We start from the raw sequence: 72089 nt of genomic DNA, 5'->3' as shown, positions 1-72089 counted from the left end.
GCGAGAGTAGGAACTTAGTGCGCCGCCGCCTGACGACGAGTCCAAGAGCTTGTACGACAAGGTGGGTAACCACGGTGGTTGACGCTGACGCCGACTGTATAGTTTTTTAACTGACTAACAGATTCCGGGACAAACTTGACCTTCATTGGTTGGGTTTTTGTGGCGGTCAAGCTGTAGATCCTGGCTACACAAGAGGTGCAGTGGTGGGAACGAGAGGTGGGAATAGTCCCGTTTGACTAACAGACTCCCTAAGCACACAGCGTATTTCGAGTGGCGACATCTTTTCAGCGCCCGCGTAGCATCAACGTGGTGCTGGTTTAGCGTCGCCGCAACGTCAATGCTAAGTAGCTGACGAACGCCGGAGCTACGTAGCGCGCTAACGCAAATGGCAATGCCAGATTTTGTATGGAAAGTGGCGTCTTTTTTTTTTCGCGCGGCCATCGACCAAACTTTGTATTTTGATTACAAAATAGTGTAATAAACCAAACTTACTATGGCATGTATACCTCTAAACTCAGTCTGAACTGAGTTACGAGCATTAGAAGTTTGATGATTTTCGTACTAGATTTGCTTTTTGTGCGCAAGTTTTGTAAGAAATTACAACAAAATATTGCGCTATTTTTTTATTGCGCTGATTCTGCTCCATACTGATGTCTGGAGCCTTTAATGGATGGTATTGTTTGTTTACATATACAATCTCACTATTTTGTTGCAATTTCTTACAAAACTTTGCGCGCAAAAAGCAAATCTAGTATGAAAATCATCAAACTTCTAATGCTCGTAACTCAGTTCAGACTGAGTTTAGAGGTATACATGTCATAGTAAGTTTGGTTTATTACACTATTTTGTAATCAAAAAACAAAGTTTGGTCGATGGCCGCGCGAAAAAAAAAAGACGCCACTTTCCATACAAAATCTGGCATTGCCATTTCATAGTAAGTTTGGTTTATTACACTATTTTGTAATCAAAAAACAAAGTTTGGTCGATGGCCGCACGAAAAAAAAAAGACGCCAATTTCCGGCATTGTCTTTTCTTATAGGACAAGTGTCATCGGGTGCTAACTGCATTCCGGACATCACATGTGTTCTGTCTACCAATAGTGCCAATGTTAAAGCGAGTGGCAAGGTGGGTGAAAAGGTTGCGTTGCTTATTTATGGACGCGACGCCAGCGCCGCGTTGGCGCTGCGCAGACGCAGCGAAATGACAACGTTCGAAAGAAGCTAATGTAGAAGAGGCCTAATACTTTGTCATAACTTATAAGTCGTGGTAAGGACATCATCCATTTTGGTCCAAAATCAAAAGTGCCGGCCAAAAAATAAAAGTTCTGTATTCTGATAGAATACGTCCGCCTTNTTTTGATTACAAAATAGTGTAATAAACCAAACTTACTATGGCATGTATACCTCTAAACTCAGTCTGAACTGAGTTACGAGCATTAGAAGTTTGATGATTTTCGTACTAGATTTGCTTTTTGTGCGCAAGTTTTGTAAGAAATTACAACAAAATATTGCGCTATTTTTTTATTGCGCTGATTCTGCTCCATACTGATGTCTGGAGCCTTTAATGGATGGTATTGTTTGTTTACATATACAATCTCACTATTTTGTTGCAATTTCTTACAAAACTTTGCGCGCAAAAAGCAAATCTAGTATGAAAATCATCAAACTTCTAATGCTCGTAACTCAGTTCAGACTGAGTTTAGAGGTATACATGTCATAGTAAGTTTGGTTTATTACACTATTTTGTAATCAAAAAACAAAGTTTGGTCGATGGCCGCACGAAAAAAAAAAGACGCCAATTTCCGGCATTGTCTTTTCTTATAGGACAAGTGTCATCGGGTGCTAACTGCATTCCGGACATCACATGTGTTCTGTCTACCAATAGTGCCAATGTTAAAGCGAGTGGCAAGGTGGGTGAAAAGGTTGCGTTGCTTATTTATGGACGCGACGCCAGCGCCGCGTTGGCGCTGCGCAGACGCAGCGAAATGACAACGTTCGAAAGAAGCTAATGTAGAAGAGGCCTAATACTTTGTCATAACTTATAAGTCGTGGTAAGGACATCATCCATTTTGGTCCAAAATCAAAAGTGCCGGCCAAAAAATAAAAGTTCTGTATTCTGATAGAATACGTCCGCCTTAGCATTTATTACTATGGCACCAAAGCTGTAGCACCACTGTGCATCGTAGTATTTGAGTTCTAAAAATATATGAAACGACTGACTTTGATCTCAAATACTACGACGCACAGTGGTGCTACAGCTTTAGTGTCATAGTAACAAATGCTAAGGCGGACGTATTCTGTCAGAATACAGCACTTTTTTTTTATTGGCCGACACTTTTGATTTTGAACAAAAAATGTATGAATAGTCGATGACTTTTAGATCTCAAATACTCGACGCACAGTGGAGCTACGGCTTTGGTGCCATAGTAACAAATGCTAAGGCAGACGTATTCTGTCAGAATACAGCACTTTTTTTTGTTGGCCGGCACTTTTGATTTTGGACCAAAAATATATGAAACGTGGATGATGTCCTTTAATACATTTCTTTTGCATCCAGGCGGGCAAGCTAAAGAAGCGTCCACACGAGACCACCACCAACGGCGGCGAGGGCGGTCTGGGCATGAACGTCCGCTCGGGCACGCTCATCGCGTTCATGATACTGCTGATGCTGTTCTCCGTGCACTGCACCTGGGCCACCTCCAACGCCTACTCCAGCCCGAGCATCGTGCTGGCCAGCTACGGGAACGACGGGTGAGGTTCCAATCTAAATATATAAAAGGAGAAACTGACTGACTGACATATCAACGCAAAGCCTAAACGGCTAAACGTAGGCACTTGAAATTTGGAAGGGACGTAGCTTAGGTTCCGTAGAGGTGCACTAAGAAAGGAATTCCCGAAATTCCCACGGGAACGGGAATTAGTGGGAAAATCCTTATGTATGAAAAATCTAAACCGCTTAAGTTAGACGCTTGAAATTTGTCATGCAGGTACCTTAGTAAACTTAAAGCTTAGTTATAACACGATATTGCAAAATTCCCACAGGAACGGGAGTTAGCGGGAAAAAGCATTTGTGTGAAAAAAATCTAAACCGTGTAAGATAGATGAAGGGGGTAAAACGGGATCCACGCGTACGACGAAGTCATGGGCGGCCGCTAGTATTTAATAATAAGAACATCTAAAGTCCGGTCGCCGAGCAGATAGAATTTCGTACAATGACCCCAAGCTACCCATCCTTATCGCTCGCGCGTTATTATATTGCAGATGAAATCGTTGCGGAAATTTTTCAGCAGTGGATAGCATTATCATTGGCATTTGACTTTGATCGTCTCAGCCTAATGCCATCCACTGTTGGGCAAATGATTTCCAAAATGACCGGCCCGTACCCAGGCACCTGCCGCGACCTTCACCAGATCGTCGGTCCACCTAGTGGGGGGGCCTGCCCACACAGTCTTCCAGCCCGTAGTCACTCGATAGCGACGGTTGAGAAATCACTAATCAAAGTTTTATTTCAAAACAGATCACGAAGAATTCTGGACGACTTCAGGGAAGCTTACGGTTGGTTGTCACAGAACACGGCCGAGGACGCGAGAATCATGTCTTGGTGGGATTATGGTTACCAGGTGAGTCAACAAATTACAAATTTTCCTAAAACCGTGCTTATAGTTATATTTTGTCCTATGTATAGAAATGGAAAGAGTTAGATTGTATTTTAGGTCAGTTAACAAGAGACGGGAACAGTCCTAGGGCCCGATTGCGCTAATTTGTAATGACCCCAATTCATTCGCGCATTGCGTTGCGTTTAAGCGTCGTTGGAAGTATCTATCAAAACGATACTACGATACGGATTTGTCAAAAGCTGATTTTCGTTCGTCATCCGATCGGATTGCAGCTGAAAAATTTTACCGCAATCGGGAAATCTCTTCAGGTCAAGTTTCCTAAGTTCGGGGCAAGATGGCGCTGTGATAAGTCCAAGAGTAGCATTCATTTTATCTATCAGAAGCAGTGGGTGTCCATTCTAGCGACCAAACTTCGATTCTAATTTTATCCTTCTTCCCACAGATCGCTGGCATGGGTAACCGGACAACACTAGTGGATAACAACACATGGAATAACTCTCACATAGCGCTCGTAGGCAAGGCTATGGCCAGTAACGAGAGCGCCGCCTACTCTATAATGACGGAACTAGACGTGGACTATGTACTGGTGATCTTTGGAGGCGCGATTGGGTACTCGGGAGATGACATCAATAAGTTCATCTGGATGGTCCGCATTGCTGAGGGAGAACACCCTAAGGATATACACGTAAGGTTTATTTTTGTTTTGTTTATGGCTTCGTGCGGTTTGCACATTAAGTTAATGTTAAGTAAAATAAGGTATCAATTACAACGGACGAAAGTTGTACAATCTCTGTATATTTTACTTTGTTTGCAGGAAGCCGACTATTTCACGGAGAGAGGCGAATACAGAGTTGATTCAGAAGCGTCGAAAACTATGCTCAACTGTTTAATGTATAAGCTATCATATTATAGGTAAGACATAATATAATATCATGACTATTCTAAATACATATCAAATTAGCTGTGGTTCCGGTAAAGGAGAATAGGACCACCCCAACAGTTACTCTTTCCGTAGATGTCGTAGAGAAAGCCGGCGTGGGCACGCTAAATCCCAGGCTAAATCCTCTTTTGGTAAATTAAGAGAGCTTGGTACTCCTGCAATGGAGACTAAATGAATCGAAAATGATTATCTTTTTTTATTAGTAGTTAACCTGGGGTTCGAGCGCCCTTCGGATGTTCCTCGGATCTCGACTCGGCCAGTCTTCGACTCTGCCAGTCCTTTTACCGTTCGACTATTGTCGCTGATGATAATGATGATGATAATGTTGATGATTTCTGTTTAGCCCGATGTTCGTACTAACATTCCCCGGATCTCGAGTCGCCCAGTCCTCTACCGTTCAGCTATCATCGCTAATGATGATGATGTCATGAATGATGTATTGTCGTCAGATACGACAGCGGCGGGAGCCCGCCGGGCTACGACCGCACGCGCGGCGCGCTGCCCGGCAACCGCGGCTTCAAGCTCACCTACCTGGAGGAGGCCTACACCACCGAGCACTGGCTCGTCCGGATATACAGGTACAGTATAGGAAACATATTACACTCGCGAGCAAAAATATGCAATCGCCGTATTTATTCCGAGCGATCCTAGGAACTAAATGACTTATACAGGGTGTTAGGTAAATGGGTATATGAGCCGACACTAGCCCATGTTAACATGGTCATATAAATGGTATGGTGAAGTCAGAAAATTGATATCTTCATTTTAATTATTTTATTTTTCATACAAATCGGATTTTATAAAATTAATTTTGTATGAAAATTAATAAAATTAAAATGATGATATCAAATTTCTGACTTCACCATACCATTTATATGACCATGTTAACATGGGCTAGTGTCGGCTCATATACCCATTTACCTAACACCCTGTAGAAGATAAATAAAAATGGTACCATTTAAAGGTAATACATATACATATTTTTAATTGATACCATCGATACATACATAGGCATTCAGTTCTTAAAATGGCTCAGCACAATACACAAGGGGTGATTCCATACTTTTGCTCGTAAGTATAGATACACAAATCATATTTATTTGGCAGAAGATACAGAAGCAGAAAAAACAAATCTGCATGATTCGATTCGATCTTTCTGATTAAAATGATGACATAATCGTTGTAACACTTATAGGGCAGATATGTACCATCCTAGACAGCATCTCACTTAACCTGAACCAAATGCCTGCCTTGTTCTGCATAAAAAAATGACCATCTGAGAAAAAGGCAGGTTCTTAGCACACATCAAGACCGCCAGCATTTATCTCGAAACTCATTTTCAGCGGGGGCGCTTTGTTGCGGCTAGCATACACAGCATGTGGCTGTTTTCGGGAATGTTATTCAAGAATTCTTGTTACCAGAACTTGTAAAAGGATCAATCATGGATCTTCCTTCATCCACTCAAGATAACAATTTGACTTTTTGCTTTATTGTTATAGGGTCAAAAAACCTGATGAATTCAACCGCCCTCGTCTTCCATTGGCGAAGAGGACAATATCAACCACCGGTGCTGTTTCTAAAAAGGTTCGTAAAATGCTTGTATTTGTTCCTCGTGATTAAATTTCTCTAGTTTTTAGCTAAACTTAGCCCCGGGACTAACTTAGCCTTCAATGGTTGGATTATAATGGCGGTCGAGCTGTATACCAGATCAGTTCTCAGAAGTTGCTGCATTGGGAAAGAAAAGTGGGAATAGATCCTTTATTTCTTACCGACTAATATTATTATGCTCTCTATTTAAACATTAAATAAAATAATACATTTATTATAAGCTCTTTATTACCAATAGTTGAGCATTTCAATGTATTACTATTCTAAGTGTAACATTTACCTGTATTGTTACAGCTTGCGATAGGACCTGGAAATTTGGTACAGTAACTTGAATGATAAAGTGCATGTCCTTTTCCATGTGTTGCGTTTCTTTTTTTAAGGTTTTAGTTACATGTTTGTGATGTTTTTTGTTTTCGTCATGTTCAATGTCTTGAAAAGCTAAATTATTTGATTTTGTATGGTTTGATCGCTGTGATTTTATCAGATTCGATTGTAAACACTGTTGTGTCTTGCATACTTGACGTCTAATTTGTCATTTTCTAACTGGCCAACAAAATGGGTGAGTCGATGGCTGCGACGAAATCTGACTCTTATTTTGTGTCTCTTTGTTTTTGGTATGCTTATGTGCATGTCGAATTCATGTTTTATACCATTAGTAGGTGGTCTAACGCGTGAACTTCATTCGTTTGGTAAAAGTTGTTGCATTTGAGTAGTAGAATCAAGAATTTTTATTTGATCACACACTAATGGTCACCTCGTATACTGCATCAAAAGTATCTTTACAGCTACAAACCATTTGTGTTTGTAAATGCGTAGTGATATTTTGATGTGGACTATACAAATCAATTGTACAGTCAGCTTCAAATAGTTCGTGACACACAAAATCGTCAAAAAGTTGACAACAACCTTATTCCAATTGTAACAAAGACGTGTTGCGAACTTTTGGCTACTTTGGGTATCACGAATTATTTGACACCGACTACCAGGTGTATATTGTATTATAAAATCGCATCTTTGCAGACTTCGAAGAGAAGAAAAGGCCTCCTAAAGAACAAGCCCACGGTGGTGAAAGGCAAGAAGGTAGCGCGACTGGAGTGACGCCGCCGGTAGCCGCGTCAGTGGTAGGCTGTCCAGGGATCGTGACCGCACACTGCCATGCTGTTCTCTAAAGCCTGGTCCGTGAGCACGTAGAATTATGTCCAATGACCCCAAGCTATCCATCCTTATCGCTCGCGCGTAATTATGTTGCTGTTGCGCTCGTACACTCACTGCGGGTGCCCGTCGTACAGTCGCGACAGCAATATAATTACGCGCGAGCGATAAGGATGGGTAGCTTGGGGTCATTGGACAAAATTCTATGTGCTCACGGACCAGGCTTTACTAATGTCAGGCAAGGAATGTTCGTTTTACAATGCAGTTTTAGGTTACGCTGCCAGTTTAGGCGCGATGTAATATACAATTTTCTTACATTGATTGCCATTTGTTTTTCTTTTGATAAAAAATATTTAATGACACATAAATTACCCCAAAAGTTTTAACACACTTTTGGGAACTATTGTAAAATAAGTCAATTGACTAGTCAACATTAATTTAAATATCACGCTATGAAGATCCAAACAACTCCAAATCGCGGAGGTACACTCACTAAAAACCATAAAATGTCCTCCGATGTCATTGGTTTAGAACAGAACAGATTCGGCTGGAAGCTTGCCTTCCTCTTGTTTCTACCAGCCAGAAGTGCGCTTATATATTTTAGAATTTAGCTACCCAGCAGCGTAACCTACCTTGGCCTAATACTGCATTTCGTTGCCAAGACTACATGGAGAATGGCATGGCCGTACAAACTTCACACTTCACACTGGTACATTTCACACTTTTGTAACATCTATTCTACACACTACGTCAAAAGATATCCATATACTTTTCGTGATCTAAAATATCTTCATGAACAGGGTCCCTAAAGTTTGAAATGTGACAATCGCTCTGTAAACACTGTAAATGTATAATTTAACACCAATATATACCGAACTAATAAAACAAATATTTTGTATAACCCTCATAAACAAATTAATAATGTAAGAACAACCAAGACAATATAAACGAATACAACACCAATTTCGTCCTTTGATATAGTTATTTTATGTGAACCTGGTTGAAGATCGGATATGCAAAGTGTTCCTTTGCATATCCGATCTTCATAAGTTTACGATAATTTAGGATCTATCAAACCATTTAATGTTAATTATCAAAATAATGAAATTAGTTCAATTTCGAGAGAGAAAAAGAAAAGTTGGGACACAAGCTTTTTTTTACTTTACAGATTACACTATATCGCCAGCTCTAAAATAGGTATCGAAGTTCCTTAATTTTTACAAAGAAAGTTATTTTATATCTGAGTAGATAGATCTACATAATGATGTTTTATTTTGATAATATTTAAGCTTTATTATGATGACAAAAAAGTTGAGAATCCTATAATCCTATAGCAATAAATTTGTCGGCCTTTGATTGTGTACCTTGCAGTCTTACCACTGATGATACAAATACTGATAAACGACTGACACCAATATGTATTTAGTCCATTAGGTAAACGTTTTTCGTGATCTAGGTGGTTTATTTGATGTTTTGGCACTGGTGCATTTTTACGGTTTCGCCGATCGCGGTTCGTCACGCGAATAAAGTCGAAACCTCGCGGAATGGAAACTCATGTTCGTGATTTACTAAACATGATCTCTACAGTCTGAAGTTCTGAACTCGAATAAATACCATCTAATAACTGTCACAAAAAATGGCAGAAATAGTAAACACCTTCAGAGATTTTATCAACATAGGCTGCATTTTATTTATAAAATAAATAACATAGTATTATGAACTTCTATGTGTTTTAAATGAACATCAGTTTCCACGAAGCGCTTATTTTATATTCACATTTATCACTATACGTAATTTTTCACGTCGTACAATGTTATTCCAGTCCCAGTTACAACTAACAACATAGTATGCGAGTTCATATCAGACAAATAAACCTCACAAACAATGGATAATGTTGTTTAAAGAGTATATTTGTAATTGCTACGTCCAAGTGTATAATAATTGAATTATTATTAATGATATCTTTAGATTTATTTGTCACTGAAACACCTTATTTGGTTACACGTCTAGCGCCGCTAGAAGGCGTTCGTTCATTTCGGTACTTATCACTTAGTTTTGGGTTCACGTTTTCTTTTTAGTGTGAGTATTGATATAATCGTCAAAGAATGCAATAATATTTTGTGACTTCTTGTTATAATATTGTATTGTAATTAATGATAACTACCAAAGTTTGAATACGTTTGATATGTGTCGTCGTGTAATATGGTCTTTCATTGTATTCTAAAGTGAGCAATTGTAAGCATGCTGTTCCTATGCGAGTTGTGAAAGTGTTACTTTGTCTACGTGGTCCAAGATTACTTCTATGATCTTTTTAGTCAGGGCTTTCGTCGTCTTGAGCATCGAGTGCTGTGATTTGATATTAGAAAAGTACTCGAGACGACAAACCATAATCAACCCTAATTTCCACGCAGGACAGTCTAGCTTACACTTGATCATCGGTGCGAGGTTTTCATTTTGTGTATTATCTCAAATATTATTTACTAAATTGATATACACTGTCTAGTGGGTGTTTTACATGTTGCGTATTTAATTTTATTGTTGCTCGACACTATTTGTTTTCGTAATTGTAACAGAGTTTTATCGATCTGTAGATAAGAATTCATTGTGGTGTACAATGTTCTTAATAAACGGACGAAGACTAATTCATGGTTTTTATTTATAAACGTATACCCTAAAACCCTTACTTTAGGCCTTAAGATGTGATACAATTTAACACAAAGCTCAACTTTTGTAAGAGAATATCATCCTTCTGAAAGTTAGGACCACTATGTACTATTTATTATCTTTTAACTAAACAGTTTAGGGGTTAGGAAGGATCAAGGGAAAAATAAAAACAAATTGACAAAACCTTCACCATATATTTATTAATAAAGACAATCTAAAAGATCACGTAATAGTCATTGTCTTAAAAAATTAGTTACCCTAATAAATTTATCAATATATATAATAGAGTTTTATTTTATTACTTATTGTTTCAAGGATATGCGAAGTTGTGAGAAGTCGCCCAGCGGGAGTGGGACCGGACTCAATTAGTCGTTGTTCTTACGAATCATCACATTGATCGAATATAACAATGAATCTATCCATACGTAATACATACATCTTCCAATGAATACCTATGTCAATGTTTCATCTACATGCTTAACTTTTGACTAACGTGTCTACGCGAAGAATTGTGCTAATCTAAAAAGGTGTCTACAAATTTACTCCATAGTATTTCAAAGAGTTTGTAATTTACAGAACGTTCAAAATCACAACACAGAGTGTAATATCAATTATCGTGCGCTGGCACGGGCCGTTACCGCCTACAATATATTACAAGTAGAGTACGTATTAGGTACGCAAGTACATCGAAGTGAAGGGGCGCCGACACTCTTTATCCGATACAAAATTAGAAGAATATAATATCCATTTAGACTTACAATATTAATACTATAGTAACATTTGACATATCATTAAATGTTGACACAAATACAGAAGTACTTACACATAGCCTACATGCCGCAGCGGCGGGACTACAGGGGGGGACTAAGGTCGGGCACTAAGCGAACGTAACCTGACTGGACTAACATACATGTATTAATATTACTCTTCAAAAGTCGCTGTATCCTTTGGTTGGAATTCATTACGATTACGGTATTAGATTTCTCTTAAATGTTACATCTTCATACAATTGACTCGTAGTTATTGTAGTTACAGTTTGAACATACTGTCACTATCCTTGATAAACCACATTTTATTGGGGCAGGCTTGTTTGAATTTTTCTTATTTTGCCTGATAGTTGATCACTAACACGAGATAAAGAAAAACAACACAATGTCTTAGATAATGAAGTTCGATCCACGCAATATTAATTCTGACTGGACAGAATTACTCGTGGATCTAAAGTAAATGCAATTTCCAGTGCTTTTCTTTTAAATAAGACGAAAATAAATTAATAAACAGTACAAAAATTAAATTGTAAGGCACTTCTATATTTAAGTTGAATATAGATTGTTCAATCGACGTTCTTACGTTATAATTTAACACTTAGCATTTGAGTGCGATTTTAATAAGAATACAGCAGATACCCTAATGAGTCTAGCGCGGCGCGGGCGCGGCGCGATCTAACACCGAACACTCGCTATTTGGTTAAAGTAACGGGTATAAATGTAAAGCTATACCCTGACTAGTATGACGTTTGGCACATGGAATGGGTTAGTGACAATGAATACTAACAGTAAACGATAAATTAATTAACAACGTAAAATAATCACTACATTTGGCAAACGTAAAATACGGCAAGAGAATTTCGAGTGTACCTTCAGTCTTAATAGCTAAGAGTATTGTTAAAAATAATTTCTGGATGGACTTGTCTTTCTTTAATCAATTGTAAATTTATGAAATAGAGCTACATATTTCCAGGAATAAAGTTAATTTGAAAAAATATTAATATTTACACAATAGTTAAGTTATTATGACTAAAGTTTATATTATGAAAATAAGTAAAGTACGCTCTGAAAGTAGACAAATAAATAATAAGCGATCTATATACGTAGAGCTAGTCGTATAATTGAAACGTATTATACGCATGCCTTGTCTTGGAGATGAGCATTCACACTGATACAATCTCTCCAGACGAAGCACTAAATATAGATTGTGATCAAACTTCACTCACTATAAGTTCGTTATGATCAATTCTGAAACTATGTTATAAAATGGCACGTTTGAATGTTCTTAAACGTTAACTGGGGTTTATAAATTGAAGCCTCGCCTTTACCTTAAATAATGATAGTTACAATTTTCTCTAACATATATTAATTTAATATATTTTCACCTAAATACTGCATAATTAATCAAGTTACAATAGAAATAGTTTGGCTAATTTTGGCATCGAGTTAAAAATTAGGAATATAAACGTTAGAAAATTTGTCTACAATGTTAAGATAGAACACAACCAAATAATCACACGAGTTAGTGATGTATATTATAGCATTTTAACTCTGTATTACCTAGCAGATAGCCTGCGGAGAGGCTCCGTACATTGGCAGAAGTCTGTTCAGGTACTCATGGAAGGAAAACGAATAGTGTATTTGAAAATAGCTCTCAGAAGAATAAAATACAATATAATATATTTCAATAGTTTTTTTTTTAAATCTGTCAATACCTCGACACATTCAAGATGGGCTTTTTAGTTTGGAGTCTTTCTAGTCTGTACGCAAGTATGGCAAAGGTCGATCAACAGACAATAACGACTTTTTGGATTTGTAATACCTAATGATGAATGATCATCTTAGTGCGTCGAGATATTCACTACAATAATTCCTTTATTCCTCAATTCAAGATACATAATACTGTAAACGTCAAACGCTCTCATAATTGTTATTTTAATGTTAATCTTAAGAGGGATAGTTAATAATATTAAACGATAAAGATTATTTTCTTATTAACATGTCTTTTACAAGGAATACTGCTCCAAAATTAAAATAGAAGTGTTGTACTTCGGAAGACGATAACAGAGTCGATTAAGAAAGATCACAACCACGAAATCTTGATACTTGAGTGAGAGATGCGTATATTTAACTTTGGCAGCAGTGTCCGCGATTGTCGTCCCAGAACCGCGTCTGCTTAAGTACAAATTCCAATAACAGGTTTTCCTTGTCTATCTATTCGATGTTCGAACGTGATAGGAAAGAAGCCTCAGTGGGACACGGTCCTGAGACGAAGAATATACAGAACACCCTTAAATATAAATAGTTGCTATAGTACACTTGAGCAAATATTATTGCCCAATTGGTAAGTAACTTTCACTAAACAGAGACAGATTCAATAAACCATACATTTATCACAACACGTAGGTACAAGTTATACATTTAATTCAAGTGCATAGAAAAAAATGTACATTCAAAAATTAACTATATTTCAAGTATCAAATAATAACGTATTCAAGAACAATCAACAAGGAACTAGATAATAATATTACCAACATAAAATATAGAATATTTGAGCATTTCAATAATATTTGTGTAAAAATATATTATCCCTCCGCTTTGTTATTCATACACTTTGGCCCGTATTATTAAACGACTCGCAAATACGGATCTACACTGAAGAATATCCAAGCCTGTGGTTGGTCAAAATATTTCAATTCAGAAAATCACAGGGTCATTATACCGAGTTTTGGGCGTCTCGTTTCATAATACAGGCCTATGAATGCATTTGGGACCAAGTTGGTAACTTGACAAATAATACATTCATACTTATTCGTTGTGTAATATTTTTTAGGTAATTTATACATTAAGACTTACCTAATTTAAAACAAAAGGTACAGCCAGGGCATCAGGGACTTTTGGATCCAAGATTTTAGATTAGCAACGTGGTTTTAAAACATTTGAGCGTTGCCCTAAAAATAGATGTACGAATAAGTAAATGTCTTTTAGTTAGATCTATCCAGGGTTATTTAGTTCTGTGTTTCAGAAACATGGGCCCCGCTATGTCCCTCGAATCCGTCCCTGTCCTTCGAAGCCTGAGGCTTGACCCCAGCATTCTAAACGCACGAGTTTGTCTATATTTCGCTAAGTTCGTCCAACAGAATCAACATGGATTATGTGACTAGTAGGTACAGACGCACATAGTTATAAAAGTGAAATATAAAGATTGAAAATGGAATTTGCCAAAATGATTTTCCAGATTTTCTGCTATACTTTAACGTCAACAGCTGTAGTATAAGAGTATTTCTCAAAAAAAATGTACGTAACGAAACGGTAGTAACGAAATAGTAAGGCCATAAGGCTTGTTATACATTGGCGAAATATTGTGAATGCTCTTCATTTATTCAATTCGAAATATTTGTAAGTATGCACCCAAATACGGGGTAATATTAAGGGGTTAGAAATAAAATAAGGGAGTAATCATTCATACTATTTTAATAAAATTATTTTTGTTCCATCATGTTTATCCATTTTGAGTCGTTCTCTGTAAGCTTTTTGCCTTTCGGCATTGGTTTTTGGCGGCATTCCTAAAAAAACAAAAGAAGTAATCACATAAAAACGTAATCTAAATGATTTGATAATTTTTTGCTGGTGGCACTTCTGTAAAGCAGATAGTATCCAATCCTTTTGTTATTAACGCTCTATATTTTTTGAAATAAATTAAGTAGTGAATATTACTATGCTTAGTCAGGTAATAACAGTATACACTCAGCATTATGTTGTACTTTTTCGTAACGTAACGAAATTCGTAAAAAACGTAACGAAATATTAGACAAAATGAGATCAGAAACAAGTATTTTTTTGATAAAATTTGTTACAGCAAATATAAAAGCTTACTAAATGTTCGTACCACACGTATTACAAAAAATGGTTAAATGAAGACTTACCGTTCTATATAAAATCGCTGATTTTACTGCCTGTTACGAAAAAGTAATGCCACAAAACACACACGTTTTCACTAATTTTCGCGATAGATGTTATGGCGGAGACGTCAGGCCAACAGCCATTCAGAGTGCAGCTATTGTTGTCCGTGTAAAATAAATACGGAATTGTTCAGAAACCATGGGAAAGTAGAAATAAATCGTAACTAAAGAGTAAATAACGAAATAGTAAATGAGAGCGACTCATTTTGTTTTTTTGCTTTAAATTTCCAATTCATTATGACACCCCATAGAAAATCAATTTGATACAGAAACTGCGATTACTGTAGAACGATAATACAAAGAAATTTACAATAATTTAGTTACGTATCGCATTTTATGAAACAAAAACACATGAAAAAGGTAGGGTGGCAAACAGGTTTTTGTATGAAAGGTAAAAAGGACTATTTTTAAAATATCTAAATATTTGGTAATAAGTAGGATTATAGTTATAATTCTTCGTTATCTTAAAGATTAATATTCATCCTTCAAAATTGTGTGTGTGTTTTTTTTGTGTGATGATTTATAAATATAAAACTTTTGAACTGTTTCAAAGCACACTTTTTTTTTTCAAAATGTACATTTTTTTTGAGAAATACTCATAACATAGTTGCTACTCAGTGAAATGTAGAGTTTTTCTTTTGGCAAATTCCATTTTAACTTACGCAATTCCGAGGTGCGCATAAATTTGTCTAATAAGACTAGAAAATGTAAACAGAAAACAAAAATAGTATGTAACAATAATGAGCAAACAAGCAAATGTAATATGAGCTGGGCTCGCGAATAAATAAAAACGAGGTAGTGTAGTTACTACACGATTTATGTATCACACGTAATTATAGTTTGTAATACTAGATCAATATCGATGGCCAGCCACCGGCCTGAAACGCCACAACTCCTGTTCGACCTGCTACATTACTATTTATGTGATTTGACTATCCGATAACTTATACAGATCTGTAACTCTCTTATGTTTAAAGAAATAAAGCGATATCATAAAAATATATTAAGTATACTGAAGGCACTCTGAAAATAGATTTTATAAGTAGGCACATTTAAGTGTGACAGTGATAACAAGTTATAATTTATTTATAATAGATTTACGTTAAGTATTTGTTAATATTAATTCGATGTCTTGAAGAACGAAATATTTGAATAGTTGGTGCACCCGAAATCAGAAGTCCAAGTAAAATTTCGCACTAAATCAAGATAGATGCTTTATCTTAGGCATAGAGTTAAATGTTGATTTCGATCAAAAAGTTACTTGGCCCCAGTTCTTTGAGAGGTCGCTGGATGCTGGTGGCGAGGCCGCGGCCCCGGCCGGCCATCGACGCGCGTTAACAACGAACTACACTTTATGTACAACATCACACTTGCAAGTCACATTAAGAAGTCTGTCATATAAAAACTTTACGAACACCTACCTATTTTATCAATCGTTATACAAAATATCTTTATGCGCTCTCTTCAAGCTTAGCATTACGAGAATTTGGAAATAATTAATATATATTTTTTATTTAAGATTTATCCGAAAGCTAACTCTTCTAGCTACTAGTCACTACGTCACTCTAGGGCCCCTTTAATCTATACTTTATAATAGTAAATGCTTATACGATTCAGCATTCGGTCCGAGTGCGAGCGAGTTTGTAAGGCTGGGGTTTGGTCGCGCGCGGCCCCAGCGAGTGTCACGCGAATCACTATCGGTATAATGACATGACGACTGTGCATTTGTTACGTATTTCTTTTGTAGATCATTTCAGTTCACACATAGAGAAAAAATATGGCACTTATCAATGTAACACCAACTTAGACACTAGTACTATAATAAACATGAAACATTTATATGCACGTGTTACTTAAAATGAATCGATAAGTAACAAATTCAGAGTCGTAGATGTTTTCGTTTGGTTATGTGGACTGTGGCTACCACAGATGCTGAGCATTGGTCTGACTCTCGCTAAGTTAGTGTCGGGAGAGCGCATTACTCATTAGTGCGCAATTGAGTATAGGTACGCGAGCTTAGTGCGCGGTGGTCGAGCGTATAGTGCGCGGTTGAGTATACAACCGATGAGTTTAGCGCGCGATTGAGCAGATACGGACGAGTTTAGTGCGTGGCTGAGCGAACAACCGTCGGGCTTAGTGCGCGGTTGAGCCAGCAGCCGTGTTGGCGAGTTTAGTGAGCGTGGTCGGGCCGAGCCAGCGGCGGTCTCGTGCGACCTTTTCATAAGGCTTTCCTAGCTTGGCCCTTGTCGGCGGCGTCGAGAGGCCGGTGCGACTTCATGTGTGCGCTACGACTTTTAACTTTGTTAAATACTCTGAAACATAACAGGGATTTACTATTAATTATGCAAATAAATACCAAAATAAAAACAAGCGAACACAAACCCATGTGAAACAAGCAGAAATCCGCCATAGCGAAGCGTGAAGCGTTAGTAACTAATATACATACATCGTGATACACAAAACATTTCAATCGTTAACCCTAGTTATAGTAGATAATAAATAAAATATTCTATGTGTATTGTACGCTCGGTTTCCTAAGCGATGGACATTAATTTATCGTCTTATTTCGATAAAAAATACATTATTTATTTCATATTTACATCGATGTTAAATTTCAAAGTCTATCTTTATTAAGCGTGGCGTAATCGTACTTAGGCTTGAGTAAATAAGCGTTGTAAATAATATAAGAAATACTTTGCTTGAAAAATAATTAGCTTAAACGTATTAAGTTAGAAGACTCAATAAAGAATACCATTAAAACAGACGTTACGCCACGTTGAACAGATATTATTAGCTATTCGTTATAAACAGTTATTTAAAGTCGAATTTACGTAAACATTAACTTGACAGCAATCGACATCGAATAACACTGAGCCAGGCACCGCCCAGCACCTACGGGGATAAAGGGAACCGCGACAGTGACGTCACGGCTGGGTAACAGAGTGCACAGAGCCAGTGCGATACATTAAATAAAACTTAACTTCGATTCACATTGTTAGACTACTAAGCTGCGTACACTTATCCCTTAACTTAAGCATGCACGAAGGCAATTTAGGTGAAACCTATCCTATAGCGATTGCGAGTAATGGCCGGTTTCTAATGCTTACAATTTTTATATTAAAGGTATCTCACGAATAAACTATTGTAATTAGGCGATTGTGTGAGACGTAAGACACTGTGGGGCTATAGATAGTTTAAAACCGAATTTGTATTCTAGACATTGTAAAATAACCCACCACCATCATTGAATACCACAAATCCTGTGTAAATAAGCAAGTTCCACGTAAATTGCGTTGCGTTCGCTTTGAGGAAGCAAATTGTGCCTCGGCGTTTGGCACTTACTTCCCGCAGATCTTGCAAGGGAACTCCTCTCCGTCGTAGGTGGGAGACGACGCGGCCCCCGAAGGCCCCTGGGCTACGGACCCCGGCCCCAACCCCTGGCCTGCCGGACCCTGGGGCGGAGAAGGCGGTTAGATCACTCCTCGAGTTTGAACACAAAGTGCTGGAGCCCACTTGAGGCGGTGCTTACGTGTGCGTCCACGGTCCAGCTCCGCAGGTACAGCGTCTTGTAATCTTTGGTCACCTTTTTCCAGAAGTAGTAGAATTGCACGCATTGCTTCGAGTCTTTTGTTCTCACCTGAAAATAATGAAGGAATGTCATCAGTAACTTCTTTATTGCTTGTAATTTTAGGAATCCTATTATGTATATGTAGTAGTGTTTTTTGGGTAAAATTTGGACATGAGGCCCAAGCGCAGCGCAGCCTATAGTATTCGCAACCTCGTAGCACTGTATCTATTCGTAGCACTCGCTAGTAGCACTTACCAGATGCGCGATTTGTAGAGTCCTACATAGTGGCCGGGTCCAGTTAGAAAAGCCTCGATATCGTAGCATGCCGTAGCATTAGCGTTCTCGTAGCACTGTGCTTATTTGTAGCACTCACCAGTTCCGCGATCCTGTAGAAGTCCTTGTCGTAGAGCCGAGCCCAGCTAAGAAGGCCTCGACCTCGTAGCGTGCTGTAGCATTCGTGACCTCGTAGCACTGTTCTTATTCGTAGAAGTCACATAGCACTCACCAGTTGCGCAATCCTGTAGAAGTCCTTGTCGTAGTTTCCCAGCCCAGCCAAGAAGGCCTCGAACTCGTAGCGTGCCGTAGCATTCGCGACTTGGTAGCACTGTTCTTATTCGTAGCACTCACCAGTTGCGCGATCCTGTAGAAGTCCTTGTTGTAGTGTCCCAGCCCAGCTAAGAAGGCCTCGACTGCGTAGCGTGCCGTAGCATTCGCGCCCTCGTAGCACTATTCTTATTCGTAGCAGTCACGTTCGGCGTGCCGTAGTATTCGTGACCTCTCACCTCTTAGCATCGTTACTATTTGTAGCACTTACCAGTTGCGCGATCCTGTAGAAGTCCTTGTCGTAGTGGCCCAGCCCAGCCAAGAAGGCCTCGACCTCGTCGGGCGCCCAGCGCGCGTCGTGCTGGTCCTGCGCGGCCGGGCGCGACATCAGGCGCAGCGTGGCCGCGCGGATGTCGCCGCCGCACTCGCCGAGTGTCTGCAGCGCGAATTCGCGCGTGTGCCCGCCCACCGGCATCGCTGCGCACATCGCTAGCTCCATGAACATGCGAACTGGAGACAAAAAGGTGAACGTGACTAAAGGAATAGAAAATGACAGTTTAAGTTTCAGGCAAACATAGAGTTGGGAAAGGGAGTTGTGACCTCGCAGATTCTTCTTAATATTAAAAAAAAACAAAATCCCTACACTAGATAATGACGAATCGCAACCTTCTAGTAAGTTCTTCTATCATATTATCTTGGTCTACAGGATCAAAATTCCACGTTTATGGCTCCTCCAAGAGGGACAGCACGTCGCTGTCTGATGATAGACCCTTTTTTTTTTCCACTCATCCCAACCTAAATTCCTTTTATACGCAAATACACTAACAAACATACACCAACACACACAACACTCACGTCTCACATGTACACACACCATCAACTGAAACTAACGAGTACCGTACATACATATTGTCTTTGTATTTATAGGGTTTTTGTTTTTGTATTTTAATTACCCCTGTTTAATCTTGCCCTCCTCCCCTTTTTACTGGTTGTTTCCCACCTTCCAACTAAGGGAAAAGGAGGAGGCTGAAAATCAGCGCGGGGTAGGGTATGCTTGACCTCGCATATGCTGAGCCTCATCCTTTTGCTTCTTATGTTTTTTAATGTAATTTTTTTGTTTATATTTCTATGTTTGTAAAGCATGTAAAAACGAGGCAATAAAGTATTATCTTATCTTATCTTAAAAAAAAAAAAAAAAAGGAACTTCTTCTTCGTCGCTATACTCTTGACAGAGTTGTCGTTGTCGTTACATCTGGTTTGGTGGTAAGTTTTACAATTCACGCGTTTCAGCCTTTCTTGTACAGTGTACACGTGTGGAGTGGACCTTTGAGTGCGGTTTTGACCTGAAGGAACACTGACCTTCGTTATCATCCAGGCAGTCGTTAACGCGGTCGCCGCACAGCGCCAGGATGATGCGCGCGCCCCACGTTGATCTGCGGAGGCCGAGGCTCCTCCAAGTGGGAGAGCACGTCACTGTCTGATCATAGACCTGGTGGAACACTGACCTTCGTTGTCATCCAGGCAGTCGTTAATGCCGGGGTCCCAGAGCAGCTGCTCGGGCGCGCGGTGCAGGTCGACGCGGTCGCCGCACAGCGCCGGGATGTCGGCTTGGTGCGCGCGCCCCACGTTGATCTGCGGAGGCCGAGGCTCCTCCAAGTGGGATAACACGTCCCTGTCTGATGATAGACTAGTCGGCCTGGTGCGCGCGCCCCACGTTGATCTGCGGTGGCCGAGGCTTCTCCAAGTGGGAGAGCACGTCGGTGTCTAATAGACTAGAGACCTGGTGGAACACTGACCTTCGTTGTCGTCCAGGCAGTTCGTTAATGCCGGGGTCCCAGAGCAGCTACTCGGGCGCGCGGTGCAGGTCGACGCGGTCGCCGCACAATGCCGGGATGTCCGCCTGGTGCGTGCGTCCCACGTTGATCTGCGGTGGCCGAGGCTCCTCCAAGTGGGAGAGCACGTCACTCGGACAGTGACCATAGACCTCGATCATAGACCTGGTGGAACACTGACCTTCGTTGTCATCCAGGCAGTCGTTAATGCCGGGGTCCCAGAGCAGCTGCTCGGGCGCGCGGTGCAGGTCGACGCGGTCGCCGCACAGCGCCGGGATGTCGGCTTGGTGCGCGCGGCCCACGTTGATCTGTGGTGGCCGAGGCTCGTCTAAATGGGATAGCACGTCGTTGTCTGATGATAGACCTGAAGCAAATAAACGAGGTGTAACTAAAGCAAGTATTGGCCTTATTGTCCATTTGTAAGGGAGAGAAAGTTGCTGTATGATGATTTTAACCACTCATTGGCGTATCTAATATTATATTGGGCCTGGCCCCTGATATGCACCAGACCATTTTGAGGTGGTCATGTAACCACCACTGCATCTTCTATAGCCAGATTCTCCAGTTTGGCTGCCAGTGAAAATATCTAACAGTTCCTAATAGGCTATCGTAACATTTTCTGCTTGTTAACCCAGAATCTTCTTGGTAAACAAACATTGGAATTGAGGCCCTTCTCTGGCAAACCTAGTATGTATAATGTTGTTTGGTTTTCTTCAATGCTAGAGCTCCGTACGCTTCTGCTATGTTACGCCTTCGCTAATGTAGGTATTGTCTTCTCACCTGCTAGCTCCACCAGTAGTCCAGAGCCCTCTCTATCCGGTGGCAGGATTGGCTGCGGCACGTAGTGGGAATGCGTGCGGCGCATACGTGAGCGGTAGGGCCCGGCGGGAGACGCGCGCCGCTTGCGCCTCTGAGGCGATGCAGGAACGCTGCTGGGGCTTAGGAACACTGCTGGTACTGTGTCGCGGCCTTCTACGCACACCTGTTAAAGATACAATTATTATTAGTGTAGGTAAAGCCTGGTCCGTGAGCACGTAGAATTTTGTCCAATGACCCCAAGCTACCCATCCTTATCGCTCGCGCGTAATTATGTTGCTGTCGCGCTCGCACACTCACTTCGGTCGCCCGTCGCACAGTCGCGCGCGACAGCAATATAATTACGCGCGAGCGATAAGGATCGCTTGGGGTCATTGGACAAAATTCTACGTGCTCACGGACCAGGCTTTAGACAAAAAAGATGACAATATCTTTATAGTAACTTATTCAAATGGATGGAACTTACTTGTAAAGATGTATCGTGCTGCCACTGATCCATTGACGAAACAGTAGAGGTGATACGATGATGCCGCCTCAAAGGTCGTTGATGCGAAAAGTCTCGTGGGCTACTGGATAGTAGCGGATCTTCAGAGTTCAGCATTATGCGGCGAGGCGTAGGAGATGGTTCTAAAGTATATGCGTCTAGCGACCGACATTCTTCGGGGAGCACTTCTTCTAACGCTTCTTCAACCTGGAAATTAATTTAAAGTTTAGATAATGTGTATGATTTTTTTAAACGTTTTGAGTAAAGAGCATTGATATGTTGCTTACTTCTTCTTGACTAGACATAGTCGCTGTGAAAAATGCGGCTGATAACGGTGACGAAGCCCGAGGCGCTGAATGAGCTGGTGAGTGAGCATCGTGGGAGGCAGGTGGCGTTGGGTATGCGAAGCCTGGTGAAGGCTCAGGTGCCGAATACGTTCCTCCAGGTGAGGCGGCTGTATACGCCAATCCCGGAGAGTCCCCTGTAGAGTATGACAATCCTGGCGAATTCGCCGTATATCCGATTCCCGGAGATGGAACCGGTGATCCTCCATGGCAAGCTCCAAAATCAGCCAAAGATTCTGGAAGAGGCGAATTTAACACGGCCGCCAACCGTCGACTCGATGGGAACGGGACTGGCGATCGTTCTCTTATCGACGCCGCTACTGTCGCGTAGTCTTCTAGTGACGCCAGTTCTTCCAGTTGCTCAGGTGTAGTCGCAAATTGGAAAGCTTCTTCATTTAGAGCGGGCGAAAAGTAGCCATCGTCTGAATTGAATGACACTCCGAATAGTTCTGGTCGGAAGGTGAAATCTTGTTGCGGTGACGACTGTCCAGGGTCTGAAGCTGATCTTTTGACGACCTGTGAAAAGAGAGGTTGGTTAATGATTATAATGTGGTTCTTGGTATGAATCGAATTGGTGTGTGATACTAACCTTTGTGTTGCCTTTCTTGAGGAGTTCGATGAGGGTGGAGTCCCTGGCGATGCTTGCAGCGTTGGCGACGGTGACGACCGGTGGTGCGCGGGGGGACACAAACTGCGCTGAGCTTGGCGTGGTCGCTGGTGAAGCGGGCGAGGCTGACGTACGGATGGTGGACAGAGGTGGCGGCGCTGGCGTCACAAAACTGGCGCGGGACACTACAGTGTCTGTGCTCGTACCTGAAAAGATGCCAAGTAAATTTAAGAAAAAAACATGCGATAATAAAGCGTAGATACACAAATTTGAAGTGCGTTCAGTTTTATAATTACTTGTGGAAGGTGTAGAAGTTGCTGTGGCCCCTCTGCGGCTAATAATCTTTTCTTCTATGAGCGCCCTCACTGATACTGAAGCGGTTTGTAAAGGCGGGCCCGTTGATTCTTTCTTATCCAATTTTTTGCTGTCCGAGTCCTATAAAAACAATTAAATTATTCTTATTATATGTAGGTTGTCAACAGCACATAAAACTATACATTTTCATCTTTTACAACTTCATAACAAATTAGGTTAAAGTGTCGCTATCATCCGGATGCTTATTACCTTTTTGAAATAACCGCCATGTAGCCTCATATGTCCATTGAGAGCTGGTATGTTTTTGAACTTGCGATGGCACAGATTGCATTCCACCGGCTTGACATCAGCTCGGCTGGAGCCCGAACCCGCTCCGCTCGCCGCTCCGCTGCCCGCGCCGCTCGAACTCGCGCCGCTGCTCTTGTGACTCCCCTGCTGCGCCTGTGGAAATTTACGATGACTTCACAAAAGTTCAAAAGACTTTCAAACCTATTACGTACTTCGTAATTTCAAGGTATAAATTTTGGATCTTCAGTGGCTCGTTAATATTCCAAGTTAATTAATGGATTTTGATGGACTTCTGCTAATCTCCGCCAGTTTAAGAGGAAATTAGTAATTATAGGCCAATTCAGTGTACGTTAATAAGTAGGCCGATGTGTTGCGTTTGGTTCCATGTAGTCTAAGATCCCGCTATACAACGACCTTCACCGAGATGCTTATTTGATGAAACATATTTTATATTCAATTTAACATGTCAATAATTATATTGCTTAAGGGTTGCCTAATAAATTTCAGTCCAGGATATGATTAATTAATCATTAAAAAAAGTTTTATTTTTAAATATTTCATCGGTTTGATTATTAAACAAACTCCATACCAATCGAAAGTATGAAGCCCATAGAATATGCAAACGTTAGGTTGCCTATTCTTTTCCAGTCATAACTCTCGGGTTGCCAGGTATAAACAGGTAAATTGATAGAGCATTTTGCATCGGTCTGATAATTTAATCAAATATAAATGAAAATAAAGATTATTTCATTATGAACACGGTGGTATAGGGTTGCCTGCGAAAAATCAGTCCTGAATGACGGTTGTCGAATTTTGTAAAGTGAAATTAAAACTGAAAGGTGACATTTTTCGAGTAGTTGGCAACATTTGGGAAAGACGAGTTGTATGAGGCGTTTGTGTGTCTTGTCAAGAGGTGTCGCTTGGGTGAAGAAATTTCTCCAGTGTTGCCATGCTTTCGGAGATTTGGTCCAAAAATGTCGAAAGTGGAAATAACGACTTCCGGTCAAAAATTTGGATGACGCCTCCTGCAAAAGGGTCGTACAAATGACATTTGACCATTTTCATCTCGATCACCTGGCAACACTTGCAGCTATGGGGAAAAGTATTTTTTTTCGACATGGGTGTCTTTAAAGTTAAGGACGGACAGAAGGAGATATGGCAGAAAAAATCCAAAAATGGGGTTTGGTCGGTTATACGACCCAAATTATGGGAAAAATCCGAAAATTCAGAAAATCAAGATGGCGACCGAGTGAGCGGTCATTTTGTAAAAAGTTTCAGATTTCTGATTTTTCAAATGCATTTTTTGGGCAGTTGGCAACATTTGGGAAACTCGAGTTGTATAGAGCGATTACGTAGTTTGCTAAGGAGTATCGTTTGGAAAAACAACATTTTCCAGTGTTGCCATACTTTGAAAGATTTGGTCAAAACATGTAAAAAATGGAAATAACGACTTTTGGTCCAAAATTTGGATGACGCCTCCTGCAAATAGGTCAAACTAATGACATTTGACTATTTTTATCTCGATTACCTGGCAACACTGGCAGTTACGGGGCCACAAAATTTTGGGACTTGGGTGGTTTTAAGGAATTGTTTCACGGGATTGGTTTAAGTTAGAAAAAAAGTAAAAATGGGTTTCGGCGCGGAAAATGGTCTAGATTAAGCGAAAAATGCAATAAGTATGGCAACACTGGAAAATGTTGTTTTTCCAAACGATACTCCTTAGCAAACTACGTAATCGCTCTATACAACTCGAGTTTCCCAAATGTTGCCAACTGCCCAAAAAATGCATTTGAAAAATCAGAAATCTGAAACTTTTTACAAAATGGCCGCTCACTCGGTCGCCATCTTGATTTTCTGAATTTTCGGATTTTTCCCATAATTTGGGTCGTATAACCGACCAAACCCCATTTTTGGATTTTTTCTGCCATATCTCCTTCTGTCCGTCCTTAACTTTAAAGACACCCATGTCGAAAAAAAATACTTTTCCCCATAGCTGCAAGTGTTGCCAGGTGATCGAGATGAAAATGGTCAAATGTCATTTGTACGACCCTTTTGCAGGAGGCGTCATCCAAATTTTTGACCGGAAGTCGTTATTTCCACTTTCGACATTTTTGGACCAAATCTCCGAAAGCATGGCAACACTGGAGAAATTTCTTCGCCCAAGCGACACCTCTTGACAAGACACACAAACGCCTCATACAACTCGTCTTTCCCAAATGTTGCCAACTACTCGAAAAATGTCACCTTTCAGTTTTAATTTCACTTTACAAAATTCGACAACCGTCATTCAGGACTGATTTTTCGCAGGCAACCCTATACCACCGTGTTCATAATGAAATAATCTTTATTTTCATTTATATTTGATTAAATTATCAGACCGATGCAAAATGCTCTATCAATTTACCTGTTTATACCTGGCAACCCGAGAGTTATGACCGGAAAAGAATAGGCAACCTAACGTTTGCATATTCTATAGGCTTCATACTTTCGATTGGTATGGAGTTTGTTTAATAATCAAACCGATGAAATATTTAAAAATAAAACTTTTTTTAATGATTAATTAATCATATCCTGGACTGAAATTTATTAGGCAACCCTTAAGCAATATAATTATTGATATGTTAAATTGAATATAAAATATGTTTCATCAAATAAGCATCTCGGTGAAGGTCGTTGTATAGCGGGATCTTATACTAATGGCTGTGAAACTGTATTGAAAAACGAGCGCGTTATTTGTGTGTATTTCGCACAAAGCCTAAATGTAGAGCAGTGCAGTTACTCATTCATGTAGAATTTTAATTAGTTGCGGATTTCCGTCGCACCGCGGCGCGAGTGTGACGCGGCTGGCCGGTTAATTATGCAACATAAAATGTTCTATCACTGGCCCATTATAAAAATATAACGCGGTTCAGCGCTGCAGCGTGCATGCATTGAGTTTTAATGCGAAAATGTTTTTGGAATACGTGAAATTATTATAGGTGTTTAAAAGTGGTTTGCTTTCAAAATGTTACTTTGAGAATTAACTAAACAGTTAGAGAAGTACGTTTGAAGAAATTTTGAGCCTCATGATGGTAGTTAAAGGACATCCCGTTTTTTCTTATGAGCAAAACATTTTACGTTTAATACAAAGGTTAAAAGTCAAAGTCAAAGCATGCGGTCAGGGGTGGCATCTTGTCAAAGCGAGTTCAAATTCAAACAATGACACTTGAGCGCTGCCCCGGGCGGCTCCGTCAACGCCGTTATACCAAAGTCGTTACTCCTGAACTCGTTGACTTTAAAGGACTTACGAGATAAACATTCCTCGGAGATTTTCAAGACTTGCCATAAATGGGCCATCATAAAGATTTTGCGGAGTTATTAAATTTTTTCTTTTGTTGAACGCTGCGCGACGAAATTATTTCAGTTTAGCATAAAAGGAATGTACGAAATTGGATAGCTGCTTGTTAGAGCTTTTAATATTTTTTGGCAAATTGCTGGTTTGTGTACTTATTATCTCAAAAATGTTTCAAACTACTATTAGGGTTATGTGAAACCAAAATGAAAATTGGCTATCCGCCAGAAACACAATGTGCGCACAAAATATGTAACAACAACATTGACCGCTAACGAAGTTCAGTACACGCACGTACGTCGTACACATCTATATTACGTGTTCATTCGCGGAGATAAGCGTTTTTTTGTCGCTTGACTAATACGACACATGTTAAAACTGGGTCGGGCGTGTAATTTATTTGATTCAGTTTTTCGCGAGCGCCAGCCCTAACGGTGCCATTAGGGCGCTCGTTAGTTTAACGCGCGGTGGGCGCGCAGATGTAGAGCGCGGCTGTGCGGCGTTTTTGCCATACATCATCCAAATACAACAGGGTGCCCAACATTTTTCGGTTGGAACCCGCTTGCCTAAGGAATGTGCGTTGAATCCGAGCTTTTATGAGCCCGACAAAATCTCTGTAATGTTTACATTGCTAAATGTTTGAATTAAAGGCTGCAGAATAGACAGTGGGATGCTTTAAGTATAATTATAAGGGCCTGTAAAACAGGATCACTATAATACCACAAGAATAGTGCGATGCGCGAGTCATTGTAAGTAAGTAAATTATATCTTTAGACGTTTCGTTTGTAACATACGAACTCGAAAACTTATTCATATTTAATAGATATTGTTTGATAAGTTCATTCATAAGGTATCATCTTGTTTAAAAGATCTAGAACCTAAGCTGTAGCTTGATATCTCTACTGGACCCAGTTCAATATAAATAAGGGGAAAAGTTGCGGACATGGCCAGTAATTTAGACTTATTAGTGTTAGTTCTGAATGATGTTGGGAAACATAGCTCAGTGAACAGATGCTAGTCTTTGGTCAGATCTCCTTGTTCAATTATTTGGATTAGATATAATACATACTTATATGTTTTGGTATCGCTGAACGTTGTCTGTTATGTACTCACTTAATTTATACAATTAATATTAATATTCGCAACAGCTATTCTAAGAAATATCTGTTTACATGTTCACAATTTGCGGCTAGCAATCAGTAAAGTTGTTTTGATAAAACTAATTATTTAAATTAATTCACCGCTACTAAATTAGATTTTACTAAATTTCACTATGCCCTAAATTGCGCAGCTTGCAAATTAATTAGGTTTTAGAACGTACAAAAATATTTTTACGAAAATTCGCAATAAAAACAAAAAAGAGATCGATACCTTTGGTTTCGTAAACGTTGGCGGCTGGAAAAGCTGGCTGATCCAATCCATACTAAAACTCACAGATCACAACACTAGAACTAACCGTGTATGGGACACAACCATCAGTTTATGGTGTTCATCTCACGATAACCAAAGAGAGAATGCTACAAAGGATGGGATATCGCGATGACCCCTCGGCTCGCGAATCGTGAGATAAATTAAAGTGACCAGTCGATCACAAAGCGAATTCGAACTCATTTGCATACGCTATTTGGATTAAAAGATCTATTATTTCTTGAGTTTTCTGTGAACCAAAACAGATCTAGTGAATGAGATGAAGGGTGACTCTATTGTATTGTTTTATTTCAGAGGTGTAATCGTTATGGTGAGAAAATGTAAAGGAACGATTTCGTTTTGTGTTTAGAATATTATATCTCGTATATGGCGTACATTGTTAATTTAATTTGATTAATTTTAAAAAATTAAGAGAATATTGTATCTCAATCTTTAGTTCGTAATATGATATTCCATACTTAGATACACAGACAACTTACATCGGCTGAAATTGACAAATTGCTACGAGTCATTAAATGGAGGGACTTTTTTCAGTAAAAGTAGGTACCTACCTACTTAAGTGGTCAATACCGATGAGTACCTAAATATTGTTCTACATAAATGGTGCGATACAAATGCATACAAATGCAAATGTATGTAAATACCTACATACATTCTATTATGCTTTTATGTAACTGTATAAAAATGTAATCTAAGTAGGTCTTAAATGGTTTTTGTTTTCAGTCTAAAATAAATTACATTTGAAATTATGAAGAATACTTAGTTCTAACGAAACCCTTTTGAAATCAGTCTAACGAATTTTTGATGTTATAATAGTCCTACGAATTAACATTAAACTTAACTAACAATTATAAATTATGTTTATTTTGAATAGCTACTGTCTCCAAATATTTCTGTAACAAACTGAATAAGTGTGGCGTTAAAATCACTGGTCATTGTTCCCACCGTGAGACGAATTAAATATGTATGATTTTTGTATGTTTTACAAATGGGGTCAAGATCGGCAGGGGTCGCCACGTGGCAGGTCAGAAAGGTCAAGAGATTACCTTCAAATGGGGTGTCTGCTCCCCAGGGTGCATGATTTAATTAACATTTTTAATTACCGCTCTAAACGGATTCGTGCTTTATGTTTTCGTAGCGTCTCTAATTAAGTTGCCTGTAGAGGCGTGATGGAAAATTAAATAATGATGGGTCGCCAGATTCGCAGTTGCAATTTTGCAAATGGGAACCCATAAAATTCACGCTACCTTCTCATTAATAGGAATAAAGTGCTAGACTGATTAGTTTGATTTTTAAACGGTTGCGAAATAAAATGTCAATTACAACAATACAATTCAGATAGACAGATACATTTTCTGTTGCAATCAAAAACAATAATATTTTATTCAATGTAGACACATATGAACGTCAAAATACAGTAAAAAAAAGTTAGGCACTTTACATTCCTTATTTTTGGGCCCTACCAACGCGCTTAGAGACAAACAATAATTAATTATTTTATTTTCATCAAAAGTAAATTAATGTTGCATGCAGGTATGAGTAGGTAGGTCCTAGTTTGTAAATACTGGCAATGAAGATTAAACTTTACTATCAACTAACACGCTTCGGTTTTGATTGCCCAATAAAAACGTTAGGAGAGTAAACGTTGCTTTTAATATTATGAGACTATCTTCTAAGTGGTATATTCCAAGAATCATCTATCACGCTAATGCAAATGGTTTCATCTAAATTATTGCAGTGCTAATGACTGTAGTCCCACTATGAATCAAAGCGAGTTAGACCTACTTGCAGATTTGTGCGAACATTCGATTTAGATATCACGGTGATTCATTTCTGTTTCTTGAAATATCTTGCGACTTATTGAGAACACATAACATCAGGGTTAAATTGGTTACGTCATTGATTTGTAATTCTATGATACCACTTCTTTAAAAAAAACTTCAATCTAGTCCATTGAAGTCATGAAAAGTTTACTAGTTTTTAATTTGTTTGAACTTTGTAATCATGGTTGAGCTTGCCAACTGTTTCAATTGACTAGTAGTATCAAGTGCTCTATTGGAATAGGACGAGTGATTTGAATAAAGTTTGGTAACAAGTCAAATATTTTTTCTATAAACCAGCTCCGGGAAATACTGACAGAACATAATAAATAAGCGTAGTATGTATAACCGTCACCATATTTAAATAATTCAATCTTAGCCATTGGTTTGAGGATCAGAATATGGTTAGAATCAATAGTTTGCTTTGAGAGTTTATCTCCACACACACGGCACGTTACTTATCCATTGATATTTCAGCCAAGAGCGACGCAGGTGCGCTGGAGGCCATCGGTAAATAAATATAACTAAGGCTGGGTTGTACCATCTTATTTTAACTTTGACAATCGTCAAAAATCTGTCAAAATCCATACAAAAACACCGGTTGTCGTGACAGTTACGGTTAAAGTTAGGTGGTGCAACTCAGCCTAAGTAAATAATATGTTCTATGTAGACTGAAATTAATTGGCATTACATATTTATGAATCTGTAACGGCCAGAAAACTTTTTCAGGGATTGAACTTTTTCTATCGATCACTAAATTGGTAGATTATTGAGCCTTACTACCTACTACTAGTGAAACGTAGACCAAAAAGAACAGTTACAAAAGTTTTACGTTTCGATCACGCACGAGAGTCAGTGGTATTGGTTCTTTTAAATTAAAATGGAAAGAAACCTGACAATGATTTTAAGCATAGAGAGATCTTTAAGTGGGTACCTACTGAAATGGTAACCTAGGATATTTTCATATTCAGTAAAGACGGACATTTATTACAAAATAATGTTTGCAGCCTGATTTCAATATTTAGACTGCATAGTTTAAACTTTCAGCGCCATTTCAGATTGGGAGCTTTAATGGACATGGCGCACAATTTTTGTTGAAGATGCCAAAAAAAAACTACAAAAAATTAGAATGAATACTGTATTTTTACTTTTTTGATATCTTTAAAAATGACTGAAATATTCAAGCTCAAAGTGCGCTCTTCCGCTAGGAGCGATTTTCCGCGCGGATTTTGAAAATGTGACGTAGTAACATGAAAAGCTGCATGTAAGATATTATCTGTGTACAATGGTTAGAATGGTTAGTAGGGGAGCCGAAACGGGGATATCGGGAGATACTAAAGAGTGGCAGACTAACATACAAGGAAATACTTTGTACCTGGTTGAGTACCTCTAAGTATGAATTTTTGATATAAAACGGCATTAGTTCTTATGCCTCTCACCCAAAAAATACCTCAATTAAGCCCAAATTTGAGACCGCATTCAAACTTTGAGTGACGATGGAAACTAACCTAGATGGAGGACACATGAAATTGAACTTCTGCTTCTTCATTGATAAAGACTTATCATTTACCATACCTTATCATTTTGTATTCCATTTTCAAGTCACTTTTTTTTCGCTTACTGTTTAAAAACAAACGTGGGATTTTTTTAAATCTCAGGTCTTTTGAACGCACATCTGAACGATGTCTGGTTTTAATTTCTTCAGTTACTCCGTGACCATGGCGCTTGTAACATTGCCGAAATATTGGAAACTCAAAACTAAGGCACTTGGTAGCAATCCCGTCAGTAATAATAATAGGAAAATGTCTTGAAGAATAAGTAAATCGTATATTACTTTATGTAACTAATTTTATTATGTATCATACTTATAACTAAACACTTCATTCAGAACTAGAAAACGATTCCAAGAATTCCACTTTTCTTCAATAGATGATCAAGATAAAGAGGTATTTATTATAAATTGCTCTTCCACCATTTCAATTATTCTATCTTACATCTTACTTGATGAAATATTTTTCAATTTTATTTACATGGTCATAATAACATTTTCACCATTCCTCTGCACCAATTTGTGAGGTACACCTGAAACCCCCGATAAAGCAGCTATCATAAGAATAATATTAAAAAAAACACACGGGTCGAATTGAGAACCTCCTCCTTTTTTTGAAGTCGGTTGAAAAAACCCTTCTGACGCAGTTAGGTAATAAACTAAATGTATCCAATTTCACTCCAACTTACTGTCAACTCAACGACGCGCTTTAAAATCAAAGATTGAGTTTGAATTATACCTTATTTTACAATACACATTGAAAACAATATGACTTGCTTGAGCTTTTTCGACTTTTTCACAAAAATAACAAATAGGCATGAAGAGATTACAAAATTTCTGCAGCGACTGACAGTTCACTTGATTTACTTTGACAGGTGACAATAAATCCATAGACATTTGCCATATGAAAGACACTTTTCCAATATTTTTGTTTGCCATGAGATTCTGGTACACCTATATACCTATCATTTAATGAAAAGATAAACTAATTTTTTTCAGCACAGCGAAAATCAGCTTTGGCACGTAGCAATGCAACGTGACAACTGCAGTTCGGACTTCTTTATGCGTCCACTACACCTACACATACAATAAAATTCGAACTATCGCACATTTTTTCTTTTTAATTCTAATTCAGTAAAAAATGTTTTTGAAACCTTCATTCAAAATTCAAAAGTTATTATCATATGACAGAACTTATGACCAGACTATGTACATTGAATAAAATATTTTTCTTTTTATCATCAAGCTTAGCAGTCTAATAAGTTACTATGACACTCGAGTTAATCCACATTCAGCACCATAGCCTCCCCTTCTACAAGGCCCTCTACAAATGTCAAAACGTCACTTAACCCTTTTAGCACCAGTTCTTTTGTTTTTGAGAAGATCTACCGAAATTTTTATATCAATTAAATTATAGTCCAGTCGTTTGATACAAATTAACGTGGTTACCTGGAAAGTGTTCCGAGAGTTTTGAAAATTGGTGATTAAAATAGATTTCGCTATGCTCTCTGTTAGTCTGTTAGTTAAGTGTGATTGCCGCGCTCGTTGCGAAATTGGAAAAATGCTGCCTTAGAGAAGATTTTTGATAGTTACATTCTTTCCTATTTCGTCGTTACAGCCAAATTACGTCCACTGCTGGACAAAGGCAAGAGGCCTTTGGGTTTTCCATAGGTTTTTCATAATGAATAGTCTTGTAAAATGTATACTTCAGCAACGCGAATTTCTTTATACTTCAGCATATTTAGGACACCCGGCAGCGTGTCCTGCCATGATCAAAGAAAAAAGAACTCGCAATTTAGCAGGTAGGTACATTAATTTGACTGTTTCACAACAGCTCTAAATCTATTTAACTTACAGTACATTAAATTTATCAAAGCTTCTAAGCTTGTCTATGTCCCCAAAATTATAAAATGAAAAAAGTAGTTGTCAAAAACCTTTTTTAAGGCGGATTTTTTTCAATAAGGCGGGCGCGCGCGCGGCTATTAACGAGGTCACAAAATTCGGAAAGAACATAGCGAAATCTATTTATTCAGCAATTTTCGAAAATTCCGGAAAACTTTCCAAGTAAAATTAACAAATAACTGGACTATTTACTTGTTATTGAGCAGAGACACAAACTTGGTTATTTTTCCAAAAAATTTATACTTTTTTTAGGTGCATAAATGTGGCATAATAATGGTTACTTTTTTAGCGCCTAGTTTGATATGTGATTGAACGATGACAACTAACATCAGTTGCCAATTAGGTAAAATTTTATTTTAGTTGGAAAAAGACAAAAAGTGGTAAATGGGTTAACGTGCGGGGGCTGCAAAATCATGTTGTGACGTCACGCGCGAATATTGGAAATTTTTGAAAATTTTAAAATGTCCGTAAACTTCTCGAGGCTCTATCTTCGGTAATACTGGACGGATTGAGGTGAAATAAAAACTAGTGTAATGTGTGTGATCTAAACTTTAAATTAAGTCATAATTTAACTTAATATTACAACTTATGCGTGTTGTCCATTCTTGCAGTGTATTTCACAACACGATTATACCTTCAGCTCTATCTCTTTTTATTGCTCTACCTATTGACAAAAAGAGACGGCAATACCCGAAAACATGCAACTTGCTAGAAAATTCTAAGCCTTTCCTCGTGTGAGACCGTTCTCACTCGCACGCATCCATTAATAATGTAGTGCGACAACGGAGCAGGTGCGCGCGGGCCGGTAAACGCCGCGTGCATAATTGAACGCGTGAGCCTCTATCTGCTAAGTGCGAAACGCGTTAGTGATGGATCAGTTTTTAATACATTGCCGAAAAGTTGAAGCCGAAAATATACGGCTTGCCAACCTTTGACTTAAAACCTTTGACGCCATCCTAAGATCCTCGTATGTGATTCATTTTCTTGCAAAAGTAAACGCAACGGTGCTATGATTGAGCTGAACTGATAAATGAATAATGTTGAGTGTTTACGTGATAACTGCTCTTAAAATCTGCTTTTATTACCAACTAGCTTTCCGCCCGCGGCTTCGCCCGCGTGGAATTTTGTCTGTCACAGAAAAACTTTATCGCGCGCGTCCCTGTTTCAAAAACCGGGATAAAAACTATCCTATGTTCTTTCCCGGGACTCAAACTATCTCTATGCCAAATTTAATCAAAATCGGTTGCGAGGTTTAAGCGGGAAAGCGTAACAGACAGACAGACAGACAGACAGACAGACAGACAGATAGACAGACAGACAGAGTTACTTTCGCATTTATAATATTAGTTGGGATTCTTCCTAAATAAACTACTATGTAGGCATAGGCTTTAAAGCTTTTAAACAACTTTAATATGCTTGATATTAAATATTTTATAAAATGTGGGGCTTTGTTATTTTGCCTGTCTCTTGTCAAAACATCGGTTCAATTTAAAATATGATATTTACTTATTGTAAAGTATATTATGGCGTAAGTACATATGTACTACTAGGTGTAGCTAAGCTTTACCTACCATGATATACGGCAGGTTAAACCGTAGGATCTTTATAAACGAGCGCAGAGTTACGGTGAGCGATGAAAATGATAGTTTTGCGACAGGCGCGCGCCGCGTTATTAATTGTGTAGGATCACGAATATTTCACTATATTATTAGCCGGAGTACTGAAATATATTAAATTTAGTTCACACTGTTTATTGGGAAGTGAATTTAGGCTCAATAGTGTCCCGATGTTCGCAAGCGCGAAGGGTCGTAGATTTGAATCTCAGTAAGACCACGATAAGACTGTTGAATATGACCGTCGGCAAAATACACTGTAGTAAATAAAATGAGTCAATTTTATTGCAAGACGCTGATCGATGTCTTAATAAAAACTCTTAATGGCGTTCATTACAAAATAAAAACAAAAAATCCTTCTAGATTTCTACAATACGTATCTATAGTAAACGAAACGAATTTTACAGTCTCACGCACATTATTACAATAACTTTCCCTATCTCACCACAATCAGGTGGAAACGTCACGGAAAAGTAATATTCAAGTTCTCAATTTTTGGGAGTGTTCCTATAAGTAATATTGAAAAGCCCCGCGCGTATAATGTTATTTTCCATTTTTGGCAAGGAGATAACATCTGGAAAACTTTGACTTATTTCCTGCGAGGGGAAGTGCGCCGTATGAAATATTCAACCACTGACAGATGAAAAGAATCGAATTTGGCGAGGAGCTGGGCGGCACGTGGAGCTCGATGCAGACAGGGCAGTAACAAATTCTTTTGGGACGTGTTACGGTTGGCTGTTCATGGAACGAGGCTTGCTGACACTTATATGTTTGTCTCATTTATAAATAGGTAAGTATGATTACCTTTTGGCGATATAGTCTAATAATAAACTCCCATGGGGCTCTATCTGAAATAGAACCATTAAAAGTTCAAGAATTTAGTACGGAGTTACCGTAACACCTCTTCTAATCAGCTACATTAGATGCATAATCAATTCAATTCAATAGATCCTAGATCTTGCATAAGTTCTTACATAATGTATGACATATTGCATGAAAAAATACGATGTTTAAACATAAGGTAGGTAGGTATATCGGTGTCCACGAAGGTACCGACAAAAACAGCAAAAGTAACTTATCACTTGGTATACAGTTGTCATTGGCTTACAATAGTTTCATCTAGTCCCTTCTTCCCGTAAGATTTTCCGAGTGCCTGAAGAAAATCAGGTCGCGTTGGCGCCAAATGCAATTTGTGGTGCCCGCAGAATGTGCAGCATCGACTTGCGATTTGTTACGTCGCGACCCGGAGAGACCCGGGTAGAACCGGGTAGAACCGGGTAGATCTTACAGCGGCTACGTCGGACACCCGGTAAACATGTAGGTACCTAGGTATGTCGGCGACAATTGGCATTCTATAGTAGTAAATTGCTGGTATTCCCGGGAGCGGACTGGTATGTTCATTGCGACTTTTTGTAGCAGGAACTCGTTTTTACGGTTGACTGGTGGTAAAGTCTGCTTCTGACTTTTTACTTCTCTATGCAATTATATAAAAAAAATCAACCTAGAATATGAATTAGAAGAAAACCTGATATTTCCATGCAGTATAATTCCAAAACAGCACAGTGCGTGCAGGCCGCATCATTACGGGCAAGTGGTTTTAATTTTAGATTGGCCGGCCGAATGCGCTGTGTTAATCGAGTTTACGCTTTACGCAGCCGACTTGTGTACTCGTTAGTGAAACTAGCAATTTTTGGTTGTGCACCGTGTTAACATTTGGGTCGATTTGTTTAAAATTATTAGCTGAACATTTTTGATTAAAAGAATGCGAAGTATTTTTAATATCTCCTGAAAACTGTGTTGTTTGTCGTATTCGCTATGATTTATAAATACATACTTATGCTCCTAATTGTAACTCTAAAAACTAATTTGTAAGTAACGATTTATGAGTTAAAACAGCATAGCGTAATTCAGTAGTATTTATCTTTGGAAAGGGTAGAGTATATTTTCCATCAAAATCTATCCTAATACTGCATTTATATGTATGTACCTATGTCGAATCCAGATTGCCAAAGTCATTATTCTAATTGCAATCTATCTTCAGTGCCTTCAGTGATTCCATTCAATCGCAAATCCAAGATAATACGCGTCAATTTGGTGAAATGCATTAACAGACCGTCATTTGGTAATTAACAACTGATATCGAATTACTAATTTCCTAATTAGATTTGATATATCACGTGCTACAGCGAATGTATGTTGAGCGTGTGTTATGACATCGTAGATTGCGAGAACCTATAATAATAATTAGTGGGTAATGGGAGCTGTATCCAACGCGAGATATAGCGATGTACCACACGCTATTATTGAGTAGGTATGCTTGTCTCTCTACAGCGCATGATAATTATACTTCCTAATAAAGACTCGTTAACTAATTGGACGACGTAATTATGAATTCAGGCGAATGATTGGCTGTAAGAAATTAAAGTTTGTATAATGGATGGCGAAGTCATTAATGTTTACGACGTGTAATGGCCTATTCGGAAAACTCTACAAATCGTCTGTACCACGTAAATCAAAACAAAAGTCACCTCTGATTGTATGTTAAATGCAAAGTTTTGTTTTAAAACAAGCAACATCTAATTAAACCCACGCTAATTGCTTTAATTCGAAAGCACAAAAAGAGTTACATTACCACTAATTCATTCTGATGGCTGAGCGAGAGCCGCCATTGCCAACAAACATATTGTGGAATCAAATTCCCCTCACAACACAGATTACATTTCGAGTGCCTATTCGCTGTTCGCAGTAACTCAATATGAGCAGACCGAATTCAGAACAACTTTCATTAATAAACGTAATACTGTTGTAATTTTGTTCGCAAATTCACCAATACGGATTCAATAATGAAGTGGCTTAAAGCGGATTTGCCATCAAAGGCATACCGCTGTCAATATGTTGTGAACAAAACAAAACTCGGTTGTAATTATGAGCCAGTGTTTGTGCGGGGCGTTATTACTTCCTGCAGGTGACGTTAAATCAGAGGACCCGATCAAAGTGAGCGCTTTAAATAAAGCCCACTGCACTCGCTGGCTGGCGGAACGAGAGCCTTGGCGCTTATTCGTTCGCGGGAGTTTTCAACTGTGGTGTTTGGTTCTTTGGCGCCAGGAGGGGTCTGGTATGCCTGGTAGCGCGCGTCAATAGTCTGACGATGGTCTACGGGCGACATTATATTATGCGTCGGTATTTCTGTGTCTGTGTGTGTATATGGTCATTGATGTCGCTGACAGTTTGAAATTTACCTCGCGGCGCTGTGACAAAAGGAAAATCAATCGGCACGCTGAGCTGGAAATAATTGTGTTAGTATGATCAAGCATTCGACTAATATGCGCTGGCGTGGCTTTATTCAATCAATGTTGGATAATGGCTAGTCAAAAGATGATTGGCTGGTCTGGCGAATAGATACGCAATAAATTGAGCTGGATTAGTTGTCCTTTGTCAAATTTTCAGCGTAATCAGTATACAAATGTAGAGTTAAACTGTCCTGTTTGCTTTCAAATTAGCAAAGTTAAACATTTGCGCGTCTTCCATAAAATTATGAAAGCTTACTTTCCAGGTAGACTATTTTGAAATAACAAAACAACGACTCTACCTAAATTAATATTAAGAAAAACAGCAAACTTTTTTTAAATACACTTAAAATATCAATATTACGCCTATTTTTCAATTTTCATCATAATGCGTTGCACGTATAGGCACGTTTAGCGATGTAAGGTATAATTTACTCGCAACAATGAACACCGGCGTGCCATTGTGACGCGTTATTGTCGTTTTGTGCCCCGTCCCGCCCAGATCGGGGATTACTGTAACGACTGTTAGTGGTTGCGTTACGTCACGTAACTTGTGCCAAATTACCTACCGCGTACAGTCCCCGTTAATAGGGTAATACGTCGACATGGTAAGTAGTAAGGGAAAATTAATTAGTTTAAAATAATAGCCGACAGTACTTGGTTACCCGTGGAAAATAAACTCGCAACAATGAAGACAATATTTCTGTCGTTTTGTTCTCTATCTCGCTCCAGATCGGAGATTACTGGACGACTGTTAGTGGTTGCGTTACGTTACCCGTGGAAGGTATATTGAAGACAATATTTCTGTTTTTTGTGCTCCATCCCGCTTCAAATCAAAGCCTTGTCTCACGACTGTTAGTTGTTAAGTACGAGTACGTGTTACTTATGACAAATAGTCTACTACGTTATTTTACTTACAATTAGTATTAATTCTGTCTGTATTTATAGAATGTTTTTCTATAAATGCAGACAGAATTAATACCTTTATATCAGTATTATAATTATATCAGTTTTATCGTAAGAGAATTCATATTAATTGGAAGATTCCAAGTTGTTTATAAAGGTTTTTTCCATAACGATGTCTGGAAAACAGGACGTCGCTAGTTATTTGTAGCAATATACTTGTTCTTAATAGTTCTCTAACGTCATACATAACGTAGTTATGACTGGAAATATTGGTTTATGTGACGTACGAGACGTTATAAGATAAGAATAATTATTGCGTACTCGTATATTTATTTATGTATATTTGTCATTGAGGGTGAAAGCAAAAATACAAATGTGACCTCAATCTTTACAACTGGGGTCTTTACGATCGAGCATCTACTGCGCCTAAGAATTATTGTAATTAGATCCCATTTGAACTGGGAACCCTCAATAGGAGCCGTTGAAGCGATGGCCATTCTAGACGTGTTTAGTCCGCTTTATTTTCGCACAGGTCAGTTATTTAGCATAATACTAGTCCCACAATGGGGCCGGTTGTCATAGAGCTCTCCCTTCGATCAGGGGCGCGACAGGTGCACGGCCAGTCCCACGATGGACCGCGGTCTGCGACTTCGGACCCTCTACCAAGATACTCACTAACGATCTTAGAATATCGATATGCTAGTTTTAATTTTATTGATTATTGATCTTTAAATTTTTGTGGCCAAATGTTTGTCTCGAAGCGCTGGTAGGGCAAAAAAAGAATGAGATATGTTATGATATGATAGGTTCCTTAAGAGCATTTGACGATTTGTAAGTACTAATTTAATTAGTCTACACAAATAATGATAATTTTGATTTTTGATTTTTAAACTTATCATTGTAATTTATCGTCGCTTACTCAATTACAACTGCTTGAAAACTTGGATCATTTGAATGCATAAAAGTTTTTTCAGATCAAGAAGGTAATAATTTTAAATATGTATTTTTTCAGATAAAGACCAAATTTTCTTTCAGGCACAACTGTGTTAACTTGTAAATTGGTTTATTTTGTGTCAAAAATACCCCATAGTATTCAAATCTGTACCTGTTATTGGCACATCAAATGCGATTCTGTTTCTCCGAAATCGCGTTCGTGGTACACGGTCGGCCTGCGGACGGTTCTAAATTATTAAACCCGTACGGCAGATGAATGGCCGATTTAATCCACTGGACGTTTCGCATGCCCTGCCAATCGCCATTTACATAAGACTCTCCCCTTTCCCACGGAGTCACTTGTTTCGTTTTAATAATTCTGCACCCCAAATGCCCAATAGATTATTGACACCATTCCCTAATAATTCGAAATCACAACTTTTTTAAAAAGACTTCATTCTGGTCTTAAAAACCTAATTAATTTCAAATTACCTGTAAATTAAAAGATTTTTGGTTGTATTATAATTGAAAAAGTAGTTTAATTGAGTTGACAAAATAGTGACGTCACTTGCTTGTTTTGCCATACAAAGTCGTTTTGACAGTTTTAAAAAGTACGTCAATTGATTGGTGGTGTCAACACGTCTATTGTCTATTCGAATTTGCCTGAGGGTTTTCGCGAATGAAAGATCCGCTAGATGGCGAGACGTGGATGTGGGGTCTGACTGCTGCGTGATTGGTGGATTTTGACATATCTGTCAATGTCATGTCAACAATAACCAATCGTGCAGCATTTGGACCTCGCATCTACGTATTGCCATCTGGCGGATATTTCATACGCAAAAACCCTCATTGAGGTCTCCGAGATAAATTGCAAGCTCATAGTTTAAAGTTTCATCATTCAATTAATTCGAACGCGAATTATTCAAACAACTTCCAACACGAATGAAGAGTTGAACATGTTTTGTGTAGAATTTGTTTGCCAACGATAAAGTTTTGGATTGATCTGCAAATAATACTTAGTGTGAAAGTAGAAGCAAATGTTTTATTGAAATGGGAACTGGTCTTGATTACATTACAAGCTTTAATCTAAATATATAGAGAAACTGACTGACTGACTGACAGATCAACGCACAGCCTAAACGGCTAAACGTAGGCACTTGAAATTTGGAAGGGACGTAGCTTAGGTACCGTAGAGGTGCACTAAGAAAGGAATTCCCGAAATTCCCACGGGAACGGGAATTAGCGGGAAAAACGGGATTCACGCGTACAAAGTCGCGGGCGGCCGCTAGTTAAAATTAATGTTTTAGTGAGAAAGAAACACTTTTGCTTTATGTTTGCGAGGTTCGGTGAGAGATTCCTTGATAGATAGGTAAAGGCATGTTTTGACTAAAAGTCTATCGATCACTAATCACCCCCTGATAGTTATTTTGAAAATATATTTTATGTATAGAATTGACCTCTTTACAGTCTACCCTGTAAGTGCCTATTCACTCTCACCTTGAAAAGTCTGTCTCAGTCGCCACTCGTAATCGCCCACATCCTGCCACAAGTATTAAGTGATTATATTTAGCATTGTACCTATGCAGTTAGCAAGCAAGAAAATTTGAGTAACTTCGACCTTGGCTTTATTTCACTTGGATCTGCAGGCAAAAAGTTATGATACCAGATTAAACAAAGTATTATTTTTTCCAACAAGTTTCCGATTCGCTTCATTACTTTGAGAAATAAAAATCTGTGCTTTTGTGCCAACAATTTCGGTGTAACATCAATACAGAGGGTTGTATTCGAAAAATATTTGTTGTCTGAATAACTGGAATTCCAATAACTGGTTGAGCTTACAGAGTTTGTTTTCACTGTAAAATGCACTGATATCGATACAAAAATGTACGGATGTAGTTACTACAAAAGCGCACCGTGCTAGCGATGGAATGCCAACAATTCGGAATGTTACGGATTTATATTTTAAAGGAATGTGAACTTTGTTCAATGAACATCATGTATTCGAAAATGTTGTCATTAATAATTTTTGGATTCGTTATTAGGAGTTAAAATGTTTTTGAAATATTAATATTGTTTAATACCTGCATAAATAATTAAAATGATCAAAGTAAAAAATCATGTAATTTTATTTATTTTCTTATTGTATAAAACTGATCGAAAGAGCGGGCGTCTTCTAATACAGGTTTTCTAAACTTAAAAGGAGACACCCAACCCTTGTAAATGTGTCTTATAAGAAAATAAAGAAATTTTGAATTTTGAATTTTGAAATGATCAAATATTTGGCCATCCCAAAATACAGGACTTGCATATTTGAGTGAGTTATTGAGCAATGAATATATTCAGTATAGTCGAAAGCTTAAACAACCAGCAAACCGCTTACGTACTTACTACGAGAGTCAGACGGAGGATTTGCTACGTCGGCTACGAGTTAGTGGGAGTTGGACTACGTCGTAGCACTTACTATGCTACGAACACGATACACGTAAGTGTAAGCGTACACTTTGTTGTTTCGGCTTGCTACGAACTTAGTGTCAGGCCGTTTTCATCTCGGTCGATACTACTAAAGCCTTGGTTGCTCGAATAGGCTTTGATATCGTATATCAAATATGATATCTATATTTATGTACATCTATTTCATTGCGTTTATTTATCATTTATCTATAATAGTCCTCTTCGTTCACATCGGTTTGGCGAAATAACAAAACGATGGGCCGCGTAGCATTAAATAGAAGTACGAGTACATACATATTTCTGTATACCCGGTGAATGTGTTGTTAGAACACTGACACTCATAGTTAAGGCATTTTTATGGCCGTGTCATTATTTTATTCATACTCGAATTTGGTATCAATTTAGTAGTTTATGGCCATTGGTGATGTGGTCGTAAAATGTGGGAAAAACAAGGGATAGTGGCGCCTATTCGTCGCACTTTTGATCCGAGATTAGAATACAAAACTATTGGTAAATGTTGTTTTGTAAACATCGATGCAGAGTGAATTTGAACTTATGTATCCTTTGAAAGTAGATAATATACTTTTGATGTTAAAGCAAATACCTATTATAGTCCAGTCAATAAAGCATTATAGATGGAAAACTGTAGAACACAATTTCTGACTTCAGGACTTTATTTAGACTAGTTAGGAGGTGAACATAGCAAAAGTCCCCGCCCTTAGCCCTTGAGCCGGCGGGGAGAGGGGGGTTTAAAGGTGCCACTTTTCGGTTTTTCGCTTAATCCTTGGAAACTATGCGTCCTAGTGACATGACTACTATGAACCAAAAAAAGCATATTCAATTTGCTACAGATATTTATGAAATTTGAAACTGATGTATATCTTGCAAGTCTCAACACATGAGCCAAATTTGAAGTGTTAATGCACAGTAGTTTTTGAGTGATGAGGAGTCAAAAGTGGCTCAAAGTGATTCGTCTAAATATACGCACGGTGTAGTCCCCTCGCTGGAACTAGGCTTAACATGCTCCTGCATGTCTAGAATGATTGCTCAATGTTGATTTAGTCGATTTTCTCCTGATGGGAACATGTAAGACAAAAATAAAATTTCCAATATTACAGACCTTCTAGAGCAGATGCCGCGAAAACTATACAATTTATAGAAAAACTTGTTTATCTCATCTGTAGCAAATTGAATATGCTTTTTTTGGTTCAAAGTAGTCATGTCACTAGGACGCATAGTTTCCAAGGATTAAGCGAAAAACCGAAAAGTGGCACCTTTAAACCCCCCTCTCCCCGCCGGCTCAAGGGCTAAGGGCGGGGACTTTTGCTATGTTCACCTCCTAACTAGTCTAAATAAAGTCCTGAAGTCAGAAATTGTGTTCTACAGTTTTCCATCTATAATGCTTTATTGACTGGACTATTATACTTGGGACAAAAATAGAAATTAAGGAAAAACGGCAAACGTTATCCAAATAAAGATTTTTTTGCGGTATAAACAAGTAGGTAGGTACTTTTAGATTTAAAAGGTATTTTTTGAACTCTTTTAACTGTTTTGTATAGTATGCGTCTAGCCCCCTTATTAATAAAAATTACACCTAGTATGAACTCTGAATTAAAATGTCATTTCCATACTAAATGACAATTTAAGCCAGAGTTCAACTAGGGTGTAACTTTTATTAATAAGGGGGTAGATGTGATCGCTCGCCTCACGAGTCTTGTAAACTTGGTAATTTTTATAGAATGAGTTATCGAAAATCTTTTGACTTTCATTCTCGATAGCCAAAATCTTGATAAGCCGTCTGTAATGGACACTCACCCTATGGCTGGCGGAGGAGCATGACCTTGGCCTGGACTTGGTGGGCTTGGGCTTGGCGGGCGGCGTGGGCGGCGCGGGCGGCGTGCAGGGCGGGCTGCTGTCGCTGCCGCCCGCGCTCGCACTTGACTTCTCCGAGCCGGAGTTGCTTGACTGTGAACAGAAATTTTTTACAATTTGGGTAGTTGACACCAAACACTTCAAGACACATCTTAAATATATATAACTCAAAGGTGACTGACTGACTGACTGACAGCAATATAATTACACGCGAGCGATAAGGATGGGTAGCTTGGGGTCATTGGACAAAATTCTACGTGCTCACAGACCAGACTATAGATGTTATGACGTAGGCAGCCGCTAAGAAAGGATTTTACGAAACTCCACCCCTAAGTGGGTAAAACGGGATCCACACGTACGAAGTCGCGGGCGGCCTCTAGTCTTCTATAAAAGTACTTTATTTTAGACCAAAACCGAGTTAGTTATCAATTGGCTGTAGAAGTCTATATTGTGGTTTTGAAATCAACTGAAGTATAAAATATTTCTTTAATTTAAAAATACGATTATAGAAGTGGAGCCGTCGCCACAGAATAATAATAAGTACTACGCCATCAAGTGAAAGGCTGTAAATTTAATTTAGCTTGTCATGTGCCAAACTAATTTCATAAATTCAGGACGAATGACGTGTTTCGCAGAAAATTTGAATTAGAATTTTGTAAAAATTGTGAGCGTTTGCCCTGCCACTCCTGCCAGTCGCTACCAACCGTTTTCACTTCTAAAATAAATGCGAGAAAAGCGTCTAACCTGGTAAAAAAATCATTACCTACATAAATTCATCATTAACACCGCTGCCAATAACGCTATGCTATTCTTGATTTTGTCAATCCAACAACCCAAAAACTCGCTGAGCAAGTGTTCTTGTTTGGATATGTAGATGCAAATCGGTTCGAACCCGCGAATTAAAAACTTGCGCGTCCGCGGAGTGTTTGCGGCGCCGCGGCGGGTCGGATCGGGGCGGAACACGCCCGGTTCATTCATAAACTTTTTTGGCAAAACATTTGCTTTCGTCCGTGGTTTTCGTGCGAGCGATGAGATTCAAATATACCTACGTACGTAGGTGATATTACCTAGTCTGCAACAATTACAGTCATAGAATTGTATCAGAATAACAATATTGACAATGTAATTAATCTTTTGAGATAGGTTTGTGAAAATTACCCTGAATAACGGCGTCGAGAATTTAAAGTAAATAAAAGCATTTGTAAATCGAAGAAATGTAAGTAAAGGCGTTCCTAAAGTAGCCTTACACTTATTCGGATTCACTTTTGAAATGTGAAGCTCGCTTCCACCTTCATTCAGCCTGATCATCAGGTCATTGCTTTCCATCAGGTAAGATGCTGGCTAAAAGAAAAGTCCCTATTTGTTGTGGATAAAAAATAATATGTTAAAATAAAAGTAACTTTTCAATTGAAATACAGCTTGAAGACCAATAATGTTTGTACTCGTAATGTATCTTTTAAAGAGAAAACTCAAAGGTTACTTTTAAACAACGCGCGTAATTGGTGTTAATCGCTCCACCCAACCAGTTCCATCACGCAATCAGGCCGCGGCTTAAACCGTGTAAAAAGTGCGCATCGCAGATTTGGCTAATTGCTTAATTAATAAGGGCTGGCCATTACACAGGTGGAACCGAGTCAGGGACACTTAGCGGGATAACAAGGGAGATTAAAGACCTGCCTTGTATGAAAATTAAGTCTATCTTTTAATTGGATTATTCAGTTTCTGTCATGTTTTGGGTCAGTATTCGAATATGGATTTAACTAGTAGTCTTTGAGTTAGTAACATTTACTGAGCTCTACAATGAGTCGATCATTGATGATATATAAAATTAATGGTTCTCGTGTAGAACTGTCCAATAGACGAAGGAATGACCTGATTAAAGTTGCAACAATCCATTAGATGTTGCCGAGTAGCTAACAGAATTCTAACAGTTGTTGTATTAATCATCATCATCAGGTCATTTAGTCTTTCTTCACTGCAAGAGGACGATCCTCTCTAATTTACTAGAGGCAAATTGGGGACTTGCCATGCTGGCCTGACGGGTTGGGGAGGCCTAATGTTCGCCTATTTTTCCCAAAGTCACCTCCTACGACATCCACTAAAAGAGTGGGTGGTCCTATTCATCTCTTAGTTGTTAAAAATTTACCTCCACAAATCGTAAACATTAAAAACTTGACCTTTGGTTGGTTGGGTTATTATTAGCAGTCAAGCTTTGCTACATAGCTGGCTACACAGGAGTTGCAGCAGTAGGAACGAGAGGTGCGAATATTCCCGTAATTTTCCAGAAGCAAATGGAGGATTTGAACTACACTTCCCACGCTTCCCAGGGTCTTCCTTTCAGGGACTTCCCACGTTGGGCAGGCCTCCTTTATTTGTCTCATAGGACAGCCACGGAAAGTGGGTGGTTCTATTCTGATTGTAGCTGTTATGGTTACCTCTGAATGTGACGGGTTGTGTCTCTGCGCAGGCGACGGTGGTGACGCCACCCGTTGCGTGGTGGATTCCTTCTCGGAGGCGTGAGCGGTCGCACTGCTGCTGCTGGATGAACCTGCGGGTAAAAAAAAAACATTCAAATTCCGGGTAAAACAATGAGGGCTATCGTTTTAGCGTTCACCAGTTAGCGCCACTGTAGAGTAAGGTCCTGTCACTTGCTAGTAGCGAAGACAGTGGCACCAACTGGTGAGCGCGAAAGTGGTAGGAGGACTATCGCATTTGCACTCGTCAAGATGGCGCCACTGTAGAGTAAGGTCCTGTCAATCGCCAGGGGTGCCAACTGTTAAGTATTAAAACGATAGCCCTCATTCCAATTCAAGTTTTTTTATTAGTATGTGGCCTACATATACGTCCCCTACATAACATTGCCATGGTATTTTATACGTCCCAATATTCCTTGCCCTACTACCACTAAGGGACTATATCGGCTAGTCCTGAGAAGAAGTGCCCGAAGAAACTCAATAACCAAAGCCTGAATATAACTTCACATTAGCTTTTGTACGAGTATCCTAATGAAATTAATTTGTTTTGACAAATGTAATTATTTAATGCGATTTTAATGTTATTCCCACTGTTAATGCCAGCATCTAATTAAGCACGTGGTTACATGCTCGTCCGTTGTTTTACACGCCCTTTGTGATGAACTTTCAACAAGTCGTTAAAACAGTGTTAACACTTGATTTATGTAAACATCCTAACAAAACAAAGTTGCATAATTTCTCATTTTTATAATTTTCTTGGCATTTATGCCAATAGAAATTCAATCTAAAATGCAATTTCATTGTTAATACTCAGTTACTCAGAGAGAAAAATGTTTGCTTCTGAATTATTACTGAGACAATATTGTATTCTCTTTTCCGAGAAATAATGAGTGCAGCGTACATCACGAAGTTAAAATCTTTCTATTTTAATACGTAATGTTGCAGGAACATTAAACTTTTCCTTAGAAGCTGATGCGAGAAAAGCAAAACTTTTTAAGTGCAATTTTTTTTTGGAGCCAAATAGGAAATGTAATGTAAACGCATCAACTTGTTGTTTTAATTGAAGTCATAAAAGCAACATGTCTCAGTTAACCCATTAGCCCCCGGGAAAGCCTGTTCATTGATTCTAAGGCGCGTCCTCCACTGACACATCCCGCGTCCCGGCAGTACCTACCTATTATCAGACTTGTTACTTCTGTAGCAATATCACGTTACTGGCACGTGATACAGGTGACGGGCGGTATAGCCGTTAGTGACGTGACTTGTTTCGAGAAGATTGGAAACTATATCCGGGAAATAGGTAAGGTTAAAACGGTTTTAGTTATTTACTAAAAAGTGGACAGGATTTTGTGTCACATTATTGGGTGCCATGCACGAATTTTCAGCAACAGATATAAAAAGAAAGTTTTTCTTTTTTTTTGTCTGACTGTTGTAACCTTTTTGTCCTAGTTCAATCAGTTGTTGTTGAAATAAAAATATTCATCAGAAGGTACAGAGATTTGAAAGTGCGAGTGGAAATAACTCTACTGACAAGAGCAAAGTTTTTAAATTATTAATGACTGACTTTGAGTGTGTGTGGAGCCTTATTTAAATGGCGTCTTACAGTTTATCACGCTCAGCGCATCTTGATTGCGGGCGGTCATCCGGCATTGTTATGGTGCGGCGTGTTTGGCCTAAATCAAAGCCTACATTGGAACTAATTGTTCGGTTAATGGACATTTTGTGGCAACTAACGTCTATAGTTATGGGCGTATGGTATTAATTTGAATATGGCGCATGGTAATATGGATACTATCCTTAGGTTAGCTTAATGTATTAGGATATATTTCTAGGATAGTTTTTACTATTAATTGAGCGTTATAATACAAGAGAGTATCTTATGGTATTGGATTGCTTTTTTTTCTGTGAGAAAACTGAGAAACCCATGAAATACAGCTTATACCTGTATTTATTGTTTTGCAGCCTTGTGCAGAAGTGCTTCTCTCTTTCTTTAGAAGCTACCAGCTCTGCGCACTTGCCCAAAGTAGTATTAATTCGAATGATTAGATACCTAACGTTCAGAAAGTGATGCTGGGACGTGCAAAAAAGCTTCCTAAGATCAACTGTCTTAAAATTAATGTATTAAAGAAGTACAGAAGTGACATCAATAGTTCTAAACTCACTGTTCTCTGCCGGCGGCTGGTGGTGATTCTCGGTGTGCCGGCGCAGCGAGCGCGCGTCGCAGTACGACTTGCCGCAGCCGTCTGCTTTACACTCGTACGGCTTCTTGTTGCGGTGGGTCAGCATGTGGCCATTGCTGCAAGAGAAAGAGTATTAGGCCTGGTTTCTCAAAGCCGAGAGGAGAGATGTGAAATGGTCAGATTTCCGAACCGAAAGTGAGCGGAGAGGTGATGTATAAATAATGAAATCTGATTGGTTATTGAAACACATCTCCTTCCCTCTTCGCTTTGGTGGACATCAGGCCTTAAAGATTGAGACGCACTTGAGCGTCGCTGTACGGCGCGAAATAGAGGGTCAAAATTTTGTATGGTGTTTAGTGCATTAGAGCGGCTCTGTATTAAACGTACCTAGTTGCATGCATGGTAGTGATGTGCAGTGCAGTGACACGTTCCGACCTTGAAAATCGATTAATTAAAAATGAGGCTAAAAACTAAATAATAAACAAGTTCAGTTTTCCGATCAATGAAATCCAAATCCTTGTGCGATACCTAAATAAATAAATAAATCGGTTATGAAGTCAAACGCTAACTAATCTCTGTGCACTGCTGCACTCCGCTTTGACTAGCTAATCGAATGTAAACTATCTGCGCAACTACTCTTTGGTCATACGCGACATATGTTGCGGTGCGAGGTGGCGCTTTAATCGGTGCGGCTCGCACCATGAATATTGATGAGCATCGTCCGCATTGACTGAGCGCAGGGGGGTTACTCCGAAAAACGTTATCCGAAGTTTCGAATGTTGCCATCCCTCTCACGCAAAGCTAGATGCTAGCATGAGCGACGGTGACAGATATACTCGAAACTACATGAGCGTTTCGGAGTCACCCTGCAGTCCGGTGACCCACTTAACTTGAAACCGTTTCTTTATAACCCCAATTAATGTTCTCGTGTATGAGCACGTGCATTTTACTGCAGCACGTTAATGCACATAGAGAATTAATTCCCAACTGTCTATGCTTGCACATTTTGCACAGTTCACAACCGCTGCGCCGATGTTGCTGAAATTTTAACGTGTTTGTTTCCTAGTTCTGGAGAGAAGTAGGAGTTAGCTAAACAATCCTGTGTTGGCATTGTAGCGCTTTTGGTTTTGTGGTTGTACAGTTGAACAATTGATCTGTAGGTTTTGGATTCTATTCTAGCGATGGCGAACAATTTAGTACTCTAGCTATGCAGGCTGAGGTCAAACTGGTTCTCAAATGACCATACTACGTTTGAAAATGACAAAAATAATTTGCCAACATTTTTAAAAATACATACAATTAAGAATAAATAACTTACAGATGGTCCTGTCTTTTGAAAGCTTTCGCGCACGTGATGCAAACGTACTTCCGCTCATCGCTGTGCGTGAGTTTGTGTTTCGCCAGCGCGGACGCGTTACCGAAGATCTTATTGCACACCTGGAACAAAAGATATGCATTAAAGTATTAATTAAACACATCTATGTACAGTTGAAAGCACATTGGACTACTACTAATTCTTTGTTGCAATAACATGAAACTATACAGTGTGTGTACTATAGTGGAGGAGGCTCACAGTCCAGCAGTGGACTGTAAAGGGCTGTTGATGATAATGATGATACAGTGTGTGCTTTAAAGTGCTAAGGCTGCTTCTTCTCAGCACTGGCCCATTTATTGTCCCGAAGCAGTGGTAGGGTTAATATTGGGACGTGTAAAAGCGCTTTTTTAAAGCCTATTTGCAAAAATAAATGAATTTTATGAATTTTTATTTTAAAAAATTATAGGGGTTCCATAATATTAGCACCAAGTTTAATATTATTTTAAATAAAAAGAAGAAAACATTGTTTATGAAATGAAGGGCTTCACGAATAGCAACCAGACTTTCAAAGTGACCTCTAGTTACCTTTTGTGAGAACATTTATTTATCAACTTAATTAACTTGAAATCCAACAGCTTTTGTATTGCGAATTGAATATACAAACATTAAACGGCTCAAATAATTTTGCGTGTTCTCAAGAATCCATTAGTCAAAACAACTCCACAAAGGTACGTGCGATTATTGTGCCAAGTTAAGTTTGAAAAAGTCCTCGCAAACATGGCTGACTTGCGCCTTTTGAAGTCCGCGAGCAGGGATAATTAAAATGAAGGGCAACTCAATATTTGGCTGTAATAAGACAACAATAGGACTGAGAGGTCTCCGCGCGAGATGGCCAAAGGAGCCTGCACGCTTAGCCGCATGACGCTTTCAATTATGGAGTGACACGCTCCCTCCAATTAAAAAAGATAAAAAGTTTAAAAATAGCAGCGGGAACACTTGAGTGATATTTTTGCAGTAAAATACGTTAATTGACTAGTGTCGTGTTTTCTATACTTATTGATTTTTTGAATATCAACAAAGTTCAAAACTTAAAAAAGTCTTCATAAATGGTATTATGACTATTATGTTTCTTGCTAGCGTTTGTATGTTTTTTTGAATATCAACAAAGTTCAAAATTTAAAAAAGTCTTCATAAATGGTATTATGACTATTAAGTATCTTGCTAGCGTTTGTATACTGGTATTAGGTTTGACGAAGCTTTCAGTTCATGAACTGAAGTTATGGCTCGATCTTACTTGTCTGAATGATTTGCAGCTGGCTAGAGTTCGCGGAACTCTACCAAGTGTGCACGATCCTTCACGGCGTTTGTTCCTCATATAATTAAGTGGCCATTTCGCTGCCCTGTTTTTATTTCAGATCGCCGTCCGCTGGTGTATTTACGAAGACGTGTATTGTTTCACGGTACCGCGTGTAATGTGCACGTAATCGTATTTATTTATTTTTTTATTTCATGTATAGTATCAAAATTGAGGATAGAACAATAAAATCGTTCATTAGACTAATAGTTGATGCCGGTTGGTATATTCTATTATGGTATAAAATCATTTTCTATTTTTTTAACCGTGGCGGGGTTGATTTCCCGGCGATAAAATTGTATACAGCAACCGCATAATAGCCGGCACTCCTTTTGTAAGACAACAAAAGGCGTTGGTACCTGTGTTGCAAGTAGAGATGGGTAAGTGCTAATAATCCGATTAATAGCAATTGGCTAGTAACGGATTAAAAGCAGTTATTAGCCATTAATAGCCAATAATAGCCGATTTCAGATGGTAACCCTGCTATTAATGTTATACTAATGATTAAACATATCCCTTCATAGTTTACAAATTTAGCACTTGAAATTTGGAAGGGACGTAGCTTAGGTACCGTAGAGGTGCATTAAGAAAGGAATACCCGAAATTCCCACGGGCACGGGAATTAGCGGGAAAATCCTTTTGTATGAAAANATCAACGCACAGCCTAAACGGCTAAACGTATGCACTTGAAATTTGGAAGGGACGTAGCTTAGGTACCGTAGAGGTGCACTAAGAAAGGACTGTACTAGCGGCCGCCCGCGACTTCGTACGCGTGGATCCCGTTTTACCCCCTTCATCTATCTTTCGCGGTTTAGATTTTGTCATACAAATGTTTTTTCCTAACTCCCGTTCCCGTGGGAATTTTGGAAAATCCTGTTGTAACTAAGCTTTAAGTTTACTAAGGTACCTGCATGCCAAATTTCAAGCGTCTAACTTAAGCGGTTTAGATTTTTCATACAAAAGCATTTTCCCGCCAATTCCCGTTCCCGTGGGAATTTCGGGAATTCCTTGTTGTAACTAAGCTTTCAGTGTACTAAGGTATCTATATGCCAAATTTCAAGCGTGTAACTTAAGCGGTTTACTTTTTTCATACAAAAGGATTTTCCAGCTAATTCCCAATACCGTGGGAATTTCGGGAATTCCTTGTTGTAACTAAGCTTTATGTTTACTAATGTACCTACATGCCAAATTTGAAGCGTCTGACTTAAGCGGTTTAGATTTTTCATACAAAAGGATTTTCCCGGTAATTCCCGTTCCTGTGGGAATTTCGGGAATTCCTTGTTGTAACTAAGGTTTAAGTTCACTAATGTACCTACATGCCAGATTTCAAGCGTCTAACTTAAGCGGTTTAGATTTTTCATACAAAAGGATTTTCCCGCTAATTCCCGTTCCCGTGGGAATTTCGGGAATTCCTTGTTGTAACTAAGGTTTAAGTTCACTAATGTACCTACATGCCAGATTTCAAGCGTCTAACTTAAGCGGTTTAGATTTTTCATACAAAAGGATTTTCCCGCTAATTCCCGTTCCCTTGGTAATTTTGGTAATTCCTTTCTTAGTGCACCTCTACGGTATTTAAGCTACGTCCCTTCCAAATTTCAAGTGCCTACGTTTAGCCGTTTAGGCTGTGCGTTGATTTGTCACTAAGTCGGTCAGTTTCTCCTTTTATATATTTAGATTATTTTTAACTACAATGTCGTTTATATAAATGACATTGATGTTTTTTAATATTTTAGTTATTTTTTGTTTCTTTGAGTAATATTTGATTTTAATATTGATTTGATTTTAAAGGTGGAAGAAAAAACGTAAGAAACTATTAATAGCAGGGTTACTAGCCAATGGATGGCTAATAATGGCTATTAATAGATAATAATCAGTTATTATCCAAACTAGCTGGCTACAAACCCATCTCTAGTTGCAAGTAATTGATTATATCAACGGGCACATAGTGCGGTAAAGTTTAGTAGGTATGTTTTGAACAAACAGGTGAAAAAATTGTAACTAATTAGATAAAGGGCTGACTGCGAGCAAAAATATTCGTTATTCGTTTTCCAAAGAAAACCATTAATTACAATTTCAGAGGTTTTGTTAGGTTTCAATACCGCTTTTTAGCACCAATATCATCCTCAAATTACTGACTCCACAAAAGATATAACGTGAAAAATAAAATGTATGTTGCCAACAAAGGCTTTTTTTGTGTATGGTCTGTTTCTCTAATTAATATTGTGTAGGTATCTTTTTCTTGATTAAAGGATTCGAATTCGAAGGATTGATGAATGCTGCTGACAACGCAACTCTTGTAGCGGAGTTTTGGGATGACACTGTGTAGGTTTGTTGTCGACACGATAAGAAGAAGAAGAAGAAAGAATTCGAAAAAGAATTGAGATCTTTCGTGACCTCAATTTTTCAATAACTTTTTCATTATGATCGATTGTAGAGTGAAATGCATACATTTTTAGTGCAAAAGCGCATGTCTATCACAAAGTTCTGTTTGAGCTGTCCTTGTAGGCCTTTCTGATCGCCCTAACATTGTGGCGGAGACGTTATCGATAGTCCAGCATCATTGTTCCCTGGAGGCCCAGGGGACTGTTTTCGAAGGTATTGTAGTGGCGACCCGGTTAATGATTAATTCGAAACGTCGCAAAGTGGACCTTTTGAGGGTCGCTTGTTTTGAGATGGACATGAAAATGTAATCATGTGATGGGGTTCGGTAAAATTACCTATAGAAGCTTATAGATGTTCTAGAAAGCATAATTTTGTTAGTAAACCAATGATATTAAAATTTCTAGGTAGGTAGGTAGGTAGGTATATATAGCGAATAATTAATCTCATTAGTTATTAACAGTATTGAAAAATATTGAATGGAAGTTTTAAACAGTTTGACATAAAGAAAACTGAATATTTGCAAGGACAAAATATGGCAAAAGTGAATCGGATATTACTAATTAAGCCACTACTATCCACTGTGTCTACATTAAGCATCTGGGAGGATTGCCGTCACTGCTTAAACCTACAAAACGGAATTAGAATTTGCAGCCGTAAAAATAATATTTATCATAACAATCCTGCATCAGCCGCAAGGAAAGCGCAATAATCGACAAGGACCGCCTGTTATCGCCTGCACGAGAACTTGGGAAACCATAATTCCTCTCATTACAAGCAACTCCGCCACAAATCTACATTGGCAGGGAATAAAGGCTGTGTGCGGTTATTCCCTATAGAGACGGGGAAACACCCATGCCTCTACTAGTGTTGGGACCTCGATGGCTTAAACCACAAGAAACATTTTAAACCAAGAAAGTTCTTTCTTCCGTCCGTACGATAGTGCACGAAAAAACATGCAACTAGCTTATTCACACTAAGGCTGAGTTGCACCAACTTACTTCAACCACTTTAACCGTAATTTTGACAATAACCGGTGCTTTTTGTATGGAGTTTGACAGATTTTTGACGTTAGTTAAAGTCAAAGTAAGGTTTTTTTTTTAAAATCAACTCAAGAAACAAGTACAGTTGGTTAAACTTGGTTGTTTCCCTTTCACAAATACGACCGATGGTATAAATGCGATTTGTAAACAAACATTTTTGATCTATTGGTACATTACCATTCTTCATTCCTGAACATTACCGAAAAACATACTAATGATAGTGAGGGATTTTATCGATAGCGATAACTACAACAAGCACAACACTAGCTGACCCATACACACAAAAGCACTCTCCCCGTGAATGATTTCGGAACTGCCAGGGATATCCATAGAGTATAAAAGACATCTAAAAATATGTAATGTCTTCCTCTTTGGGCTCGTTTAGGTATCTCTCGGGCGGATCGATGTTTATGGCACGGAATATGGTTTTATTGGCGAATAAACTTGCCCCGACTTGTGCTATCGGCTATATGTTCCATGCGAATCGGGATTTGCCCATAAAGTGGGTACATTTGTGCAATTTTATGACCTTTAAAATGTTGCATATGGTCCGTTGGTGGACCTAATTTGATTTTAGTCTGCCAGAGTGAACACGAAATTTGTTTAAAGTACATCTGCTATGTTACTTACGTCTTGCGCCGAGTGGATTTAAAATCTGTTGCTTGTATATTCTACAATACAAATTACAAAAAACATTTTAAAATATGCAATGAAAAAAATAAGACAGATAAAAAATTCAAATGTTTCCCGCCAAGTGGTAATTTTTCTGCACATAAACAGAAGCAAAGGCATAAGAAATTATTCAGCCTCGCTGGTTCCGCTCTAAGTTATCGGCTCTGGCCATCAGTTTTGTGCAGTTGCTGTGCTCATAAATATTTTTACTTATTTCACGGGAGCCAACAACAAAGTTTAAAATTCAAAACATTCATATGTAATATGATTTGTGAGACCAACTCGTGCATGTCCCCTTTTTTTAATTTACAACAGTGCATTTTTGTGATGTCGCGTCTCGCCGGCGAACTGTGTGGACTAGGGTAACAAAAACTTTGTTTTATCTTTCCACGTTGGAAAAAGTTTTGTTGGTTGATTTAAAATTTTAACAGAGTGTGTTCGTTAGCTTTTTAATTGGATTTACACACACTCTACATACAACAATATAGATAGAAACAGAGTAGGTATCCTCTTGAAACTTTTACACTTAATATGCTAAATATATGCCTTTTCCTTTTCATTTCAAGCAGCTATAGGTGTCCTCTACGTACAGTACTGGAAGAGATGACTTCTTCGAGAAAAATATTCTAATCTACAAACTTTTTCTGAAATCAAATTAGCTGGTTAATTTAAAAGTTAAACGTTAGAATTTAATGATTTAAATATTTATTGTTCTTAGAAGAAATAGTTAAATCAAAAAAGTCAATTCTTTAAATCAAAAGGCCCAAATAACATAAAGAAACTGTCATAGGTTTACTTGGTGACCCTAGTGTGGTGTCCCAATTCCCTGCCGCGAGCCGTGACCCACATTGTAATGCGCATGCAAAAATCCGGGACAAATTCTAATACGGATAGAACAGCCATTCGTCTTCATTTCAACGAAAAAGTAATATCTAATTTATTTATCCAAAGGCTTAAATCACGGAAAAAAAAAAGATTTTTTAGGCTTCCATGATTTAGTTAGCCATCATGCTATAGGCGACACAGTCATAAAGTATGACATCAGTATTGTGAATACAGTATCAAAGATTTCAATACCAACATTGTTTGTTTTATTTTTTGGACTTTCTATTTTACGAAGCACACCGAAAATTGTAGTGCTTCAAATACGTAGTCATTGATATTCTTTCCAACAATCATGGGCCTTGATTTTTTTTTTTTTTTTTAAAGACTTTATTGCACACACAACAATGTTCTGTACAAAAAGGCGAGCTTAATGCCATACGTCATTCTCTACCAGCTGACCTTGAGCGAAACAGAGATATTTAGTAGGCGGTGCTAAAAAGCTACAAAAATGTACACAATATAATACATAAAATATTATAATATATATTTATACAAAATATATACATAAATACATACATATAATTTATATAAAATGGATGACGAGAGGTAAGGGAGGATAGGAGAGGATAAGGGAGAAAAGGAAAGAATAAGGGAGATCAAGACGACATGATGCGTTCAAGAAAATGTTTGCGCACAGAGTGTTTGAAAACAAACTTACTAGGAGCCTGCCTGATGTTCTCGGGAAGAGCGTTCCAAAGGCGAATGGAATTGAGGAGAAATGAATTAGAGAGGAAACCAGTGCGGTGGGAAGGAGTGGAGAGAAGGAGCGTGTTGGACGAACGAAGTTGACGTGCGTGCGTCGAACTCAGAAGTTTAAACTGTGTTTTCAAATAGGAAGGGGAGTTAGGGTCATTTAAGATGGTAAAAAGGGTGGTAAGGATTCTAACATTGCGCCGTGCAGGGACAGGTAGCCAATGGAGCTCAGACCGGTGGGAAGAGACATGGTCATATTTGCGAAGACAAAATATGAACCGGATGCAATTGTTCAGAAGGCGGTCCAGTTTGTTGAGGAGAACTTGATTAAGGTCCGGATAACACACATCAGCATAATCGATGACCGGAAGAATAAGAGCGTGGACAAGCGAAATCTTGGTTTTAACAGGGAGAAAATACTTCAATCTCCAAAGAGAGCGCAGCGTGGCGGTGACCCTTCGACTAACCTCGGAAACATGTGTCGTCCAGCTTAGAGTAGAATCGAGATATAGACCCAAATTTTTAACACTGGTACAGTATGGTATATCGACACCGTTATAGGCGACAGAAGCGACACCATCCAGATTTAAACGGCACAGTTGACGTTGGCTACCGATAATTATCGCCTGGCATTTGTTAGGGTTAACAGCAAGAATTTACGCTTGAATTGGTCAGAAGTTTTGAGCAAAGAACTAAAGGTTTTGTTTGAGCTTCGAAGACTACATTAGCAAACTAGTTCCTATTATTTGCTAAGTTGTTTCTTTTGCAGATAGCTGTTGCAGGCAGCGTTATTATCATGTGTTACTCACTTTGTGTTATTTTAATTTGATATGACTTGACGACTTTTGCATCGCACTCCGGTTATAATGAGATTTTATGTACATTTTGTAGTGTTTTATTGCTACAGCTCAGAATTATATAAAATAATTTTATTAGTTTAGGTAGGTAAGCGTGAGTTCTCTCCACAGGGTAGAATGATGTTTTTACAAAATAGTAATTCGTCAATTGGAAATAATTAATTAGACCTACTATGCGATAAGCAATTAAAATTGGTAGCAAATCAAAAATCCATAAATTAAAAATACGTTAAAACATATTTCCACTGACTCCGGAATGGACAATTTGACACCATTCTCCAATAATTCGAAATCACAACTTTTTTAAAAAGACCCTTCAATTTGGTCTTAAAAACTTAATTAATTTTAAATTACCTGTAAATTACGATTTTTGTTCGCATTGTAGTTGAAAAAAGTAGTTTAATTGAGTTGATAAAATAGTGACGTCACTTGCTTGTAGTGCCATACAAAATCTATGGGAGAGTTTCGTTTTGACAGTTTTAAAAAGTACGTCAATTGTTTGGTGGTGTCAACATGTCTATTTTCAGCTTAGATAAAAAAGTCTTCAAACCAATTTAATAAAATTAAAAACTAGTTTCGAGAAATTATATGACTAATTATAACACTAATCATTTCCAGAATATCTCCCATCAAACTGTGCTAGAGCTAATCTTTCGTTAATTAGCAAAACTTAGCTCCGCTTCAGCTTTCGTCATTGACTTTGATCTCTGAAACTCCATTTGCTTGCCGATCTTAATTTTAGTTAAGTATACTAACTCCAGTTTTAATTTGTTGTTAATGGTAAATAGCTAAGATGCTCATCACTAATATTGGTAGGATATAAGATTCAGTGTGTACCTCACAAGTTATTGGATCACACCAAATGTTAATAAATTAGTTTTAATGCAGAACAAGGCAGGCGTTTGACCGCAATCGCACCTGATGTTAACTGAGATGCTGACAGTCTAAGATGGTATTCATTAACATTATCTGTCCTGTAAGTGCTTAGTCACTCTCGTCTTAAAAAAGCCCGTTTTAAAGAATCAGATATTTGTTAACCTTAATTGAGCTCGACTGGAAAACTGGATTTGTTAAAATAGTATAGAGACATCGACCGTATCTCTGTCCCTATCTATGTATCTATGAGCGTCTACTCATATGGGTGTGATTGTATTTTATTCTGAGGGCTGAGTGTGAGTTTTCGTAAGCGCGTCAAAAAATGACATTTAATGTATGACGGATTGTACAGCGCCCCTAGCGGGAAACGTTCAAAAACTAAAATTTTCATACATTTTTTAAACGCGCTCACTAGTGAGCGCGTTAGATGTAAACTCACACTCGGCCCACTGTCTATACACACACACAGGGGTGCGTGACAGTTTATATAAGTTTATCTACACTAATATTATAAAGAGGAAAACTTTGTTTGTTTGTTTAGTTGTAATGAATAGGCTCAAAAACTACTGGACCGTTTTAAAAAATTCTTTCGCTATTCGAAAGCTACATTATCCACGAGTAACATAGGCTAAATTTTATTTTGAAAAAAAAAAGGATTCAGGGGTCCACGCGCGCGGTGCCGCGGGCGGAAAGCTAGTATGATATAAATTCATTTCAATAACGTTCATATTGTATAATAAACGTATGTTATAATAACACTTGATATAATTTTTTAACATATAATGTTTACTTCATATAATAAATCATTTCTAATAATGTTATTTCAGATACCAATCACTACGCATAAAGACATTTGATATAAACCTTACTTAATCTAAGACTCATTTGATGTGATTTTGTTTAATATAAATAATATTTCACATAACCATTACTTGTAATAAATATTATTTGTTATAACTACTATTTGGTATAATCTTTAATTGATATAATTTCTGATAGATATAACTTTTAGTATGTTCTTCTTTAGCTTGACTTAAAAATGACTTTAGTGACAAAAACGAATCGCCGTAAAACTGACTCCACGTAGTCTTGTCTGCCCTACCCCTAGAGTGTAATTTAGAAGCGCGTAGGCACGGAGGGGCGAGGCGGCCCGCGGGCTGAGGAGCAGGTGGCTGGAAGCGAGGTGCCGCGGCTGAGGCTGGCCGGCGAAGCCGGCCAGCAAGCCGAAGACGCGGTGTCGAGCGAAAGCCATCTGCGACGATTAGCACGCGAGGGACCGCCAGAGCCCCGCAGTGCCGGAGCCGTGACAGAAGTCTCAAGTTTTTAGTCAAATTTGCATGCTGCATGCCTGCCTGCCTGCATGCCTGCTTGCTTGCTTGCTTGCCTGCTTGCCTGCTTGCTTGCTTGCTTGCTTGCCTGCCTGCTTGCTTGCTTGCTTGCTTGCCTGCTTGCTAGCTTGCTTGCTAGCTTGCTAGCTTGCTAGCTTGCTAGCTTGCTTGCTAGCTTGCTCGCTTGCTTGCTTGCTCGTTTGCTAGCTTGCTTGCTTGCTGCATGCAATGCTTATTATAACAATTGAATTTTATATAAAATTATTATTGTTATATGATTTAAGTTTTATAGGAAAATAATTTTATCTCATTTGATTGTTCGACATTTTATTTTTATGTGATTTGAATGTTATTTGTTTTAAATAGTATACATTGTAAGTTTTATAGAAAATGTTCATTATATCAAACCATTTTATATCAGTTAATAGTTATTTGTCTTAAAATTATTCGTTTTAAAATTATATTATTCGTTTATTATAGTAAATAATTATTATATTAAATGATTTTATATAATTTGATGTTATATCCTCTAAGTATTATATGATATGTAGATATATCATACATTACACACCCCACACACAGGCGATGAAATAATAAATCTTTAGTTTGGAAATAAACTTGGTTTTATTTTATCAAACAAAAAAAACAATAGAAACGCGCACACCGTGACCATAGACCGGAGAGAGAGGAGATGTGCATAGACAACACAAAACGAGTTGCGTTCACACTTCATCAACACGCCAACTCAAATAACATGAGCACTCAGACACAGACTATACCGTATGAGCTTTTCATTATCATATAATTATCAGATTGCCTATTACAATCGGCGCGGAATGTAGAGAATTATATTTAATTAATCAATCAAAGAGACAATAACAGATCGATGATCCACCAAAGGGAATTAATTTGTAGTGTTACGGCTACGAGCACTAGACACTGTAAGTGCGCCTACCTGATACCTCTTCACATATCAGAAGTATTAATTGCTGTACCCGATCGCTATTATTATTGTATCGAGTGGATCAATTAATCAGATCATCAAGACACGAGCTCGGAGTTACGGCAATTAGTCTGGATCTAGGTATCTTCGTATCTAGGATTTTATTTAGCTATTTATCCTGTTTTAAGCTCCTACGATCAGGTGACGGGGTTTTCTAGCGCTCGAGTGAAATCTTTTGTTTGCAATGCAAACAAAACTTTTTAGATCCTGAAAAAAGAAAATAACGGCTCTAACCTTTAAAAAAAAGCACTGAAGTTTTACACTTGACACTGGCTAGGTATAATGTGAAAATTGCGCAATTGCAACGTCACATAATACATGTCTCGCCGTAAATTATCCACCTGCGACACGACACGTCACTGCTCGTGATTTGTGACTCCTAAGAGCCAAAGCACACGATGCGTAGCGTTGCGGCGCCGCACCGCAAAGATTTCGCCATATCGCGCGACACGGCGCCGCAACGCTCGTGTGCCTTTGTAAGATGACGCAGCGACACCACGATAGGCATCGTGTGCTTTGGCTCTAAGTTCTACCAGTCTAACATCTGGAATACTAGATGTAATCTAACGATGAGAATGTCTGTGACGATTTTTTCGATGTTACAGGGATCTGTTTAAAAAGCTGTTTTCTTTTGTTGCGCCAGATTTAATTAAATCGAGCTCGTCATTTGGAAATTCAATGGTTTTTCGACTAGTTAGATTCGTATGTTCTGATTAAAGTGAAGACAAAATGAAAATGGAATCATTACTGAAGATGATTAGTTATTAATTATCTTATATTTATCCACGTGTAACATAAAGCAGCTTAAGATGTCCTGAAGGAACGTGCTTATATCGTTGTCATTCAACTAATATGTTAGCTTTAAGTTAATGCTCTCAAAAGCACGACCCAATCAATACCCCAATCCCACTTTCGCGATTCGAGTCATGTGTGCGATGAAATCTAGTGTCAAGACGAGCTCAAGATCGATTTATCAACGCCCAAGTCATTGAAAAATTCGGTGCGTGCGAGTGGGCCTCCCGCGCGGATTAGCGGGCGCCCGCGTGATCCGACCCTATTTCCATGGAGGTGTCGCCAAAAATGGGTTTACGGGATTTACAGATCCAACACGCCATGACAGTTTTTCCTGCCGATTTATAATAAAACTTGGAGCGTGGATTGATATGTTTGTATCAGAGTTTTGTGCACGTGTTGAAATTGTTTGGTATTTTTTGATGATTGTAAATATTTATTTTGTAATTGAATAATGTGAGTAATATAGAGCGAGTATTCATTTAGTCAAGTACCTATACATATAGATTATGTATTTTTAAGTAATTGTAAGTGCATCGCAGTGTCATTGCCGTCGACAGTGTTTCATAGTTTTGTATGTTGTAAGTTACAAGAAAGCGAACAGGCACTTAATTCTGTAAGATGCTTAAGACTTCAACCTTCAAGAAGATATAAATTTTAACAAAGAAATGTTTATTTTAATCAACTGCAACGTTTGCCAAAATCCATGTCACTGTTATTGATACTCTGCTCGTGGACGTTACACAATATTTCGTAGCCCTGTTGTTTCAACTGTAACACTATCTTAGAGCCGTAGGCTGTATCGATTGGCCATGGGCGGTCTAATTGGCCGGCTGGACCACCGGGGTCGGGCCCAATTACCGGTATTGATATCAGCTCCATTTTTGTTACGATCGCCTCCGATCGGTAGGGTTAGAAGTTACGTATCGATACCAAAATACGCGGTGTCGTGTCGAGGGGATGGTGTCGATACCAAAAGGTATCGGTACTATAGTATCGATGCTACGATGTATCGAGTATTTACGGTGATCATTTAACTGTAGGTAGGTAGGTAGCATCAACCGCAAATAAATGGATATTTATTTGATTTTTTGAGAGAATATTTTGTTAGAAAATAAAAAGATCTAAGTACCTACAATAAAAAAATAGAAAATGGTATTTAATGAAACAGTTTTGATTTAAATTTAAATGCTACCACTCTGGGAGTCCAGCTATAAACAGTAATTCGTTTAAGCGCTTAGCCGCTTAATAGGTTTTAAACGATTGCGCAAAACCTTAATCGACCGTAATAGTTCTCCTATACGATTTTTTTAAACACTCGATACTCGAGTACTTGTACGAGATATTCGGACTGTGGTATCAAGTGTTCAGTGTCGAGGATCGCTACCAAAAGTATCGATACATCTTTGTATCCAAAATTCAAACCCTACCAATCGGGCCCCAGATGGTAATCGGCTAATTTGGGAGATACTGCGCTCGTTGCTTGAAACTAATCCGTGAATATTGACGGCTACTTAATGAGGGCGGGGATAAGACTGCTGTGTTCGAATGCATCGATCTGAGTTGTTTTGCCGCCAGAGCGGCGCCAATCGTGGGGTTTGCTAGGATGTTTTAAAGAATTGTCATGGCATTCTTGAACAAGGCGGCAAGTATAACTACCGAGACGGGTCTATTGTAAAGTAGGTTCGACATTCTACTTATAGTTAAGTGCGAAAGTTTAGGATATACATATTGATGTATGTCTGTTACTCGTTCACGCAAAAACTACAACGGTTTTGGATGAAACTTTATCGAGCCTATCTCTAACTTATAACGTTTTATGAAAAACTGAATTTCACGCTGACGAAACCGCAGGCAAAGGCTAGTTTGAAATAATAAAAAATATGAAAGGTAAATCAAAATCATGTGAGTCCACCAATCTAATATAATCGATTTCTATGGAGTTTAATCAAACTCGATTTATAAGTTTGAAGAGAGTTAAGATAACAAACGAACGAATAAAAAGGCAATTAACTCAATACTTATCTCGAAGATAACGATAAAAGTTTAATTATATTATTTGTTTAATCGTTTTCAATATCGAGTTTCTCTGCTCGGAGGTACGCTAAGTAAGGTCTTAACTGTTATTAAGTAACATTAAAGGCTAACGCCGCAAGTCCGCAACCTAGCAATTAACGCCGTGAACTCACGTGTTTGGTATAAAATATCATCCTCGAATATCGAATAAGAAGCTGAATAAACTTATGAAAAACTGCTTATCTCACCTAAAGTTATATTCGTTATTGCAAAAAAGCTGTGGTAAATAGCAATTATTGCAATAGGTATTTGCAAGTAGAAAAAGCACTAAAAATTACTAGCGGTTAAAGATAAAATTATTCAAATGAAATAAAAAATGTGAGTACCTTATCTTTATAATTAAAATTATTGTGTAATTAGGTATTTGCCTTTGTGTATACCAATAGTTAATTAATAATGTTTCACGCTGTCACATTGTTAGAGTGATACAGACTTTCGCAAACCCAAAGTTTCAGTAATTGCTCTTATACCTACACCCACCACGTGTAACGTGCGAGGGCGCGAACCACATCGGGTCGCACGTGCCTGCTTACAACTCTCACAAAGGGAGTGAATTACTCTTAATCATTGCGATCGGGGCTAGGGATGTCAGCTCCAAAAACTCAAAAGCTGGACTTGGTGCTTAATTTGGCCGGATATTTTAACCTAAAAGCCATTAGCATCATACCTCATGAGTGGTGAGTGAGTGATCATCTTCGTATCGGTAGCCCAACATCCTGATACGCGCATGCTTGCGCTCGATATTATTCTGTGACTCGGTTTTTGACTTGCGCGGCACTTCGCGGCAGCCATTTAAAAAACCGGACAAGCCGGACAAGACAATATTTGGCCGGAGAAGTTCGTAAAAAGCCAAATATGTCCGCCTAAAGCCGAATACCTGGCAACCCGGATCGGGGCTCATTCGCATTCAGCAAGCGTCACTCCGGCGCCGATATGCTGGCGTTAAGTCTTTAAACATTAAAAATACTGCGCAAAACACTTTCACAGATCTTTTACGATTAAGCGCCCTCGAGTTCCCGTTTGTATTTAATGGGCTCAATCGTAAAGATGTGGCAACAATTGAAGTGGGAAACGTGACGCTCGTCAATGGGGTGCAACATTACACGTGGCTTTTTGTTTCCGTGCTTCTTGTTTAATACAACAAAACTCACTAAATTTGCCTCCACTCCACACATAGACTCCACTTGCATGTGAAAATTCTCGTATGTGACTAAGTAATTTTGAGGGGATCTAGCAAGAATCAAATTATCCAATTCTTTCATTACCTACTCTTAGACAGCAAATCTGGAAATTCGGTGTATAAAACCCCTTTATCACCTTTCCCACTACCCATTCCGTATCAGCCTTTGCATAGTTCCCAGCTCGACCGCAATTCAGCCATACTTGCCGTATAGAACTCGCTTAGTCAGGGATAGTCCATATAGTTACCCCGAGTACTTGATATTTGTTCCAAGTTAAACGCTGTGTGGAGATTTGTGGCCTCGCAAACTTCTTCATCCCGTCCCCATACGTTTGCGTCGGAACTTGCGGAGATATTGCTACAATTTTTGCACTCCACCCAACTTCGACAATATCAATCGTTATTGAAGCAAAGTTTCTACGTTTGCATGTGTAACTTGGAGGAACGGGAATACCTATCTGGTCTGTAATTGAACTCTTGAAATGTACTCGTATCTTACATCATTTAGTTTTACGATCATAATCGTAGATGCTACCAAGTTTTCAATCAAATTAGTTGGGTCTGGTTTACTTTTGTCTCCCACCTTATGTTCAAAAATTCAGGATTCAACTGACATCTCATATGCTTGCGCATAGCGCCATTGAAATGAATAATAATACTTTCTAGTTTTAGTATATTACCTTCATGGCGATGGATTTAGGTCTGTTATTATGTTTTATTTTTCTAAAAGTCAGATCTTTCCATTCAGTCAGCCAGTAACGTCTGCGAATGGGATTACAGGGAAAAAAAGAATAGTTGTCAGGCTACAGGTTACTCAAAAGCAAATAATCCGCTGAATTCGTATATCGGATTTTTCTATTATGTTTCCATTTGAAACCCTCTGACGAGGAGGCCATTGTTGTGTCTTTCAGATTCGTATCCTGTTTTCGTCGTTTTGTCATCGGGTCGCCAATGTGTGCTTGGATTAGATATTTTTGACGGGGACAAACTCGGACTGTCCAATAAGACTCAACTGAAAATAGTGGAACTTTAACAAAATTCGGTTTCTTTCTCATTCTGGTTGAGGCGTGAAGTTTTGCCTATTTAAGTTACTTTTATTGTCTACTTATTTCGTGTTTTTAATGTATGGTAAAACTATACCTCGAAAAAACCTCGTTTAAAATAAATTGATGAACCAAATTCAACCCTAAAACCTACTATCTGTTAATTAATCTTATACCTAAATAGGTACCCATCTCATTTTTAGTTTCTAGGAAATAAAGTTCCTATAATTATCCTCTAATCCTTTATTTTCCATTCAATAAATCGCTAAGACTGGTATTTGTTAGATCACCGTTATGTTCCTGGAAAAATTCGCGATTTTATTTCCAGAGCTCATTTTTTACAGAATTCTTGTTCGGGGCGGTTTTGTTATCGTCGCCTAAGAACCGGTGCCCGCCATTTGTCAATGTTGTTCCAGCTTTTGTCTTTCCTACCCAGATATTTATCTTTGGGGAAATAGAAAGGAGTTCATTATTCAGAACTGTTATTGTTCAAATTCTTGTGTAAAGGTTGTAGGTAAATTATTCTTAATTGAACTCTTACACGCTGTTTTTGATGCCATACAGGGACGTTATTAAAACCTTTTGTTCAGCATATTTTTATTCAGCTTTAGCACAATATCACCTGGTTAACGAATAATAGAACTTGATTTAGATTCGAGTTTTATTTTCAGTGGCACGAAAAGAATGTCTTTGGTAAAAGAATACTCTTTTATTTTTTGCACGGGCAAAATTTTATTAAGGCCTTTCAGTAAGGAGCAGTGCGGGAGGGCATAATTTTTATTACGAAACGTCAATTTTCCTTGTTTAACTAACCGTCGCACGTTTCCGACGTCGGCCAATAAAACTGACCTTTTTCTTTTACGGCGCGCGGACAATCGCAGAGAAATAATGCGAATTTGTGAAGAAAATCCGACACCTTGCGGATTGGATCAAGTTTACCTTTTTAAGGAAACAGTTGTGTATCCGGGGAAGGCTGGGATTACTAGGCCCACGGCCACGCGTGTGTTCGGCTCGTCTTGGGGGATAAAGTGAATCCATGTTAAGCCCACAATATAACTTCACTCAAGTGCGAAAGTTTGCTTTCAATGCCTCCGGTAGGGATTCCGTTTCAGGAATTTCTCGCCGCTATCATCAATCATGGACGTCGCAATTCGTTGTTACGTTAACAAGTGATTTTGTCTCTGTCAAGGTACACGATAGTCGTGTGATATATGGACATCGTTGCGCATGAGGCATTTACGTATCTATTTGTACTTTCGAATAAAAATGATAGCCGTTATGACAAACTATGGGACCAGTCACAGGCATGAACCTAATTTAGAGTTTGAATCAAGTTTTGGGCTTCGTTTCGAAATACGAGCGATAAGACCGCCTAATTCTACCTTGTGTGTTCCTTTTCTTCTGTTATGTTATTTGTTTGGTGTGCAATAAAGTGTATTTATTATTATTTCTTTATTCATTTTTCTTTCTTATTTTTATTTTTTTCTTTTTACAATGTAATTATCAAAAAATAAAAATACATTATAAAAACAAAAATCTTAAAAATAGTTAACCCGCTGGCAGCGGAGCAGGGCCCAAGCTACCGGTGGTCAGGGTCACAGGCTTATTATTATTATTATTAGGAGACTGATGCCGGTTTTCTGATGAAAACAAAATTCCTGTTATATGTCACCATTTAAAAATTAGGGATTGATGGTTAAAACGGGCATTAATCATTCAAAGCACTAGCTAGAATATACAAACATATTATGTGTCGTGTAGTGATACAAGCCTTAGTAGTCAGTATGGACCGCAACCCAAATCCTCAGTAGGTGCCGATTTAAAACTTACACTCGACAAAATTGGAAATTTTCGCAATAAACTGCGTTCATAACTCGGTGTCTCGTCCCGCTGCGAGTTGGCTGTACTAAATTCCGGGCATTTGGGACACGACCACACCGCGGTGGGATTACCTGGCTGGCGAGGCGCCAGTAGCCTAAGGGCTCGGTCATATGGGGTGCTAACGGCAACGAGTGGTGGGGGAAAGATACAAACAAAAAAAAAAGTTGTCATACTTTTTCCATGTTTTTTTCTATGCAGAACAAGGCAAGGGCAAGCTATATTTGGGAAGTTTGTAAGGGACTTGAAACCAATAAACATTTTAAACAGGGTAATAAGATATCCTAGTCAATGACATACTTTTTACAAAGTGTCAGAAGGCGACTCTACCATGGACTTTGTAAGGCAATGGGAAATTATAACGTCATCAGGTTGCAAACTCAATTGACTAACAATTTATTGATTACAAAGCTACTGAACATCTTTCACAGTCATTTGAAACTAAATAGGTTTTCAAGTTGGATCACCCACAAGGTGGACCGACGACATCATAAAGGTAGCTGGCAGGCGCTGGATGCTGGCCGCTACCAACCGGTCAATATCTCATTGGGGCATGTCTATGTTCAGCAGTGGACGTCCTACGGTTGTAATGATGATGATGAAGTTTTCAAGGCTAGAATAAAGTTTCAAAAACTCTATTAAAACTATGTTAGGAAGAAAGTAATAAAAAAACCCTTTTCCTATTTTGTGCCAGTATAAACGAGCATTTATACAACCAATGTATGGACAACATTTCCAACTTTATGCTTTAAAACTGGGTAGCGTTTAACATCGTGATTAATGGGGCGGCCGATGAATATTGGAAATTCTCTATTCGTCCGTATCTATGGTAATTAACCCATATAAAAATCAGCATTAAAGCATTTACTCTCAGAATGCTGATAGAGATTTTATGAGGCTATTGAATGGGCGGGTGGTCTATTCTGTAAATACTAGACATGGATGTGATGAAAGCATCAATTTCATTTAGTCCAGAGTCTATGATGACCGACCTACTCGAAAACTTTACCGGGACACTTAAATATATTTACGGACGGTAAATTTTACATTTGATTATACACTAGCATTCCGCCCGCGGCTTCACCCGCGTGGAATTTTGTCTGTCACAGAAAAACTTTATCGCGCGCGTCGCTGTTTCAAAAACCGGGATAAAAACTATCCTATGTAAAGGACATAGGATAGTTTTTATCCCGGTTTTTCAAACTATCTCAAACCCGGGACTCAAACTATCTCTATACCAAATTTCATCAAAATCGGTTGAGTGGTTTAAGCGTGAAAGTGAGACAGACAGACAAACAGACAGAGTTACTTTCGCATTTATAATATTAGTATAGAAGTATTAAATGTACCTAGCCTATTCAAGTAACTATTCGTAGATGTATAGATCTCGAACATAATGCACGAGAGTACCTTTAGTATCTTTTACAATCGATATTCATTCATAGTTTTTTAAGTTATGTTATCAAAGAATAAGTCCCTGTGATAAACGATATTGGTCTCAAACTATTGGCCTATTTGTATAATTTTTACACTTAGTCGCATCCCGGTGAGGCAAAAACTGCCCCAGTACTGGCTATATCACCACTGGCAGCCGCCCAAATGTCCTGCTGTAACCGCGGCTTAAGGCTCTAAAATGGAAACTCATACATGGAAATACTTTCGGATTACTTCACGTGTGCCTTAATTTAATAAAATGGTGTAAATTCAAAATACAAAGCCAAAAAAAATAAAAGGACATTGTCAGAAACCGCCTAAAAAACCGCCCAAAAACATTAACCCATCATAATTATTTTCTATTTTTTTTAATACATTAAGCACCCTTTCGTTCTAATGGACACTTAAGCATTGAAAAATTAAATAAATAAGTCTTTTAACGTTTATTCTATAATACTATTACAACTTCCGGACGTTTTGGTGCGTGGCATGGTCTAAAACCTATCAAGTTCCATAATTTTTGCCGATAAAATCTGTACGAGGCATTACCGTACTTTATTGCTGGGAGTCCATGTATAGTGATGTTCCTGCGGCCATCATAGACAATAAAATATCGATTTTGAAAATAAAATAAATCGATTAAACTGCTTTGAAGACTAGATTTGCGTTAAAAGCTAAAAAGATATTGACAGTTTACACAAGATTCGTAATTTGTAACTGCGTGAATTATTTTTGATCAACATTATGTACATACCCTGACACACTGACTTGCAAACAATGTAAGAAAATTTGAACATTGAAAATTTCGCGCCTACCTCAACGCATACACCTTTCATCCTTTTAAAATGGCACGGAATAATTCTGTCTACATTTCCAAGTAACATCTGCCGATCTATGTTTTTCTTAAAATAAATGGGTAAAATGTTTTGGCTAACATGGCATCCCTAAATTCACTCACACAATAGACAAACGCCAAAATTTTGCGTCACAGTTTTGTTGTAGCGCGAGTTCCGTCCGCCTTTTTTTATAGGTCCATGTCTTCGTGGTTCACGCCCGAGGTAAGAAGTGCCCCCATTGGGTCATATCGCCACTGGCAAGCGCCCAAATGCTCCTGGTGTAAGCCTAAGTTCAATACGCCTTCGTATGAACGCGCTTATGAAAATAATTTTATAACTGTGTGGAGCTAAAAATGTCTTAGTTGATGGATCGCTTTGCAGTACATGAATATTCATTAGAAACAGAAGAATATTAGCTAGGTACTAAGAAATATTTAAAAAAATGATATATTATTTTTTAACAAAGAGAGGTATCTTTGAATCATAGAATTTGACTCGGTGGGACTCTGTTTCAGGCAAAGTTTTAAATCTTTAGGGGACCAATAAATAAATTAGTAACCTTTTTCACGAAACCACATTCTTTACCAGCTCGCATTTATTAAATAAATGGTATTTCCTCTAATAAACAAGAGGCTACAAGGGTGACTAAGTTTCTTCCGCCACTTCTTCTCTCAGCATCACCATGTTTTTCCGAAGTGGTGGCAATGCAAGTTCAATTTAGGACGTTTATGAGTGCCGTGAAATAGGTACACATTATGAAGACTGTGAATTTAAATGCCATTTACCTATCTACCTTTTTCTCTAAAGTAGGTTTTATTGACACTATCCAGCTGTCAATTGTTGCACAATAAGGCCAACGGAGGGGCTTAATGTCACGACAGGCTGCCGCTTATCACTGGCAGGCGGCCAGCTCTGGGGCTTGCTGTGTCAGCCCAGGGCTTCTTGCTGAAGAACGGTTTGACAGCAGCGACGGAAGATTGCTTTGTCAATGAATGCGACTCTTTTTATTTAGATTTTTTAAGGATTAAAAGTCTCGTTAACCCGTCGTATTAAGCTAAACATGTTTCTGTTACGAGTGGATTCACCACAATAGTTCAGCGGTGACGGGTTTCGAACAAGCGTTCCTCGGATCTCGAGTCGGCTAGTCCGACACCTGTACAGTTCAGCTATTATTTATTTTATTTATTTAAAAC

At 38.5% G+C, this 72089-nt stretch overlaps 2 protein-coding genes across 3 annotated transcripts in view; one reads left to right on the top strand and one right to left on the bottom strand.

Moving 5' to 3' along the window:
- Stt3B (catalytic subunit 3B of the oligosaccharyltransferase complex) overlaps positions 1-7423 on the top strand; it is a 12734-nt gene extending 5311 nt beyond the window's left edge. The window contains exons 8-15 of one of the 2 annotated variants that reach the window (XM_028314600.1): positions 2557-2750; positions 3517-3619; positions 4059-4301; positions 4431-4528; positions 5006-5134; positions 6056-6140; positions 6459-6482; positions 7185-7423. In XM_028314600.1, coding sequence (XP_028170401.1) covers positions 2557-2750; positions 3517-3619; positions 4059-4301; positions 4431-4528; positions 5006-5134; positions 6056-6140; positions 6459-6482; positions 7185-7262 — 954 coding nt within the window. In that variant the 3' untranslated portion in view covers positions 7263-7423. The remainder of the gene's footprint in view (positions 1-2556; positions 2751-3516; positions 3620-4058; positions 4302-4430; positions 4529-5005; positions 5135-6055; positions 6141-6458; positions 6483-7184) is intronic. The other variant, XM_028314601.1, reaches the window with a different exon arrangement.
- Positions 7424-15313: 7890 nt separating this feature from the next.
- Positions 15314-50696, bottom strand: LOC114360042 (flocculation protein FLO11). Its single transcript, XM_028314597.1, has 16 exons — positions 50571-50696; positions 49235-49368; positions 47034-47146; positions 44542-44691; positions 23468-23659; positions 23200-23338; positions 22886-23109; positions 22240-22812; positions 21935-22159; positions 21433-21634; positions 20668-21016; positions 20326-20555; positions 19092-19330; positions 18239-18346; positions 18052-18161; positions 15314-17021 (listed from the first exon to the last, which is right to left on the bottom strand). Exons 2-16 carry the CDS (start codon positions 49356-49358, stop codon positions 16928-16930), a joined length of 3072 nt encoding a protein of 1023 aa, XP_028170398.1. The 5' UTR covers positions 49359-49368; positions 50571-50696; the 3' UTR covers positions 15314-16927.
- Between the last annotated feature and the right edge of the window lie 21393 nt (positions 50697-72089).

The sequence above is a fragment of the Ostrinia furnacalis genome, unplaced genomic scaffold (genome assembly GCF_004193835.3).
Source record: "Ostrinia furnacalis isolate ACB-3 unplaced genomic scaffold, ASM419383v2 OfSCF4827, whole genome shotgun sequence".
NCBI lineage: Eukaryota > Metazoa > Arthropoda > Insecta > Lepidoptera > Crambidae > Ostrinia > Ostrinia furnacalis.
Note: the sequence above shows the minus strand (reverse complement) of the source record. Positions and strands in the feature narration are given on the sequence as shown.

What these genes read in the sequence shown, in the direction of transcription:
- LOC114360042 (XM_028314597.1), bottom strand. Translation starts at nt 49,358, where the DNA reads ATGCTGACCCACCGCAACAAGAAGCCGTACGAGTGTAAAGCAGACGGC. An exon ending in ATGGCGGTTATTTCAAAAAG is followed by an intron (nt 23,339 to 23,467) that starts GTAATAAGCATC and finishes TTGTTTTTATAG; the next exon opens with GACTCGGACAGCAAAAAATT. An exon ending in CCTTGCAAGATCTGCGGGAA is followed by an intron (nt 17,022 to 18,051) that starts GTAAGTGCCAAA and finishes GTTATGTTTCAG; the next exon opens with AGTATTTAACAAAGTTAAAA.